At 43.3% G+C, this 72,089-nt stretch overlaps 1 long non-coding RNA gene across 3 annotated transcripts; it reads left to right on the top strand.

Moving 5' to 3' along the window:
* The first annotated feature begins 17,605 nt into the window (after positions 1-17,605).
* On the top strand, positions 17,606-44,535 carry LOC309346517. 3 transcript variants are annotated; one of them, XR_014158659.1, is made up of 4 exons: positions 17,606-17,762; positions 38,504-38,567; positions 43,776-43,832; positions 44,104-44,535. It is a non-coding gene; the product is annotated as an uncharacterized lncRNA (long non-coding RNA). The 3 variants fall into 3 exon arrangements; XR_014158660.1 differs by having other exon boundaries at positions 38,504-38,563; XR_014158658.1 differs by lacking the exon at positions 38,504-38,567 and having other exon boundaries at positions 17,606-18,012.
* The last annotated feature ends 27,554 nt before the right edge of the window (positions 44,536-72,089 follow it).

Genomic DNA, 72,089 nt, shown 5'->3' on the forward strand with positions numbered 1-72,089 from the left:
AACAGCTGCTGGAGAGGGGGAATCGGTTGTGCTTGGACTTTGATGAAACTCCAGGGGAAGCTTTCGTTGAAGTGATCTCAGAGAGCTAGTTGAAAGAGGAGAGGGGAGAGCAACGGGCAGGGCAGATTAAGAGAGAAAGCAGCTTGGTGAATCCTAACGAGGAAGGACTCCCCCAAGCATTTGCAGATGACAGCACAAATTGCATTGGACCCGTAGGACGTGTTCCGCAGCAGCGACTGGTGTTACCACCCATTGAAGGGGAACTGATTTGGGAAGCCTGCCTAGTCTAAGTAGAGAAGGGAGGTGAAAGGAGGGAAAAGCTCTTCTCAGAAAACATTTAAATTGATGTAGACATTTATGACTTGTGAAAGTTGTAAAAGCATCACACAGCGTTCTCATAAAAAGCAATAAACCCTATTTACAGCCTCAGCATTATTGGCCCAGTAACTCAAACCAGAGCTGCCTCCTCCTCCTCCTCTATGCCTTTGAATGGATTGATATGCATTCAAGAAGGCCCTTCTCAACTCGCATGGAAGCATAGAGAGGAGCCCTACTGTTCTGGGGACAGGCGGAGGGAGGATGAAGAAAGAGAAGGAGGAACAGGTATGGGATCGAGATTGCTACATTTGCATTTCTTCATGTTGTTTGTTCTGCGGTCACATGGGCACTGTTCTTTTGAAGCTGAGAGGTAGAGTCTTTGCCATTTTGCATGCATGAAATCAGGTCAATCAGAGGCCAATCAGAGGCCAATCTCAGAATGCAAAGGGAAGACATAGTCCTGATTTGTCCATAGTTACAGAAAAACCATATTCACAAGCCACACGTTTAAAGCACTATTGTGCCACATTTGTTTACTGAGAACCTGTTAAGCAAACAAATCTGCCTTAGCCCCATCTGCACTATACATTTAAAGAAGATTCACACCATGGTAAACAGCCAAGGCTTTCCTCAAAGAATTCTGGAAACTGTAGTTTGTTTAGAGTGATGGGAGTTGTCAGGAGACCTCTCTTTACAGAGCTACAATTCCCAGAATTCCCTGGGAAGAGCGATGGACTGTTAAATCACTGAGAATGTAGCTCCACCAACCATCAAATACTATTCCCAAGGTTCCTTAAGGGAAGCCTTGACTGTTTCAAGTGGTATCACGGTGCTTTAAATATATGGTGCAGATGGGGCCCAAGGACGTGCCCTACAGGGAGCCGGGTTCAGGCACCAAAACAGAAGACTTACCCCTGAGTGCTCTTCAAATAGAGGACTGGGCTGGGTGAGGTAGGACAAGAAAGGCAGTAATTGACTGGCAAAGCAATTGCTCTGAATGCAGAAAGTCCTAGGTTCAATCCCTGCCATCTTTAGGTAGATCTGGGAACCCCCAGAGAGTCACTGCCATTCAGCATAGACAGTACTGCACTAGATAATAATAATAATAATAATAATAATAATAATAATAATAATAATAATTTATTTGTACCCCGCCCATCTGGCTGGGTTTCCCCAGCCACTCTGGGCGGCTTCCAACAGAGATAAAAAATACACTAAAATGTCACATATTAAAAACTTCCCTGAACAGGGCTGCCTTCAGATGTCTTCTGAATGTCAGGTAGTTGTCCATCGCCTTGACATCCGATGGGAGGGCATTCCACAGGGCGGGCGCCACCACCGAGAAGGCCCTCTGCCTGGTTCCCTGCAACTTGGCCTCTCGCAGTGAGGGAACCGCCAGAAGGCCCTCGGAGCTGGACCTCAGTGTCCGGGCAGAACGATGGGGGAGGAGACGCTCCTTCAGATATACTGGACCGAGGCCATTTAGGGCTTTAAGGGTCAGCACCAACACTTTGAATTGTGCTTGGAAACGTACTGGGAGCCAATGTAGGTCTTTCAAGACTGGTGTTATATGGTCTCGGCGGCCGCTCCCAGTCACCAGTCTAGCTGCCGCATTCTGTATTAGTTGTAGTTTCCGGGTCACCTTCAAAGGTAGCCCCACGTAGAGCGCATTGCAGTAGTCCAAGCGGGAGATAACCAGAGCATGTACCACTCTGGCGAGACAGTCCGCAGGCAGATAGGGTCTCAGCCTACGTACCAGATGGAGCTGGTAAACAGCTGCCCTGGATACAGATTTGACCTGTGCCTCCATGGACAGCTGTGAGTCCAAAATGACTCCCAGGCTGCGCACCTGGTCCTTCAGGGGCACAGTTACCCCATTCAGGACCAGGGAATCCTCCACACCTGCCCGCCTCCTGTCCCCCAAAAACAGTACTTCTGTCTTGTCAGGATTCAACCTCAATCTGTTAGCCGCCATCCATCCTCCAACCGCTTCCAGACACTCACACAGGACCTTTACCGCCTTCACTGGTTCTGATTTAAAAGAGAGGTAGAGCTGGGTATCATCTACATACTGATGAACACCCAGCCCAAACCTCCTGATGATCCCTCCCAGCGGCTGCATGTAGATGTTGAAAAGCATGGGGGAGAGGACAGAACCCTGAGGCACCCCACAAGTGAGCGGCCAGGGGTCTGAACACTCATCCCCCACCACCACTTTCTGAACACGGCCCAGGAGGAAGGAGCGGAACCACTGTATGACAGTGCCCCCAGCTCCCAGCCCCTCAAGACGGTCCAGAAGGATGTCATGGTCGATGGTATCAAACGCCGCTGAGAGATCCAGCAGAACTAGGAAACAGCTCTCACCTTTGTCCCTAGCCCGCCGGAGATCATCAACCAGTGCGACCAAGGCAGTTTCAGTCCCATGATGAGGCCTGAATCCCGACTGGAAGGGATCCAAATGGTCCGCTTCTTCCAGGCGTGCCTGGAGTTGTTCAGCAACCACTCGCTCAATCACCTTGCCCAAGAATGGGAGGTTTGATGGGCCTATGATTGAGTACAAAGAAGCTTCTTAAGTTCCTCTGATGCACAACCACTCTCATTCAATACTTAGAACCTTAAACTGAGCTTGGAAGCAAATTGATGCCAAATCTCAATGATACAGGGCAGCCGCAACATTCTGGGCCAGTTGCAGGTTCTGAGCAGCTTTAGGTCAATCTGGAGGTACCTGGACTTTCTAGGGAACTGAAACTGACATTGAGGCATAGATCAGGGCTGACTGTTGGGAAGGGGCATAGCTCAGTGGTAGATCATCTGCTCTGCATGCAGAAGGTCCCAGGTTCAAACCTCAACATTTCCAGGTTGGGCTGAGCTACTGGAGAGCCACTGCAGGTCAAGCTGTCACTCAGAGGAAGCCAGCTCCTTATTTTTCTGTGTAGGTCTACTCTGCTGTGTGCATTCTGTATAAAGAAAAACACCATATATCTTCAGCACTCTCTCATTCAAAATGGAAGAGAGCCCCATCATGCCTGCTCCTGGATCTTCCCACCAGCCAGGGAAATGAGGAACTAGGAACATAAGAAGCTGCCCATCATTCCATCAAAACCAGTATTGTCTACACAGACTGGTAGCGGCTCCCTCCAGGATTTTGGACAGGGGACATTCCCAGCCTGACCTGGCGATGCCAGGGTTTGAAGTTGGGCCCTTCTGCATGCAAGGGCTCTTCTGCTCTACCTCTAAGCTATGGCCCTTCCTCAACACAGTCAGATGTTTTAGCGACAATGGCGTATCCCAACATTACAGATGTTAAAGGGGAAACAGAGCGGGTGGGTGAATTCAGGGGAGCTAGCCTCGTCCAGAGCGTATGAGAGCCATTGATGGAGGTGGTGGGAGTGGGGAAGGAAAACCTTCCAGTCACTTAATTGGGCCATCAATCAGCCTCAGCATCTGTCTGATCCAAGACGTGAGAAAGGGCCGTTCAGGAAGATTTGTTTATAATTCAACTTTCTCAGCATAGCCAAATATATGAAAAGAGGCTACCCCGTGGAGATAGCTGGGGTGTCAAGTTACCGTTGGTGGGAAGCCCACCCCTCCCATTGGCTGCAATCAAATTGTATCTGACTGTTGTCATCGTCCAAATGAACAGAGCTGAGCCTTTAAACCTCTGCCAGAGCATCTACTACTGACTGTATATGTCAAGGAATTATTGATTGATTTATTTTTTTAGCAGCGCCTGTAAAAAATGAACAAGTTCAAAGTAAGTAGCACAGAAAGGCAGCCATCTGGAGGGGAGGGGGGCTCACTCTCAGGATTTTTTTTTAAGACTAGGATTCTAAACAGAGTTAAATTTCAGGATTGTGGACTCCTTGGACTAACACGGCAAACTTCCTTATGTTTCTTTAAGGGTGCCTCCACTATTTGATGTGAAGGCTTCAAGCACATACAAGAACTTTAGGTTTGGGGAGTTAATGCGGTTTCAAGGGCTCTGTTGCCCTAGGGCACCAAATCTGCTTTTAAGACAAAAATCAGACTTTTTTGCTGTAAGGAAAGTGATGGGGAAATGCATTGAAAAGTATGGGGCAAATGAATGGCTAATGGGGAGATGTGTAAACACCCCACAAACAAACCAGGACAAAAGCAGATGAATGAAATGCTCAGTAAAGACCAGATATAATCTGACTTCCAAAGAAGCTTTGTGCAAGCCAATCAGGATGAATGATCACCCCACATCATCTAGAGTGGGAGTATATGATTTCTGAAGCCAATGTCCAGAATCCAAAGAAATATTTCAGATGAGCCCAAGAAAGCTTTGATGTGCTCAGAGGGACTGATAACCACCTCCCTGGTTGTCATTCCACAAACTTTGCCAGCTTTCCAGGTGTAATGAGCTTGGGTTTGCTTGTTTTTAAAAAAGAGAGTGAGAAGAGGAAGAACTTATCACCATTATTAATTATATTTACACCCTGCCTTTCCTCCAATGAGTTTAAGGCAACACACACACTAACATTTACCGGTATATCATCACAACAGCCCTGTGAAGTAGGTTAGGCTGAGAAGTGGTGTCTAGCCTAAGGTTGCCCAATGAGCTTCATGGCTGAGTGAGGGATTTGGGCCCAGTTAGCATAAGACCATAAGAAGAGCATGCTGGATCAGGCCAATGGCCCATCTAGCTCAAGCATCCTTTTCTCACAGTGGCCAACCAGATGCTTGTGGTAAAACTGCAAGCAGGAAACTGAGCACAGAGCACTCACCCCTTCTGTGGTTTCTAGCAACTGGCATTCAGAAGCATTACTATCTTCCAACAGCTAAATATGCAATGAATATTTGCTCTTAATTGGGTGAGCTTCCAGCTCTGACATGGCAGACCCCAAACACAGGTCGACCACCACCTCTGCTGCTCATGAGAACTAAATCTTAAGCATTATGGTTAATTAAAAAAAAACTGAGTTTGAGGAAAGAGAAAGGGGGGACTGCTGGAATAATAAATGGCAAGAATTTATGGTTCAGTCAGCTATTTCCTAGAGAAGACCTTGCCCTGGGAAAGAAACCTGAGTAGGCTTGTACCTTTGAATCAAGGTCTTTAAATAGCTCTTTTCCTTTAACTGCAAATCTCAGGGTGGGGAAAGAGGATTTTCCTTGCCTTTTGCATCGACTGTGCGCACACACAGCAACTGCATCTGTCTTTCGTTCCCAAAGAACAGGACATGAGGAAGCAATATTGTATTATAAAGCCAGAAGACAGGTCCAACCCGCACTGAATTTTCTTTTGACGGACAATTAACCCAGCCTAGTTCAGTTGGCCTTTGAAGCATTGCTTCTGTCTAAGGAATTTGCTTCATAAGAACATAAGAAGAGCCCTGCTGGATCAGACCAGCAGCTCATCTAGTCTGGCATCCTGTTTCCCACTGTGACCAACCAGATGCCTCTGGGAAGCCTATCCTCAGGATCAGCTCCCACTATTGATTCCCAGCAACGGCATTCATAGGCACACTGCCGTAGATCCTAGAGGCAGCATATACAACCATGACCGGCAGCCATGGTTGTCATCATGACACCTTATGGGAGCAAATTCCATAGTATAATTATCAGCTGTGTGGAGAAGTCCTTTTGTCTGTCCTGACTCTTCCAACATTCAGTATTATGAGAGAGGGAGAAAAACCTTTCTTTGTGCACTTCATCCATGCTATGCAAACTTTTCTAAACTTCCATCATGTCAGCTTTGGGTTACCTTTTCTCTAAACTAAAAAATCCAAATGCTGCAACATTTCCTCAAATTCCAGGGTTATGAGAAATGGATGGGGAGAGTCTCTCTGTCCACTTTCTCTTCCCTTTGCCTAATTTTATGCATCTCTATCACGTCCCTCCTTATACTTTCCCCCCTCTTCTAAATCAAATAGCCCCTAATTTTGTAACGTTTCCATATAGCATTGCTTTACATGCGACATGTTGCCAAAGCACATTTGCTACCATATAGTAGCCCTATCACATCAGGGAGGACTGAGGCAGACCCACCTTGTACCTGTCCACATGGTGACAAACACAAGCACATCGCATGCATACGTTTTGGTTTACGAAAAAGATGTGACTTGATTGGGGGGAAATGGAGACAGTGAGAATAAGTGAGGCAAGGTATTGTGAATGATACACATTGTATGATGGGAGGATACCACTTCTCCCTTTTATACCACTTGAACTGGAACAGACAAAAAGAAGTACTTTTTTACACCACCATCTTAAAGGCTGCATTCTTCTGTACATGATGCCTGGTATGCTCAACATCTGAGGGCGTTTTTCAGATGACCACTTTATAGGGCATTCATCCTGATTTATTTTCACAAAGTTCTAGTTACAGGTAGGTAGCTGTGTTGGTCTGCTGTAAAAATAAAAAATCCTACCAGTGGCACCTTAGAGACCAACTAAGTTTGTTATTGGTATGAGCATTAAGTGTGCATGCACACGAAAGCTCATACCAGTAACACACTTAGTTGGTCTCTAAGGTGCTACTGGAAGGAAATTTTTTTTTTAATCACAAAGTTTGCATGGAGGTTGTCCAACCTCTGCTTTGTGTTAACGATGCATTCTGCTTTTTTTGCACACAGTGTATAAGACAAATTACAAGAAAGGGAGATCCTGACTATACATTTTTGGGGAGGGGGAACCTTCTTGATGGTAAGAGCTGTTCAACAGTGGAATGGACTACCCTGGAATGGAATGGACTCTCCTTCATTGGAGGTTTTTAAACAGAGGATGGATGGACATCTGTCATGGATTCTTCAGCTGTTATTCCTGCATTGCAAGGGGTTGGGCTAGACGACCCCCAGGGTTCCTCCCAACCTCCCAACTATGATTCCGTAATCACACTGAGAGATTGTTATCCTACACTTTCCAGTGCATTTCCCCATCACTTTCCTTAATGCAAAAGTCTCCCCTCTTTTTAAAAAGTATTTTTGTTGCGCAGGAACAACAAATTCACTTCAGTTGTACAACTGAAATTTTTCCACCCACAAAATAATAGCAGTCTAGAGCATATCTTGGGGACACGGGTGGCGCTGTGGGTTAAACCACTGCACCGCTTAATCAAAAGGTCGGCAGTTTGAATCCCTGCGACGGGGTGAGCTCCCGTTGTTCAGTCCTAGCTCCTGCCAACCTAGCAGTTTGAAAGCATGAAGTGCAAATAGACAAATAGGTACCACTCCGGCAGGAAGGTAAACAGCGTTTCCGTGTGCTGCTCTGTTTTTGCCAGAAGCGGCTTAGTCATACTGGCCACATGATCTGGAAAAACTGTCTGCGGAAGCAGACAAACGCCGGCTCCCTCGGCCTGTAAAGCGAGATGAGCGCTGCAACCCCAGAGTCATTCGTGACTGGACTTAATTGTCAGGGGTCCCTTTACCTTTACCTTTACCTTTACCTTTACCTTTACCTTTACCTTAGAGCATATCTTTGCCTTTCATCAAGATGCTAAATAAATAGTCATTCATTTTATTATTTATACCTTGCCCATCTTGCTGGGTTTCCCCAGCCACGCCCTAGTATGGTGTCACACCCATGGTTTTTAAATATTGGTCAAGATGGACTTCCTTAGCCAGGTCATTGTTTGTGTGGATGTTTCCCCTCCTCCTGCAGTTCTGTTTTTCTTAAGAGTATTTGCGAATTTTGTTATTCGCTAGGTTTAATTTACAGATAGGTAGCCGTGTATCTGTGTATCTGAAGAAGTGTGCATGCACACGAAAGCTCATACCAAGAACTGACTTAGTTGGTCTTTAAGGTGCTACTGGAAGGAATTTTTTTGTTTTGGCTAGGTTTAATGATAGAGATGGCAGAGAATTTCAGTTCACTTTGCCACCCTATCCCCCCCCCCCCCCATGGACATATTTGAAAAGAAAAAATCATGAAAATTACTTGTACATAGGATGTAAGTGAGGATTTATCAGCTAAGTAGTAAATGATCTGTTTTTGTGTGAGCTGTGTAGCAAACCATCATAGGCTACCATTATGATTTTTTAATGGAAGAGATTACTTTGAACTGTAGGGATGGGGAGGGGGGGATAAATTTGATTCCTTTTGCATTTAAAGGTGGACTCACCTAATTCACACTTCCTGAAACAATACACAAATCAAAATACAGCCATCCTTTGAAATCCACTCCTCTGAATTTTGCAATGTAGTTCTCCATCCAAGAAATTAGTACAAAAATGCATATATTTGTGAAAGCAGAATACCCTAGTGTTAGCAAAAGTTGCTTGCCAAAAAAATTGCATATATTGGGGAGAACTGCATACAAATATGTGTATATTAGAAGAAATCTGCTATAAAGTGCTGATGAAAAATGGCAAAATTTGATAGAGAACCAAATTTAAGATTGGAAAAATGAGAAACTGAAAGAAACAAAAATTGACAGCTTTCCTCATTCATAATTTCTACCTGTTTTAACTATGGTATTTTTCTAAACTATACTGGAGCCATTCAGTAATGTATGGGTTATAATAACGAATAAATAAATACAAACATAGATTTGAGACAAGTCCATGGATATCTGTGGCTCATGTATGCTTCCCATAAGAATCCACTTCTATCAGCCTGGTGCCCTGGAGAATATACATCAAGCTAATTCATGCAGTCATGCTATTTAGACCTTGTGCAATCTCTCGGCTACGGTTAGGTACCAATTCTAAATATTTGCTTTTTGAAGTGCAAATATGAATTTTCCCTTCTCTGTCCTGCCTCCACCCACCTCATCCACTAAAAGTCCAGGCACATTTTCTTGAAAAGATTGCAGAAAATAATGTCTTTAATTAGCACCATATTTTTAGGACACTCTTATTCTGAAGGGGAGAAGCAACAACAACAAATATATCTTGGCTAGTGCAATCTTGTGTCCTTGCAGGGTTCTGAATGGGTAACTTGGAGGAATTTTTTTCTTGACGGGAATCAGAACTTAATTTACAGTTCTCATTACAATAGTGATCTGAGACAGTGCGTTTCTCCACTCCTTTTTATCTGAAGTCCATAATTTGAAGGACTTATAAAAATTGCCCCTTCTAGGATCCGCACAGCCTTCATCACCTTTCCTAGCTCACCATCCTGGACCATTGGCCATGTGGGCTGAGCTGATGGGAATTGAACTCCCAAACATCTGGAGGGCACCAGGTTGGCTACCCCGATCCATGAACTGACTGCACAGTACATTGTCTGCTTGATCCCCTTTGAAGCCATGGCTTGGATGCATATTCCCAATGAACTTGTGGCCCTCCAGATGTTGTTGGAATCCAACTCCCATCATCCCCGAGACCATTGGCCAACAACATCTGGAAGGCCACAGGTTTCTCATCCTTTGCCCCAAAGGCAGGGGCCTCGCTGTATTCTTGGCGGCGGCAGGATATACATTTTGTACTTTACATTTTATCTTCCTGATGTTTCATCTGCCACCTTCCCAGCCCTGCACATCTGATATTAATTCTGCACCTCCACAAAACCAGTGTGTTGTTATTTCCTATTTCATGGGGCGCTCATAATATTTTTATCCAAGGCCCTGTCTTCACCCCACTACACTAACTCTTTTATGCTCCAGATAGTTTTAAAAAGGGGGAGAGGTGGAGAGAAAAAAAGAATAAAAAAGTGAAAACCAAAACCACAGATTAGAATTATTGCTACGAAGTTGCAGGCGCTTGACAGATGCTTTCATCCTGGATATTTAAATCCTCTAAAACAAAAATACCGCAGCTTCTACATAGCCTCCCCGCTCTTTCCTTTTTCAAACAAAAACCTCTCCATCTGTGTTTCAGGAAAGAAAGATCCACTTCTCTGTTCGATTTTCTTTTTAAGGTGTACAAACAGGTCTTTAAAGGCTACAGATGGTTTGAACAGGACAGTGCTACTTCATGCCCCCCCCCCATCTCTCCATGTGCTAGAACAACAACAAAAAATGCAGAATCTGGCTTGTAGGCAGAGGCTTGCAGGAATCTAAAGGATAGCAAATTCCATGTCAGAAAGGGAGCAAGGCAGCCCTGTTTCTCTTGGCACAGTGCCCCCTCACTTATATGAACTTGTAGCCATTTCTCGCTCTGCGGGGCCAACCTCTGGAGGGAACATTTCAGAAGGAGATCTGTCTCAGCTTCAATGAAAACTGTCACACTTCCTCTCCTCCTCCTGCTCCCCCCCCCCCTGCAATTTACCTTGGGAATATATGGGGCATGTGAAAAAATGCAGCCACCCACACAATGGGAACCCGCCCACCCGCCTAGGCTGCTGTGAAACATTGCTCAGGATCTGTCCAAGAGCACCCACTGGGTTAAAAAAAAAAGTGGATTGTAGTCAGCTGTTATAAGCACAGTAGAGTCATTAGAATTAATGGGCCTAGGTTAGCTGTGCCCATTAATTTCAATGGGTCTACTCTGAGTAGAACAAACATTGGATGCATACCTGTTTCTCTGCACATTTTTTTAACCATCAGCAGATAAAAGGGAGACTGTGTACAATCAGGCACAAGCCATGAGAGCCATATTGCTGTTGAAACACCAAAACTCCCTGCAGATGGAAAGCTAGCACACCAGGGAGATAGCAAGGTGAAGAACCAAACTTGATGCAGTGGCAGAAATGTGGCTGGCAAATGCATGAGATGCTTTTTTAAAATAAATCTCAGACATAGGGAACTTGATCAGTTAACCATGTGCCCCCACTATGGTCCTGATCCAGATCATGCACCCTGCAACTGCATTGGCAGTGAGGAAACCCTTTTGCTTCAGCTGCAAATTTGGCCCTCAAACACATTTTTAACATGTTAACCCCTCCTCCCCACAACACAGGTAAGTTATTGTGTTTCATTTCTTTTGTGGAATCATTCAAGCATGTAATGCTTTCTCTACATGTTTGAATAGTGTAGGAGTGGCCACAGGCCTGCAACACAGCACATGATCTGCTTGAAGAAGTTTGTAGAGTCAGAATTAAGTGTGAATACACACACACACACACACACACACACACCAGAATTAGCTCATTCCAATCACTGGAGGCAGCCCAGGACATTTTGCCACCAGAGGCAGAGGACAAGTTCATCTCCACCTTCACATTTTATGTTCAGAAGTCTAGGGTTGCCATACATCCGGGAATTCCTGGACATGTCCTCTTTCGGGGGTCCTACATGCCCGTGTGTGTGTGTGTGTGTGTGTAATTTTACATTTTAAAGCAAATGTCCTAGATTTTGGTTGCTGTTTTTTTTTTAAAAAAAAATGTGTGCAGGAAGCTCTAGCAGAGGGGCTATTGGGTGATAGCTTTTTAAAAAAGCTCCAGATTTTTACCTCTTGAAATATGGCAACCCTAAAGTCAACGAGATCAGTAGTTGGATCAATGCTGTCTGAGAGGCAGCATTGTGCAACACACCTGAAAGCTGTAAGCTAGCTTTCAGAGTGCAAGCTAGGCCAGGTGGCGCAGACACAGCTCTGTCCTACAAACAGCTGCAAGGGCTGCCACTTGGCAAGTAAGAAGGCATCGTCTTCTGTTCCGCCCTGTATTCATCTCATGCAGTGCTGCATCAGTTCTGCTGCAGTTCATCTTCCACCCAAAACGGTATTAGTCATATCACGGTCCACTGTGGCATAATGACGTAACTTGCCTGATTTATGTTGTCATTGTTTTATCCCACCCCATTCATTTCGGTGCAAAGGAAACAAATGGAGCAGGGGGACATATTATTCGCGAGCTATAAGCAACAACAACAGTGAATACCAATTGTATTCGCTGGATTGATTTCCATTCTGGACATGGGACAAATAAGCAAATGCCAGCAATTTCTGCTCCCGTTTCCATTTTCACTGGAATCTTCTGACATCCCTCATGGAGAGGTAGCTCAGTTGGTAGAGCATGAGACTCTTAATCTTGGGGTCATGGTTTCGAGCCCCACATTAGATGAAAGATTCATGCATTGCAAGGAGTTGGACTAGATGATCCTCGTGGTTCCTCCCAACTCTATGATTCTATGATCACTGCCACTGCAGCCCCTTACAATCCCTCAACATCTGCTGCCTGAGGCAGCCATCTCACTCTATCTAATGGTAGGGCCGGTCCTGATCATTTAAAAAGATCCTGAGGATCATCAGTTCTTTCTTCTTGAAATCTTGGTGAGCTTCTCTCAGCCCATGAGTAGACAACACAAGCCATGAGTTGGGCCAAGGGTCTGACTCAGTATATGGCAGCTTGGATTGAACAAATCGTCTTCAAGAGTCACTGGTGCAGAGTTACAGCATGTGGCTTCTTTCAAAGACACAAGTTATGGCGGCTTTTTGAAGACCACCAAGAAGCAACAAGATATTTTTAGGAGCATCTGAACATTTGCCGGTTCTTATTGGTTATTCCTCGTTTTCATCCAAGCCAAACCAATAAGAATATCAAGTGTTGCTTGGGTGGGTGGCCTTAATGATTTTACCATTATAGCCATCGTAACCAAAAGAGAGAGAGAAAGAGAGGCCCAGTGGATTGCCCTAGTTAATTGGGAATAGTTAAATTTGTTGCATATGAACAAACAGACAGCTAACCACGGAGTTGTTAGCGGCTTAGGGAACAATGTTGCAAAGGTAGTCATTGTGCCACTGATAGAGTGGTGGTCCTGGAACCCACCCAGCTTCTTGGGAGTCCAGAATCCTATGCTCCCTTTTTTTGTGGAAAAAAGGGCTAGGAATGTTGTGGACGCAGGCATAAGTCAGAGTCGGTTCTCAGACCTTCTACTCTTCAACAGAAATATTATAGCTATAAGAACACGGGCAGCTGCTTTGCAACAAGTCAGATGGCTTGCTCCTTTGACTCAGTGCAGGAGTAGCTGATGTGGCAGGCCTCCAGATGTTGCTGGACAACAGCTCCAACCAGCAAGGCCAACTGTAAGGGATGATGGGAGTTGTAGTCCAGCAGCCTCTACAGGAAGCTGCTTTGGCTTCCCCAGAAGTACTGTCTCCTTCAAGCAGAAGGAGTTCTTCTGGATATCACATTGAAAGCAGGATTCCATAGTGTCTCCCTCAGGTTTTGTGTACATGCATAGGTGCATATGTACATATACGTATGTGAACATATTGTGGGATGTGAAACACAAGAGCAGTCAAGTACAACATTCCTAGAGTGGACATAAAAGGGGATGTCTGGACCAGCCAGTTGGAACTTCCTGTTTCTCCTAGGCTGGGACACATTTCCTCTGCATGTGACTAGAGGTGGGCATGACCTCACCTGCCCAGGTAACAAAAGAGCAGGACTGGTCAGCCATCTCTCTCTCTCTGACCACATTTGTCAAAGAAGTAACATCAGCCTAAGATACTCTCTTGGCTTGCAGCCAAGAGAGGACAAAGGGGCTATCTCCTTATGGGATAGTTTCCAGGTGTATATTACTTTTGTAATTTAAGTCTGCCTTCTAGGATCCATCTGGAAACAGAATGTGAGTGAGTAAACTCTTTTTATACTTTTATAGAAGACTCTGTCGTATCTATCTTTTTATGAGGGATTTAAGGGGAAATTAGGGACGTGGGTGGCGCTGTGGGTTAAACCACAGAGCCTAGGACTTGCCAATCAGAAGGCTGGCGGTTCGAATCCCCACGACGAGGTGAGCTCCCATTGCTCGGTCCCTGCTCCTGCCAACCTAGCAGTTCGAAAGCACGTCAAAATGCAAGTAGATAAATAGGTACTGCTCTGGCGGGAAGGTAAACGGTGTTTCTGTGCGCTGCTCTGGTTCGCCAGAAGCTTAGTCATGCTGGCCACATGACCCGGAAGCTGTACACTGGCTCCCTCGGCCAATAAAGTGAGATGAGTGCCAAAACCCCAGAGTCGGCCACGACTGGACCTAATGGTCAGGGGCACCTTTACCTTTTTAAAGGGGAAATTACCATCAAAACTTATTTTAGAGGCTTTAGCGAGCCTGAGCAAACGCATCCGCTGTGCAAGTTTAAAAGTGGAAAGGCACTCTGCTAAATTGTAGAACTTGTTAACACAAGTTGGAAAGAATATAATCAAACAATATATCCTCTCCTGCATCCCTGAACATTCCCACACATATTCTTCTACTGAAGGGGGTTGGAGTAGATGGCTCTTTGGGTCCCTTCCAACCCCATGATTCTATGATTCTACACATACATATACATATCGGTATATGTTTTGTGTTCATTCATATGTGTACATGCCCCTTAGGTAACTGTGCATAAATGGCATCCTTCTATCCCCTTCTCCCTCTCCCCCTCTCTTAAAAAAAAAATGCTTTGGGCATTTCAATACCATTATTGTAACTTTTCTTTGCAGTTTGCTAAAGGTTCCCCCCCCCCCCCCCCGGAAGGCGACCGCCCCAATGATTCTGGGATAACAGCAGCTCTCATTGTTAAAAGGCAAAGAGCAAACTGATGGATGGCAGGTAATCAAAGTGGCAGAGAGACCTTGGCCCCAGCAATAGTCACCTTACATCTGTCACTCAAGACATTTTACTGCCAATCAGCTTCCTTAAGAAGGCTGGCTGGAACAATAGAGGCCTTTCTGTTTCGTTCCCGCTATTGACGCGAGCTTGTGCCTACAAAGTTCACCCTTTATGTAATCCTCAAAGCATGTGTGCTGGCTTTCTCAGCCAAGTTTTGAGATATATATCCCCCAGTGTCAATGAACTGGTTCGTGGAGGGGAGGGGAGAGGCCTCTCCTCGCAGCCAAAGCATTGAAGGTGGTCCTTTGCAACGGCGACTGGGATGAGCGTATGATCGGCTTTGTCCGAAGATGAGGTGTCAGAGTGATAGGAATTCATTCGGGACCCTCCCTGCAGCTGCCAGAGATGTTAGGGGCCTTTGACGGCTCAGCAGTGACCACTGTTCTCGGATCATTTCTAGCTGTGAAGACGCTCTGTCAAAACAAGCCCTTTCTGCATGTGGCTGTGTGCGTCATCCTGCCTTTGCTGGGAGACCAGCTTTTACAGGGTGACTCAGAAAAGCCCACAACTTAGGGCAGGATCCTGTGAATGTGGGAAGCCTAGAGAAAGTGTGGATTTCTTTCCCCTGTATTTCTCTGGTCACATTCACAGCTTACATTTAAAGCACTATGATACCACTTTAAAGAGTCCTGGCTTTCCCCAAATAATCATGGGAGCTGTAGTTTGTTCCAGGTGTGTAAGCAGATTCCATTCCTCTCACAGAGCTACACTTCCCAGAGTGGTTGAGCAAACATCCCTTCTTTACAGGGAACTCTGGAAATTGTAGTTCTGTGAGGGAAATAAGGGGTCCCCTAACAACTCGATAGTGCAATATCAACCATATGTAGACCATGCAGCCCCTTGAAGGACCCTCCTCAGCCACCATGAGGCAAACGGATTCTAACTAGTGTGGCATAATAATTAGAGTGTCAGACCAGGACTGGAAATAGACTTATATCCCAATCCAGCCTGGAGGTTCACTGCATGCTCTTGAGCCAGTCCCTACTTCTCAGCTTAGCCTACCTCACAGGAATGTTGTGAAGACAATGTGAGGAAGAAGAGAAGAGAATGATGCATGCTGCCTTAAGCTCCTTGGAAGAAGGATTTTTTAAAAAAGTAAGATATCATGACAGTGACAAATAGGGAAAGAGATATGGAGACTAGACAATTTCATTGTGAAGGTCACAGGAACCTTTCAAAAGAGAAAGTATGAGGACCACAGGGAAATGAAGTAGGGGGGTTTGGAATTGGAATTTTGCCAAAGTAACTAGCCGACTTCCAAGACACGTCTGTCAATGCATTTGCTCTGGAATTTCCTCTGCCTGTACTAGAGGGTTTAATTTTTCCACAAGCCTCAGTATTCTCCTCGATTGAGGATCATGTTATTAAGCAAGGGGCACTGACCAGCATTTCAACCTGGACTCTGCTAACCTGTTTTGCTTCTGACATTCTCAGAGGCCAAAGCAAGGATCATGTTCTTTTGACACTTCTGTAGGGGAGGCGATAAAAGATGGGCTGCCAGATTCCAAAGCAGGCTTGATTTGCCCAGGCGTGTTTCTGGAAAACAGACATTTCAGGGACATGGAATGGCCAAGCTGCAAAGGAACTGAGTTTGCATGAAACAGTCGCTTCCCACACTCCCAGCCTGGGAAAAGGAAAGTGCCACTTCCCCTTGGGCATCTCCACACTCCGCTGTGGATCACTCACTGCCCCTCCTCTTATTGCTGAAGGCCATACATCTCTCTCCAGCTTACTGGGTCTTCGAGCTCAGACCCACTATTAACAACCCGGGTTCATATATCTTATTCTGGATGGGCCATAGCTCAGTGGCAGAGCCTCTGTCTTACATACAGAAAGTCCCAGGTTTGATCCCTGGCATCTCCAGGTCAGGCTGGGAATGCCCTCTGTCTGAAAGCCTGGAAAGCCACTGCTAGTCAGAGCAGACAATACTGAGCTAGATAATACCTATGGTCTGACTCAATATGAGACAGCTTAACTGAGCTTAGATAGCTCAGTTGGTTAGAGCATGGTACTGATAACACCAAGGTTGCCGGTTTGATTCCCACATGGGACAGCTGCATATTCCTGCATTGCAAGGGGCTGGACTAGCTGATCCTCGGGGTCCCTTCCAACTCTACAGTTGTATGATTCTAACATTCCTATCTTCAATCTACTGGTCAGGGATTGCATGTTTCAAGGATCTTCCATATAAGAAAGTGCCAAGAACATGGAAATCTAGCATGTAGGGTGATGAGGGTGGTTCTAGCCCCGATATTCTTTGTGCAAAGAATACGTAACTCCCAATTTCTGGCAACACCAGTTGACCAAACCAATCAGTTTTACCAGAAAGGTTGCCAACTTTTGAGCTGGCCCCTGTAGCTGTTCCTTGAATTGTGACACAATGTACCAACAAGTGCAGGTGATAATGTTTACCTCCATACTGTGAAAGCTTTCCCTGCCAATTCCTGCAGCTCAAGCTGTTATTAAAAGCAAGAGACCAATGCCTGTGGGTTTTTTTTTCTTCTTCTGCTGCTGATTAGTTGGCAACCCTATTTGTCAGCCTCTTTGGGATATGGTCATTGTCCTGCAGTTCACACACAATGGTGCAGTCCTCTGAGAGTAATCAGGATTCTCAAGAGAGCAACCGTTCAGGTTCCAGGGCCATGCATAGGTGACCTTCACTGACCTTGAGGTAGGTTATTAAAGATATACTGGAAAGTGCTTTGTGCCTTGTTTAGCTGAACCCTTTTTAAACTGCAACCCGTACCCACTTCAAAAGAAGAGACTTCTTTTGCAGTGGAGAAATCTACTAAGCCGGGTGGACAAATGGTCTGAGTCAGTACAAGGAAGCGTCCTCATATAAGTAAACTGGGAGGTCTTGGTGACGTAATTCAGAAGCAGCAGCGTGAGGAACGCAACACGGAACATTTTAAGCTCTTCTCCTCGTCCCTTTTGGAGACTCTTAATCCACCCATATCTGACCAACCTCGAGGAGGATGAAAGGGAGCTGCGTAATGCTACAGCTGTCGAAAAGGTAAAAGTTCAGAAGTGCACGCACAGGCACAATGAAGATATCAGACCTCCACTTTGTAGAAATTTAAAGGAATATGGTTCTGAATCATGGCTTTGGAATGCGGCTCTGACTTAATAGCTGCAAGCGGGACAGATGACAAAATGGAAGGTTTGTGAGAGGGCATCGCACCGCAGGCCATCTGAAAAACAAGACAAGGCGATGTTGAGAATGGGAGGAAATTCTATGCCGGCTGCTTTCACTAGGGGAGGAGGTAAGCTCATGTAACACGCCAAGATAGGTTATGTTCCAGCTCCCAGTGGTTTCAAGGGGAGATTTATGGGTTTCAGCTGGAGCCTTGGCTATTCCCATCCAGAGCTTCACAGAGCTCGCACACAATGATCTGTCACTGCGAGGGCCAAGGCCAAGACCCACCCAGATGAGTCCAAGATTGCTGTGGATTAAGGCTTCATGAAAGGGTGAATGAGATAGGAGGGGAACTCGTAGCCGCCTCTCCAGCCTCATAAAAGAAAGAACAGGGAAGATGTTCCGATGGATTTCGGAGATGCAGAAAATAATGCCCAGCATATTTATTTTTAAAAACAAATGTATGAGCTTCGTGTTCAGTTTTTGTTGTTGTTGTTTAGTCGTGTCCGACTCTTCGTGACCCCATGGACCAGAGCACGCCAGGCACTCCTGTCTTCCACTGACTCCCACAATTTGGTCAGACTCATGTTTGTAGCTTCGAGAACACTGTCCAGCCATCTCGTCCTCTGTCGTTCCCTTCTTCTTGTGCCCTCAATCTTTCGTGTTCAGTTTTAGCTACACACAATACTATATCAGGCACCAGTATGGGTAGTGGTTGTTGTTGTTAGGTGATATCCAATTCTAGTGCTATTTAACTTGCTGAAGTTAATAGGCACCAGTAGCTAAGGTTCATTAATGTCAATGGTTCCATCCGCATTCTGCTTTTGAACTCCCCAGAGGCATCTGACTGGCCACTGTGGAAAACAGGGTGATGCATTGGATGGGCCTGATCCAGCAGGACTCTTCTTATGTGTTGTATGCAGAAGGTTCAGTCCCTGCTATCTCTAGGTGGACTTTAAAAGAGCCCTGCCTGAAGCCCTGGAAAGCTACTGCCAGCCAGTGCAAACAACACTGAATTAGGTGGGCCAGTTGTCTGACTCAGCACCATAAGGCAGGTTCATATACTGACTGTGGTTGCAGCTCTCTAAAAGAAACTATAAATGGTTGCCAGCCACAGCCAGTTGAACGCCATCCTGCTGGTTGCTGACTACTTCAATGATACCCCTTTGAGGGCATGACGTTCGAAGGAAATTGTCAAACTGTGGTGCAGATGTAGATATATGCATATTAGCAGGGGACCAGTGGTTAGATGTGGCCAACGGTCAAGGAGATAATTCTTTCCCTTTTAGAAGATGAACCATACAGTGTTTCCATCAGAATAGTTCTTTTCTTTGTACCATCTCATGGGGCAGTTTCCATCCTTTGTGGTTTTCCCATCTTGCAAATTCTACAGAAAAAGAAAGAAAAATAAAAAACCAAGACCCCAAAGCCTGTTTGCCACAGCCTTGAATCATGAGTCACAAGGGAACAGTATATCTCTGAATTAATACGGATTCTGGAGATAGGAAGCAGAGAGAGAGAGAGTTTGGTTGTCTATCTTTGTACCCAGCTTATTACTAAACAAACATTTAGCAACAAGGGTCTCACTTTCAAGTTAGGCTGCAGATTTGGGCCAAAGGGGACACAAGTCATGATCATCAGGGAAGTGTCCAAATATTACTCTGTTTTGGACATTTTTTAAAAAAAATCCAACTAAGATTTTCCTTCAGCTGACAAAGTGGCATTGAGTCCATGAATACTTTTGTGCAAAGAAAATAATTTTGTCCGTCTTTAAGGTAGCACAAGAACGTAAGCCTGCTGGATCAGATCAAAGGCTCATCTAGTCTAGGATCCTGTTCTCACAGTGACCAACCAGATGCCTATGGGATTCCCACAAGCACAGGAGCCAACTCCCAGGGGCCAAGGTCCCTTAGCCCCCCCCATTAAAATATTTGAGGGGGCTGCCCCCAAGATGATGGCCATTACCATTCATATGGCATGTGTGTGCCGTGTCTTTTGATTATGTGGGGCAAGGCTTACCTGCCCCCCATATTTTATTCAAGTTGACACCCCTGCACACAAGCAGAACCCTGAGCACAACAGTACTTTCCCCACTTGTGATTCCCAGCAAGAAGACTCTTTGATGTTTTAACCACAAGAAATGGAAGATGGGCTACCCCTCTTGAATTTTTTGGCTTGGCAATTGCCTCTGTGGTGAGCTGGCTTTGGAAGCGGGTTCAGATTCCATTTGGTTGCGCTTTTACCGGTTATCATTTGGCTTTGAGCAACCACCCTCAATTCAATAAGGACAGGAATTAAAAAATTAGGCCTCTGTATCTTGAATGTTTAATTATTATCTGAAATCACTCTGACTGATTGAGGTCACCTATGTGAGTGATTTTTTAAAAAATGACCCTCCTTCTTATGGTCCCCAGTAGGGATGGGTGAACATGTCAATTTTATTTTCTCTGTTCTCATTTCCTTAATCTTAAGTTTCATTCTTCACATTTCCACACTGGCTTCCTATCTATCTATCTATCTATCTATCTATCTATCTATCTACCTATCACCTTCATGGATTTTTTTCTGATGCAAGCCAAAACACTCATGCTTGTGAAATTTGCACTTCTCTGAATTTTGCAATGCAGTTCTCCAGTCAAGTAACGGGTACAAAAATGCATAGAACTAGTGTAAAGCATGCCTCTTAATGCATATATTGGTGGAAATAACCAATTTAAATGCATTATGTTCAGGAAAACTGCCTTGCGAAACTGTATACCGTATATTAGGCAAAATCCTCACTAAAATGCTGGTGAATTTTCATGGTGACTTTTTTAAAAAACAACAACAACCAAGATTGTTGCAGAAATCTGGAGAATTCAAATTCAAAGTGGGGAAAATATGAAATGGGAAGAAATAGAAATCTCCATATTCTCTCATCTCTAATATTAGCTCATCTGAAGGCATTACTTTCAGCCAGAAAAGAATGGATGGAAGAATAGATTTTGCACATCCAGAGCCCATTGTTGGCTTTAAAGATGGTGGTCAGGAACCCAGGGTCTCCTGTAATGGAGCAGAAAATGTATCACATTCTAAAGTCGCAATTATACCCACTCCTATGGCTGTATAGACTCCTCACTCCGAGTGGATCAAGTGCTTGCTATAGACATAAGGGGGTACTATGGGAACTAGCATGGTTTGGAGGAGATGTCAAGCAGATGTGAGTGAGGCCTGCATGCACAATTCCTTTACTTTTGTTTCCTGTTTAAGGGCATCCTCTGGAGATGCCCGTGGGTCTGGTCTGTATGCTCTGATTTTCCTATGGATCATCTCTCTTCAAAGAAGCCCCCATATATATTGTATATGATGGTGTTCATCACTATATTTGTCAGTGGTTTCACACTGGCTCTTTGAAGTATGTGATCCATGTAGTTCTGACTCTATAATGTGACAACGCCTTTTGGAAGATGGAACAATTTTGGTGCAAAAAAATGCCCCAAAGCCCAGCAAGTGATGTCATGAAAACCTTTCCTGGCCTATTTTGTCGCCCGCAGATGTTTTGAGAAGGAGTGTTGAGTTATTATTTGGACCTCCAATTGATTGATGGGCCTCCTGTTTTTGTTTTGTTTCACTGAGGTGAAATATGTTTACTGTGGCGTGATGTGGGTTAGGAACATTTTTCTTGTAATATTGCCTAGCTGGGTCACTGGGCACAACCGGCTTTTTATGTCAACCTCTATAATTAAAAAGCTGGGAGGGGGGTTCAAATGTTAATTATAAGGCCTATTTTGGGCCTTGTTTGAAAAGCTTCCTCTGTGATGCCAAATGTCACCATAGGGGTCTTTCCAAAAAAACCTGCTCTCTATTTTGAATCACGACGACGTCAGGAATTTGTGGCTGACCAGTTGGAGGAAGTGGTCAACTGTATCCGCCTTGCCATTGAATCATGGCCCTTGGATTCCATTGGCTGTGACCACTTGAAAACGTAGAAGTGCTGTACCCAAGCCAAATCGGGACAAAATATAGCACAAGAGTAGTTCACTTGGGACCTGTTTTCAACATGGCATCGGAGAATGAATGATGGGGATGGGCCAGTTGGTCAGGCTCTGATATTTATTATGGTTTATTCGATTTATTTGCTGCTTTCCTCTAAAGAAAAAAATATATATCAAAGGAAGGAAAGCCACACAAATACAATTCATACAAACACAACATTTAAAAGCAATATCAACACACTAAAAAGGACCGTCCACTAATAATTATTAAATATATATATATATATATATATTATATATATCTTCCCGCACTATGAAGGCACGGTTGCCAGCTAATACGAACACAAGAGTCACAACACTGTTAGCACATGTCTGGGTTTATTCTATTTTTATTTTGTTATATTCCACTTTTCCTCCAAGGAGCTCATGGTAGCGTACATTCCCCAGTTTTTATCCTCACAACACCCCTGTGAGGCAGGTTTGACTGAGAGGCAGTAAAGCGCACATGGTCACTGAGTGAGTTGTATCTGGCTGAGCGGGGAGCTGAACGCTGGTCTCCCATGTGCTCTTCTTAGAAACCAAAAACATGTCAATATCTGCACCAGGTGAGCCTTTCTGGGTAGAACATTCCACAAACAGGGGGAGCCACTGAAATGGCCCATTTTTTTCATTGTCATTCTGCAGGGGGGGTCTTCTAACAACCCTCAGAACCAAAGACAAACTACATTTCTCAGGATTCTTTGGAGGAAGCCATGACTGTTGACCGTCATGTTGACCATCTGCTTTAAACATATGGTGCAGATGGGGGTTGAAGCGGCTTCCTTTGTTTACTAAGGAGAACTTTCCACATCCATAATGCTGGTGTCAGGAGAATGGGGAATAAATACCTTCTGGATTACAGATGGAGAACTTGCAGCATCCCTAAATGGACCTAGTCCGACTGACCTCCATTAGTGGAAACTTTCAACTCCCGGCAAATCAAGACCAAGATTCCCAATCTGTCAACTTGAGTCTTGATACCTTGTTTCTGCTTCTGTAAGAAGGAAATCTGGATAAAGTTGTTTTTTAAACCTTAAACAGGCAGGCTTGGTCAAGGCATTGACCAGCCCACTGCAGTCCTACCTTACCAGGTCATAGTGGGTGGGGTTACACAGGAACCTGCAAAGACATCATAGCTCAAGGAACCTTTCCCTCTGCAACCATAAACAGTTTGGCACAAAGGGTAGTAAAGGAAAGGTCCAGTGGCTTCCAGTTCGAGTCCTAATAATAACAATCTGTTTTATCCAAGAGATCTTGGAGTTGCATACCCTCCGGCTGCAACAGAGGGAAAGAGTGGAAGTAGGGCTATTCCAATACCTCTGCTTGAGAGACCAGCTGCCATTTGCTCTTCTCCTAGCAGCAGCCATTCACATCAGGCTGCTTCAACTGTCTCCAGCTGGTGATTATAAAAATGTTTGAAGAACTGATACTTGTCTGTGTGCTTTGTCCACCATCCTCATCACTTTCCCTTTTTCTGCCATGCATTTTAGACTGTAGAACTGAGGGTTGGGACTGCCTTTTTTCATTACCAAACTGAAGGGCTGGATTTTTTATTTTTTAAAAAAAACTTTAACTAAAATGTTTGAAATGCTTTGAGTACTAACATCTCTTGCCATCTTTGGAGAACTTGGCCATTACATTCCAAAGAGCTAGAATGCTGGCCTTTGACTCTGTTTCTTCTTTACCAGAGTCTGCATGTTGCTCGCCAGGCGATTGCAGCTAGCTGTAAAAAGAGAGATTTCTGAAATTTTAACAGGTATTTTGTGGTTGCGCCTGGGCTGCTGCAACATTTCTCAAAGTCTCCAGCTCATACTTATTGCTAACCTTTTGCAGGTTTCTTTCATAGTATTGTTGTTGCAAGGTTTTCACTGAAAACCCTGGAGATGTGTATTTCATTTCCAAGGGAGAGTCTTGGCAATGGCCCGGCAAGGGCGGCTTGCAATCTGGGAGGATGGGGTAGGCCCTGCCTGAGGCAGACGTGGTGTTGGCTGAGTCCTTTGAAAGCAAGATTGAGACCCGTAAAACAGCCATGCATCATTCTGCTTCAGGACCACACAGTGCTATGAAGCTGGTTTCAGAAAATGGTGCCCTTTCTAGGGATGGAGGAAGTCTTTCATTCTGCTTGTGGCAGCAGATTTAACAAATTCAATGCTCTTAGTTGGATTATACATTTCTCTGGATTCCAGTGCACAAACAGCACTCACAAAAGTATGCAATTTACAGGAAAAGATGCAGATGAAATGCATATTTCATAAATAAGGGAAAATGCATAGAGAAGCGTTGAAACATAATTTTTTAGGTTATTCAAAATGTGTGTAAGGTGTATACGTAATGAAATGTGGACCTTTCATACATTCTCTCAAGAAAAGTGCATGGAAGAGGATGGAACAGACCTAGGATAACCACCAGTGGAGCTGAAGTGGAATAAAGTTAGGCTGTTCATTCCATTATTAGCTTTTCTTCATGTGTGCACACACAAATATATATACACACACACGTGTGTGTGCAATACTTATTTGGTGTTGAAGACTATATAATTGCTATTCTTCACTAGGGATGAAAGAGAAATTTGATTTAGTTTGCCTATCAAGTGGAAAGTATTTAATTTGCACTTTCTAAAACAATAAACAAACTGAGACATTGTTAATTAATTAACACACATATATTATTCAGTGGAGCATGAGACTCTTAATCTCAGGGTTGTGGATTTGTGCCCTCCGTTGGGCAAAGGATTCTTGCATTCCATGGGGTTGGGATAGATGACCCACATGGTCCCTTCCATTCTATGATCTTAAGGCATGGCCCCTCTACGATTCTATGATCTTAAGGCAATATACAGGATACACTAAAAACAGTACAAAAATAACAAACAAACAACAAATGAAATGGCCCCCACAGCAAAGACCTATTCATATAGCTGGGAAAACCCATGGAAACAAAAATGCCTCCAGCTATTTCTGGAAAGTGGAGATAGTGGGACACCACCCATCTCTCACAGGAAAGCAATTCCACAGAACCCGGACAGCCACAACGGGTGCCATGTGGCCGTGAAATTACCGTACTTTTCCGTGTATAAGCTTTTTTCTTTTTCTTTTTCTTAATTTGGAGTGGGCATGTTATACATGAAAAAAACCGGTAACTTTGAAATTCACACTTTTCCAAATGTTGCAATGTGGTTCTCCCCTAAGTGTGCAGAAATACATCTGCTTGGTCAAGTGTGGATATGTTAGTGAAAATAACATACAAAACACATTTATATCAGGGAAATGTAGGGGAAATTGCATGCAAAAATATGTGCATTGTCAGGAGAAAAAAATTGGTGGATTTTCCTGAAGACTCCCCTCCTCCAATAAATAAATATCAAACTGATCTGAATAACTAAATTTAAGATAGGAAGAATCAGAAATGAAGAGAAACTGAAATGGACATACCCGCCCATCCCTATTCTCTACCCACCGGATTGCACCCATAATACAGTGGTTTTTTAAATCTGTGTCTGTGGTGTATATTTGGACATCAGAATACCAAATACATTGTCTTCATGCATCTAGTATTTTTTTTTTTTAGCAATAGCAATAATAACAATAGGCCCCAGTGCCTTTTTATAACAAGGCCTCACGCTGAGCACAATTAAACCTACTGTTTCCAATCAGGTTTAATGCGAGGATAAAGTGAGCGCTCCTTGAGATTTGAGAGGAGGATAATTTGTCAGTAATAATAAGTGAAGACAAACAGGATGTACTCCAGTGAATGTAGCCTGATTAGAACCAAATGTGTTCTTAGGGATCATTGCTAAACTCCTTAAAACGAAGGGATTGGCCAAGCCTAGTAATGTGCATTCTTCATCTCTCCAACTCTCCCCACTTTTCAGGCCTGCTTTGCAGCCAATAAATGTAGAGGGTAGAAATTATGTGAGTAACTAGGTTGTGGGGTTGTCATCAACCCAGTCTGTGCTTTTTAATACATTTTCTCCAAATTCAGCTTTGTAACCTGCCTAGGGGAAAGCATTTTAACAAGAAACGAGGGGGAACTGCTGAATTTCCCTACCCCCACCCCATTTGCCAGCAAAAAGGCAGCACACAGTATTTTGTACATGTCTGGTCAGAATTTGGACCTGCGCCTAGGAAACCTGGGTTCAAATCACTCAGCTCTCTGCCACCGATTTGTTGTGTAACCTGCATATCCTCAATCTCGCCGTGTAAAATAGAAACATAGAACAAACAGTTGCAAAGCCCTCTGCAATGTTTGGAAAGGGCCTATTAGACGATTATAATAATTAAAAAAATAGTCATAGCCAATAATAGCAGGATAGCAAACCAGAGACTTGTTGGGTAAAGATTTTTCTTTCCTTCTTTTTATTTGGTTCAAAACGTTGCGGAAGTAGAGGTTGAAGCCCTGCATCCAGAAGGCTTTCTCCTTGGCTGAAGAAGAATTTCCATAACCCAACATAACAGCACAACTAACAGACTGGCAAAGCCACTAATTAACCAACCGCGTAGATGCAGACAGACTGCCTGTTTCCAAGCAAAATGCAGCTCTAATTCACCATTGCTCAGTCTGTGTAGGATAGCCCAGCAGAGGGTGTAAAACTGACTGGCTAAGGAAGAAGCAACTATAACATCGGAGGCATTGTAGACATAAAATATGCCTCATGGAGCTATGCTTGGGGTTTTAGACAGGCATCTGGTTGGCCACTGTGAGAGCAGGATGTTGGACTGGGTGGGCCATTGGCCTGATCCAGCTAAGCTCTCCTTACAGTCTAGCATTAGTGCTATCTTTATTATTATTATTATTTAGGGCTGTTTATTTCTTTTTTGTGTGATTTTCCAGGGGGCATTTCAAATCCCTTTTCTTAAAATTTCTTAAAATTCTGCTGATGAATTTTCTTTTCTTTCTCAGCTGCTTAGAGCAATATTCTGTTGAAGGGGGGGGGGAATATAAATATTCTCACAGTGCCATTTCTATGTGTGTCTACCCAGAACTAAGCCCAATTGAGCACTATAAATAAATGGCTGCCTTGGGTTGATCAAGTATCGGTTTATCTAAGTCTCAGTACCAGCTAGACTGACTGGCTCCGAATCTCTGGGGTTTTAGATAGAAATCTTTCCCCAGCCCTATCTCAACATGTCGGGGTTCAAACTGGTGACTTTCTGTATACAAAGGATGAGCTATGGACCTTCCTTAGAAGAACTTTAGAATGGCCTTAAGACAGTTTGCTAGTGCAAGCAAGTTGGATCCAAGGGCCGTAACCAAGGGTGTGATTTGGGGGGACTCCTGAAACACTATCTCTATCAGGTCATGTAGTGTCTTGCAAATCTCTGCTTTCACTGATGCTGAGAAAACTGTCCCATCTCAAGGAGAGGATCCACACTGAACCAGACTAAAAGGCCTATCTCAGCCAGGATCCTGTTGTCTAGATGCCTCTAGGACGTCCACAAACCAGACCTCAGGGAGTGCAGCAGGACTTGTGCCACTTCTGATTTCCAGTGACTGGAAGTCACATAACACATCGCAGCAGTAGCCACTGATCCACTGATAAGCAGTAGCCTTATCCTTCAAGAATGTGTCTACATGAAAATACTATTTCTCCTGTTCAATAGACTGGGCGTAAGAAGAAAGAATGAACGTTATGGTGAACCACTGCCTCCACCACCTGCCATTCTCAAGGTGGTCATTTGAGGGTCTTCTGAGACATGATTCCCTGGACTTCAGCCCTGAGATCCAGGTCTAACTGCACCACTGACTAATTTATCAACTAAAATCTGATGGATGGCTCCCTCTCTGTATCCCACCTATGGTGGAAACCTGGTGGCTTAGGCAGGAGTTAAAGCCACACCTAAACAGTGGAATACCTTGCTCCATGAAGTTTGCATGATCCCCTCCTTAACCATCTTCTATTAGTACAGTGGTACCTCGGGTTACAGACCCTTCAGGTTACAGACTCCGCTAACCCAGAAATAGTACCTCAGGTTAAGAACTTTGCTTCAGGATGAGAACAAAAATCATGCGGTGGTGGCAGGGCAGCAGTGGGAGGCCCCATTAGCTAAAGTGGTACCTCAGGTTAAGAACAGTTTCAGGTTAAGAATGGACCTCCAGAATGAATTAAGTTCTTAACCCGAGGTACCACTGTAACTATGCTGCTGCTGCTGCAGGCTTTTGCCTTGCTAGTTACAATGTTTTTTTATCAAATAATTTATCTGTTATGCCAGCCTCCACAGTAGGGATGAACCTAAGAGTTGACTTCTGCCCCATTTCCATTTTGTCCTGTTCCATGCAGTTATTTTGAGAGAATGCATGAAAAGTCTGCACTTAATTTGTGTGCATTTTATGTGCACTTTTTGATGTAAAAATAAACATTTTCTCAATGTTTTTCAGTATATTTTGTATGCATTTATTATGTAAAAAGTATGTATCTTTGTGTGTGCTGTTTGTACACAAGAATTGCGTTGCAAAAATCCAAAAAAGTGCTTAATTTGACTGAGAACTGCTTTATGATCTGCAAGCAAGTTTAGGAGCTTTAGATTGGATTCGTCAGCTGTGAAAAGCAGACCAAATGAATTCCTCTCTATCCTGCCTTGTTAATGTTGTCATTTTGTTGTAATTTTACCTGTTGTGGTGCATTTGCAGGATAAACATTCCTGAATGATTTTTTTTTTTTTTTAAGTTTGCCCAAGATAGGCAGAAAAACCAAACTATGAGCTGGGCAAAATGGGAGGAAGAGAAATATATGAGATCAAATACTCAGATTATCCCATCAAGACTGACAATGTTTCACAATAAAAATGTGATTGCTTGGGATGAATTGGTTTTTAAGTGTTTCATTTTGTTTTGCCATTTCTCAGAACATAAAGGAGAAATGACAGACACAACACAATGGAACGACTGCATAAAAGAAAATAATTTACGGGAAGTGGACAAGGAGCTATCAGACTGCTTCAGAAGGCTGTTCAGAATATGGGCATCAGAATCTGACAATGAAGTAACAGCACACTGTCTATGTAGAGAGATAATCAGCACTGGGATGAATAGGTACAATAAACAGAGGGGTTTTGGGGGGGCGGAGCACCGAAGCTCATGAAATCCACGTGTTTATCTGAGTGCGCATTCCTTGGCCATTTTATTTATTGGATTTCATTTCCAAAACCGCTTCCTATGAAAGATCTCAAAGTGATGTAAGAATAAAAACACCAACAAGAAAACTTATGCAAAAGAATTCTGTATTGCAAAACAATTGAAAACAACTTCATATATAAAGACAGTTAAAAGCTACACACACACACACACACACACACACACACACACAATTCCTTACCCAGTGCAATGGCAGACCGGTATAAAAATTTCCGCTTAAAGGCTTGTTGAAAAAGAAATGTCTTCGATAGGGTCCCCAAAAGACAAAAAAATACATTTCCAACTTCATATGGAACAGACATCCCAATTATCCTATTCTAGCAGCACCATCGAAATATATGGAAATTTGCTTTGGTAGTTAATTGAATCACGCACATGTAATTCAGGGAATCTGTACTAAACTGCTAAAAATCGTGCACCCCCAAAAGCTATCAAGCTGTTGACAGTTACACCTTATGTTTAAAAATACAAGCTGGTCTGTTCTAATATTTTCAGGGGGCAATCCTGCTAATTCCCACTGTGCAGGGCATAAGCCTCACTGAGTTCCATGGCACTTATGTGAGAATAACTTGAGTTCAGGTTTGCATCATGAACTTATGGAATGCTACTATTTCTTTACTTTCCAGGTCAGCAAAAGCAACAAAATCTGATTGTCAAATTTAAGCAAATCTTTTAGGAATTAATAGTATGCTTTAAAAAAGAGAAAACACCTCATATAAAATTGCAGCAACCACCATCTATGACATACACACTCCAAAATAAAACAACAATGTAATATTTGTGAGACCGAAATAACACGCCCCATAATTCCTCTAACAATCTCAGACAAACACCTGCACTTATTTTCTCTGTCTTTCTACGTCTTTCTTCTCTTTCAGCTGAATGCAACAATACCTTAATCTTACAGAACCCACAGTGCTCCCAGTGCTTCCCAGTTTAGCTTCCACCGGTCAATGATTTCCATTGCCATGTTGAAGATTAAGATGCTCCTTTTTCTTTGTCCTGACCAATGACATCTTTGCCACTGTTAATAAAATAAATACTAATTCATTCTCACCCTTGGATCATATGTTTTATCCAAATAGCCTTTTTTAAAAAAATCATAAAAAGCACCATCACAACCTTAATTCTTGCGATGCTTAAGAAATTCAATGTTCATTTTAAGCTTTACTTTTCAAAATATGTCCAGGGAAACAATTAGAAATGTTTTGCTTTCGGTACATCAAACCCAAGCAACTCTTGGGTGTGTATTTGTATTACAACATTTGATCATTTTAAAATAATAAACGTAAACTGAACATGGCAAAACAAAGCATGTCAGAATGCCTTTCTCCCCCCTCCCTTTCTTTAGAAAGTGTATGTTTTCACTGGGAAATTATCTGCTTGTAATAACCGTTTTATGGAAGGAGACAAACTCATGCTAACATTTTGTCCATAAAAAAAGGTTATATTGCTTGCGTCCTGATGGAAAAGGCAGATGATAAAAACAGCGAACAGCAATTATGGAGGGGGGTACAGCAGATCTTGCGAGAATGGAAAGATCTCTTTTAAATTGAGCAAAATACTGCCAATTAAAAAAAACAAAACACCCAAATGAATGAAGGCTTAAATGGCATTTGAACAAACATCCACACACTGGATTTCCACCTCTTTCTGCCTCTCAGACTAGGATTCTTAAGTGCCATACCATTTCCTAGTCATGCAGTGCATGTGGGTATTTTATTAGGAATAATAAACCCCCGTTTTCATACTTGGGTGCTGTCTTGGGGGCCCTAGGAGTTTGACCATCAGATGCATCAAACAGACAATGAAGGAACCAGGGAACTTTCTCAAGGGTTCAAAGGAGCAATTTGCTGTGTCTCATAAAGGTAATTGCCTCCCATTTTAACTGCAATCTGTTTTCTTAGTTGGAGAGGGTCCTACAGGCAAATGGCCCTTCTTCCAACCACCCCACTCTTTCTTTCTCCTCCTTCTACATGAACAAATATATATTAGCAGTGGCACTTCAGAATGCAGACTTCTAAAAGAGATTTGGAAAGAGTTCACATGCATAGAAGAAATTCATACCCTAAAGGGAAAACAATGAGCCCTATAGGGACTGAGGGTAAGTAAAATGATCCAAAGGAGCGGTGCGGGAAAGAATTGTTAACCAAGGAAGCTTTCTATTTAAAGATCTTGGGGACTTTGGGGGGCGTTATATATTGGAGGGTTGTTTGGATTTGAATGTATTTTGGGATAAAGTAAATACTCCGTTCTGGAGTTTCAGGTTTTCTGTGGTGCAAGAAAGGTGATGGTGAATAATGTGAATTAGTCTGTGGTAGGTCCAGCATATGAAAGGATTTTAGCCAGTGGGTATCGAATCCCTGGAGCTTCCTAAATTCTCTGCACATTTTTTTTTTTTAAAAAATCTGATAATTGTGCCTTCACCCCAAAGAGGGGTTTGATCCTGTTGAGATAAATGATCCAAATCTGCGAAAGTTGCCATCAAACAAACAGAAGCAAATCTGATTTACTATATATGCAACTTTTCTTGTCGACATGTATATCATGGGCAGCGTTACTATGTGCATTACAAGTTAAAATAAGCGAATCAAAATGATGGATCCGAATTAGATTCGGCTAGCATCAGCATCATGCAGGTTACTAGACTTTACAAAGGTGCAGAGCCACACGGTCCATTTACAGCACATTAGGCACACATTTAAAGCCCATGACTTTCCCCCAAAGAATCTTGAGAAATGTAGTTTTCTCCACACAGAGCTATAATTCCCGGCACCCATACAAACTGCAGTTCCCACGATTCTTTGAGGGAAGCCATGTGCTTTAAATTATGATGATGATGATGATTTTCATTTTCATTTACATCCTATCCTTAGTCGCAAAAGAGGTGGACGGCAAAGTGACTCACAATTTAAAAACAAAAAGAAAACACTGTGAAACAGTTAAAGGTATCTAAAGAACATTTATGGTTCAAAACACCTAAAAAGCAGTTTTACCAAATGCCTTGGTAAAGCAGTTTTACCAAATGCCTTGGTAAACAGGAATCCTTTCAGATTGTTCCTGAAAGTGAATAATAATGGACACAGGCACACCTTACTAGGGAGAGCTTTTCGCAAGTGGGGAACCACCACTGAAAAGGCCCTGTTGTGGGTCAACACCAGCCAGGCAGCCCCCGATGGTGGCATCACCTGCCTGCTGATGATTGGTAAATGTGCTTTAAATGACTCTGCCCTTTCATGAGCAATAAAAAAACTTGGGTCTCTGCCCCAAGAAGCTTGCCTGCTAAATTTAGAGAGAACGGGAAAAGAACACAGGATTAGCCAAGGAAAGGAATTGGTTGCATAGTCTGGCCACTGTTGTCAAAACCAATGTTTTTGGCAAATATCCTCCCACTCTCCCCTATAACTAGGCCTTTGTAAACATTAGCTGAATTCTCTTGTACTGTATTAACTGCCTGTAATACTATTCTATTTGTTCCTGCCATTTTTAATTTGCTTTGATTTGCTATTTTTCACGACTGTTTTAGTAGGCTGCCATGGAAAATGTAAGTGGAAAGGTTGGGTAAATTTTAACTAACTAAATATTAAGAGAACAGATACAATTTAAATTTAAATGGTGGGCAGTGCAGTTTGCCATTCTCAGGCTTAGTTGTGGCTGGGGGATTTTGGCTGTTATTTATTTAAAGCATTTTAATGCCACTTTTCCAAGAAGCTAAAAAAGGAAGAAGAAGAAAGTTCAGAACACATGCGCACACACTGAAACTGGGAAGTCAAATCAAATAATAGAAATAGAATAGGCGTCATTTAGAAATTCACAAAAGCTGCCTGACAAAAATACATAAAGCACAACCTGCTAGACCAAAGGTTGTTCACTATTGGTCCGCATTTTCTGGAGGTAATTAAATATATTCTTCAGCCTGGAGGCCACCACTATAAAGGACCTGCTTCTGCTGTCTAGAGCTCTAACCTCACACTGATGGGCTGCAACCAGACTCTGATTCATAGGGTATGGCCGGCGGAGGAGTTTTTTGGGGGGGAGAGCTTTATCTTCTGTGGATTTCAGGCTTTGAGTAGGTTAGAGAGAAAGGTGACAATTTGTTCTGGGAGAAAAATCCAATCTTAAGGGGACACTTAGGGAGAAGCAGCAGGACTAGTTTAGGAGAGAGACAAGTCTGTCAGTACTGATTTTTCTCAGTTTGTCATTTTCCCAAGCTTAAGTGCAAATCTTCACATTTCCAGATCAGTTTACACTTATAAAAAGTCCACATGAAAATTCATCAGCACTTGAGCACACCTTTCTCCTAATGTACACGTTTTCCTATGTAATTTCCCCTAATAGACTCATTTTTTGCCAGCCAACTTTCCCTAATATAACAGGTAGCATCCCGCTCAATGGAGACCCATTGAATTCAATGCACTAATGCCACTACCGAACCTCAGGAGGGGGGGGTTGCGGGCTCACGACCCCGCCCACACTCCCGCGGGGCTGGCGCCAGCCTCGCGGGAATGCAGGGATTCCCTTAATTTGCATCCCCCGCAGCGCCAGCCAATCGGCTGGCGGCAGGGGCGGGCCGTCCAGAGGCCACTTAAGGTCGGGGCAGCCCTGGGCTCGCCCCTTTTCTCCTTTGCAGCAGAAGCGGACTAAGTAGGACTAATGCGGGATACAACCCAATGCATTACTGCATGGCATTTTCAACAACACATGCCTTTTTATTTATGCTTTACCCTGGCATATGCATTTTTAGACACATCACTTGGTGGCAGAACTGCATTGCAAAATTCAGAAAAGTGCCACTTCCAAAGGATGGCTGTTTTTCACTTCGCGTATTAGTTCAGAGCCTGCGAATTAGGTGGGCTCACCTTTAAATGCAAACTGAAACACATTCCAACACCCTCATCCCTAGTGTGAGATCATCAGGCAGTTAAGAGTGGCAAAAGTGGATGAGTAAAACCTCCTGGGGGGGGGGGAGGCATCAGGAGATGAGGTCAAAGAGATAAGGGGTGGGTGCTGCCTCTGATTCATAAATCAATAGCCTTTTAGAACCAGATCTAAATAATGAATTGTTCTGTCTGTTGATTCCCCCACTCCCCGCTTTTAAAGAAATATAAACTTGCAAGTTACAATGCTAGTGGGTCTCTCTCTTTCTGTATCTCTTTCTCTCTCACACACAAAAACACACAGTGTCTGCTAGGAAATCCTCCTTGGCAGTCCCCAGCTCACATTTGTTAGGCTGCCCAGCCTAACTGCCAAGCATAAAGGCATCATCCATTAAAAAGCTGGCTGGATTTTTGGAATGGTTCCTCCAGATAGCTTTGACACCCATCTCTGACTTGTTAACTCCCCCACACAAGGGGGAGGGAGAGAGTGGGGAGGATAGTAAGAGGTGACAAGCTTCTTTGCCCAGCACATTTCAAGGGTAAATCACAGTGGGAGACAACAGGGTCAGCTCGGATCTGCAATTCCAGTGGTTCAGTCCTTCCCTAAAAACAACAACAACAACAACAACAACAACAACAACAACAACAACAACCCAAAAAGGGCATTGTGAACCACATCAGATCGCCAGTGGCCAAACCATCTCCAAGGCCCAGATCTCTATATGAGGTTAGAACAGCAGTGCTAATCTCCTATCCAGTGTTTATAGAGCCTTCTCATCACTGGGAGGGAATGGAAGGCAGCCAAGTTGCAAGAAAACATTCATTATTTCATATATATATATATATATATATATATATATATATGCACACTACTGTCAACAGTGACATTCAAACTCTCGGCATAACCCATCGTTAGAAATCTATGAACCAATCTGATAATCCTGGCACAAGGTCAGTTCACACCCTGCAACCCCAAAGCATCTGAGTTCAGCACTGTGGAAATCCAAAAATTATATGTCAGAGAAGGTCGAATTCTATGCTGAAATTTCTGCAAACCAGAAAATAGCATGTATGAAAAGTTGGCTCATTTCAAATCATGTTACTCTTATTTCTCTCTCTCTCTCTCTCTCTCTCTCTCTCTCTCATATTCTGAACTGTATCAGTGGTGAAAGCAGGCAGCTACAGTGTGCTGGCAAAATATTGAGAGCGCTTGCTGCATCATTTCACCCAATTTCAGTGCTGAGTACCAGAAAAAGCAGCAAGAGAGTTCTAACCATTTCACCGCCGAATCAGAAGTGTATGTTTTTGCAGAAAGGTCCATTGCTTTTGCAAGAAACATCAGGCACCTGCCATAATCCCATGTGTTTTGACTTTTACATTTCCCTAAAGATGCCCAGGATGCAATGGATCTCCAAGAAAAATGCATTTCACATTTGCAGGGAAGCCACTGTGAAGACCCCTGTGCATGCGTATGATCTTCTGAGCTGGGACTCAGTTGGTACCACAGAGACAGCACCATCGCTTGAGGAAGGGATGTAAGTGCAATGTTAGAGCATATGCTCTGCCTGGCAAAGGGCCCAGTTTCAATCCCCAGAAGAAAGCGCTGGGAAGATTGACCAAAAGTCTTACTCAAGTGGAGAACCTGTGACCCTCCAGATGTTGTAGACTTCACCTCCCATCATCCCCTCCCATTGACTATGCTGGCTGTCAACGATGTGGAGTTGGAGTCCCAACAATATCTGGAGGGTTCTTCATCTCTGTTGCAAATCGATATGCCAACGTTGCATGGTTGATTGTGGAGAAATGAGAGAAGATGTGACTGAATGTAACCCAGAAGCAGCGGTGCTTGATGCCCAAGTGTTATCCATACATTAGCTGTACTAAAAAGGAACTGCTGTCTTCATTAGCATGGACCATACTCATATCATCCCTGGTCATTGGTCATGCTGGCTGGGGCTGCTATATACCACCCTAGATTTACATAGCGCTGACCTTCCTACCACTTTGCCTCTCCCCCTCTTCCTCCTGGGAAGCGACAGTGACCCACCTGCCAGGAAGCTATTGTAGTGATTTTGTCACTCCTAGTAAGCTGCTTCTGACTGGTGTGTGTGTACACACATACACCTTCACTTTAGAGAATTATCCCCAGTGTCACACTAAGGTAAGAATTAGCATGACAACTATATAAACTGTGTGTGGGGAGCTTTTGGGCATCCAGATGCTGTTGAATTTCCTTCCTTCCAGTTGAAGTCAATGGGAGCTTTCTTCCCACCTGGAGCCAATGAGTTTTCCTTCCATTGCAAACAGCGGGCATGTGGGGATTTGAATCGGATCATAGCAGAGACAAGGATTAAAGCTCATCTTCCCCAAGTCACAGTTCCAGTCTGTTTATCAATCAACACTGCAAGGGCAAAGCTTACTTCTAATTTTGTTATCGGATGACTTTTTATTTTTATTTTTTAAGTGATTTGAAAGTTTTGCTTCTTATGGTGTGCACACATAGTGCTTTTGTGTCACTGTCACTTGGGGGAAAAGGGGTCTTGAAACATTGCAAAAACTGTTCAACAGAAACCAAAGTGAGTTTAGTATATCACTCGCAAACATTCCTCCCCCTTTCAAACTGCCTCCATTTTTCTGAAAAAGTTATTGTCACCAGTAGAAATGGTGAGAGGTGCTTTTTATTAAGGAATAACGCTCTTAAGACTATTTTGTTACTGCTTAGGGGTGTGTTTTTTAACTTACCATAACTCAAACTTTAATGAAATGATAGTAGATATATTTTTCTTATATGCAATTAGATGCATTCTACCATGATGTCTTTTGATCCCATGTTGAGTTGCGGAACTTTTATTTTTATGTGGTGCATTTCATTATTATCTTTTGCCGTGATATACATCTTGATCTTTTAGATGCCCCAGTTTTCTTTGCTACACACATTGAGTGGCGTCAAGACAGTTGGCAGTATCCACTCAATGTAACCCCAAACATATTTGTGTAAAATTAGTACACAGGATTTGTTAGAAAGTATATACACTTTGTTTATAGAAAGTATATACAACGAGTATTGGATTTGGTGACTTAAAATTGCAGTTTTTCAAAAATGTTTGCATGAAATGGAGAAAAGTAACTCAGTTTAAAGGGATTTTGCTATGTTTTTAACTGCTTCAAACAACCTTTCTTTTCTGGTCTCTTTATCATTTTTAAAAGTTGGCAAATCTGCCTATATTCCTAGACAGTGAGCTCTTTGTCATAGTGGCTTCCTGGTGTTCCGATGAGCAAATTAAAAATAAACAAAGTTTTGCCTTCAGTTTGGAGAAACGATAAAAGAGACAAGATTTGTTTCTACTGGCAATACAAAAGGTTTTGGACAACCTTTACTCAACATCTGAGAAGTGAAAGGAAATTCAGAATCGTGCCCTCTAAAACCAAACCACTGACACGGATTTCGCTTGTGGGGCCAGAATTTATCTCAAGAGGAAATCTGTCTTACATTTATCTGCATAAATTGAAACTTGCACCATTTCATCCTGCGCTATGGGATTGCTAGCCCCATATCAAGCTTTAACCAATTTCTCAATGAGCGATTATGGCCGATTGTGGGGATGGTCAAATATATCAATTTCAGTTTCTAAAATTCTAATCATAAAATCAGTCACCCCCTTTTCTGCACCAGATAGCAATTTAAAAATTGTGCAGAGCTTTTGTGTGTGTGTGCATTTATACTAATGCATGCACTTTGGATGTGACTTCGCCCAATATTTACCATTTCCCCAGGGAATTTTGCGAATAGAATGCATTTTTATACATTATGGTTAAGCTGGAGAAGTGCCTTGCAAAACCTGAGGATGTGCAGCTTTCAAAAGACAGCTAGTGTTGCAGTCTGCATTCTGATTTGGGAAATGCAAATGAGGGAGGTTCCTATCAAAATGCAAACCAATCAAATGCACCCCCCATCCCCGTGCTAGTGACTGTGGAACTAAATAGTGACAAGAATTCGGAATTTATTAGCATTGACGCGAGCTTGTGTACATGGTCTGGAAGCAAACAGATTAAAATGAATTCCACCTAGCTGTTATTCTTGAGTGTAATTTGGTTTCTGGTTTCTTAAAATTGGTCTGAGATGCTAACAATACAATGTCTACAAATCCACATGAAAATACATTGTAAGTGACATAATTCTGTCTTGTTCTCTCTTTGTGCGAGGAAATACTCCAGTCTAAATTTCTGGAGCAGCAAGGAAATTATGAAATGCTGTGTAAATGTTTTAGGAGCATGGATTGCTTTAGGTTCATGGAAAATTGCTCCGGTCTTTTATGAAGTACAGTTTCTTTTAATTTTACTGCCTTTCAGGCCAGGGAGGTGGGGAGGGAAAGGCCCGTCTCTCCTACTGACATGTCCGGCCGTCAGATTTGCAATCTGTTTGTTTCAGAGTTTCTGTGCAATTCTGCCTTCCAAGCCAGCCTCAGGAAAACGAGTAGCCTTTATGCATTTGTTGTGTTTCCTTAAATGATTGTTTAGTCGGGAGATGTTGCCAACTTCCTGATGGGTTATTTCTGAAGCTGTGCTAGAGAGACATGCTTCCTTTTTTTTACTTAAGGAAAGGGAGACGGGCAGACGAGAAGCAACCGGCTTGGGAGAGAGGTGGACTCTTCAATCTGTAGGTACCGGATCTTTCTCTTTCAATGCCTTGCCCATCTTCCCACCCCTCCTCCACTTTCCCAAGACTGAAATGCACACACTTTCTCAGGAATCATATAAGACCTTCCAGTTTCAGTGTGTTTGGAACCCTTCTGGAGAAACCTCAGTAATCTATCACCCTATTAAGAAAACTTGTTGGGTAAATACCGGTTGCTGTTGAAAGTTACTTCAGAGGTCTGCATGCCCTTTATTCACTGTAACTTTTGTTTTTATAACATATTTTGCCCTACATGCTTCAGATTTTCTTTTCAAAAGCTGCTAGCTCTTTTTCCTCGCTGCAGATTTATTGCAAGCCGATTAGAGGTTTCATTAACAGATATAGCATTCCATCTTATGCATCTCTCCACTGAATGCGTACATCTCTACATCTGTCAGTCAGTTTTTAATTTGTCTCGCTCCCGGAAGATTTTGGGCAGGCAACAATATTTTTTAAAAACCACACATTCAGAATCTGGGGAGGTTTATACAAAGAAAAAGCAGCTTTTAAAAAGTTCACATGGCTCACACTATTTAACTTGGTTTTATTTTACTCTTTCAATGCAATTGTTCTATCCGTATTTTCTTCTTGCGAGCAGGATTGTAGACATTTGTACATTAGTATTTTGTCAAAATGTAGCTTGCTGCATTAAATCCTTAGGATTTCAATTTTATTTCTGCGTTATAAATATGTTTACCTTAATCCCAATAACACTGGATAAATAGAAAGGCAGGCAGGCACCAGCTTTAACAATAGATTTTAAAAGACAGCACTAGCGATATGATAAAAATCTATAGGACAGTATGTCTTGTTTGCAGATGGTTGAAATGAGCAGGGAAACAACTAGTTTCACCCTCTGTATGAAGTACAGAAAGAAAGATTTTGCTTAATGGAGCTGGAGGGCGGGGTGACCTCTGCGTGTGTTACTATTTTGTGAAGAGTCATAGGAATTATTTCAGAATCTGTTGACAGGTAACATATATGCAGGGAGTGGGATGTGCAGACTATATGTGCTGACATAATGAAATCTCAAATCCTGGAAAGTTTTCCAAAGTACATACAACAGAGCCACAGCCCCCAAATTCACAGATTATTATTTTTTAAGCCATGCTCCAGAACATCAATGGCCCCACATCAAAGTCAATGAGTTGTTCTTTAAATATAAATGAAACCAATGACACTTGGTAATGATGACTAGCTTGCAGTGCAAGCCTACTCAGAAGCAAGCCCCATTGAGCTCGACAGGACTTGCACACAGGTAAATGTATTATACCTGGGATTTCAGCACAATAAACTTTCTTTGAATCGAGGCCACTGTGGTTATGCGAGTTCAAATTCAGGCAAAGGGAGAATTTCTTTGTGTGCGGAGGCTTCCACAACTGGAGTGGAAGGGGGAGATAGATCTGTGAGCACATCAGAGCAGGTTTAGAGTCCACGTGTCTTAATAAGACTAAGATCTGAGTCATGGCACCAAAAAGAAAAGAAAAGAGACTATGGAGACACATTTATGATACTCATGTCGAAGCAGAGATAGCTACAACAAATAGGAAGGTTTTTTTTTTTTAAAAAAAAACACACCCACAATTTTGATAAACATTACAAAATTCAAAGATTTTGACAAACAAAAGCAAAGTTTTCTGAGTGCAAACCATGTATCACTTTTATAAAATGTTACTTGCATATTCAGGAAGGATTCTGGCAACAATTCAGTTTTCCCAGTCACAAGCAACAGATTTCCATGGAAAATTCATTTAGCAATCTGGAATTTGTCCAGATCAGGATGTGTGCCCATCATTTTCTGTTTTTGGAATTACTCTGGTTAGTGTTAGTCCACGAATGACAACCCAATACATCTATTGCCACTCCAAGTTACACTATCATCCCACTGTGTGCGTACTCCTCAAGCTACACAAACCCTTAGCCCTTCTCATTAAGTGTGTATTTCACTTGCAGTTGCATTGCCTCATTGATTACGTAGTCTTTAAATGTTTTGTTCTGTGGATGAAATGGAACAGGTGTTAATCTGGAGAACAAATGTTCACAGTTTTAAAAGAGTTCCCAGTTTTAAAAAAATACACTGTGCATAATTGACAAAAAAGGGTTAACCTATTGTCTGGGTGCTTGTACGTGCTGCTTTGAAAGTGCTTAAATACTTCCCAAATGAATGGGCATGAATTTTCAGATCAAAACTGAAAACCGCAGAATTCAACTTGAATTTTGGTGTTGCTGAAATTCGGGAGCCACCCTCTTTCAAGTACTGGCGTGCAGCAAAGAAATCCAAATATTTTTCAAGCCTCCACCTCAGCATTTTGTTATTCTTCCAGATAAACTTTTGCTTTGTAAATCTGTTTTAAAGGATTTAAAGTCTGGGTAAAGATCTTTATCAGGAGGAAGCCTGCTGAGCTGGTTAGGAAAGGAGTTCCATCTTTATCCATTAGGGGGCATTGCTACTTCTGCAGATCAAACCAGGGGAGGAAAAAACCTTCAAGATTCCGAGAACCTGACAATTTAAAGCAGATTCGACCTCATCATCTCTATTTAGCTGCTCAGAACACTAATTTGGTGTAAAACCATCGTTTAACAGTTAAAAGGAGCCGTTCTTGTTGCTATTTGTGGCTTCAAGCGTTAAAATCTTGGTGCATCAAAGGTTGTTCAGACTTCCAGTATGGAGAGAGGAAAACTGGCTATTTGCAAACCATAATTAATTAGTCTAGTAGGGCGCAATTCAAGGTTTTTGCTTGTTCCTTTCTTTTTGACTGATCCACATTTTCCTCCGGTGATTCATTTACTACAGCATTTATCCCGTATTAAAAGGTTAAGGTGTTTAATGATTAGATTTCTAGGGGAAGTGGGAAGCACTGGCTCTCAGGGATGAAGTTAATGGGGCAACATCAGTTTGTTCAAGGAGCGTATTGTGGACCAATGAATGGCAAACACTGTTATTCCAAATTCTTACTAATGAAATATTTAATTTTTATTTTTGTAAAAATTTCTACCACATCCGTCTAGTGTCAATGCATCACTCAGGTCAGGTGACAGCATTTTAAAATCACAGTATATTAAATATACATTACAATACAAAGAATAAAACAAGGTAAAATTCACAAAATATAAAGTACACAACTTTTAAAAAAAGAAATCTATTCAAAAGCAACAATGACAGAGATCACGATAAAAATAACCTCCTTTTTTAAACCTTAGCAGGCAAAAGCCTACTAGAATAAAATGCCAGCAAATGCCAGCTAGAGAGGCTACAATCTTATACCCACTTACCTTGGAGTAGGTGTTATTGAATTCAATGGGACACCCTTCTGAATAGATTTCTGGAAAGAGCCAGTCTGGTGTAGTGGTTAGAGCGTAGAACCAGTACCCAAGAGACTTAGGGTTAAAAATTTTACTGAGTGATTTTGAAAACTAGTTTCTCATCCTAACCTACCTCACAGGGTTGTTGTGAGGATAGATTAAAGAGGGGGATAACCTTGTTTGCCACCTGGAGACCGCATATATTTGATAATAAAATGAAAACGAATATTTTATTGCAAATTGTCCACTTGTTAGGGTTTCAGTCTTGTTTTAAATGTATTTGTTGCTGTGCTTTTACCTTTTTTTTTTACCTGTTATGTAAATCACCTTGAGATGGTGGCTGAGGAGATGAATAAATTGATGACGATTATGATGATAAACGACTTTGAACATATTTTAAAGAGGAAGGGTGGTCATTTTGGTCATCCTTTATATATCAACCTAATTCTCTTGGCCATTGTATGTGCACCTTCCACAGAGGTGAGCAAGGTAGTTTAGAAACTGGAAATAAAATCCAAGAAAGAAAAAAGAAATTTCTGCCCCCCTCTGAGCTTTCAGTCCTTGACGTAATCTCGGCTGTGGAGATGTTTTAAATTGCTGATAGGTTACTGAGTTTATCCTGGGCTTTTTGACTGTTTTGGAGCTGATTTTTTAGATCTTTACAAAGCATGGCTGTTTTAGAGCTGTGGTAACAGGGCGCCCCAGATCCTGCAGGACTCTAGAACCCATCAGTCCCAGGCAAGATGGACAATGTTCAGGGATGCTGGCTTACTCTTCTTTTAGTGCATTTCAATGGTATTTGCATTGGTCATTTTTATTACTGAGAGCCAATGTGCTGTAGTGGTTAGAGGGTTGAATTAGGACCTGAGAGACAGGGTTCAGATCCCCACTTGGACATCAAGCTCATCAGGTGACCTGGGGCCAGTCACTGCCTTTCAGCCGATGCTTCCTTACAGGGTTGTTGTAAGGATTAAATGGGGGGGGGGAGATAGAGAACCCTGTATGCCACCTTGAGCTCCTTGGAGGAAAAAGTACAGTCAAAAATTAATACTGCATAGGACTTTGTCAAGAATGTTTTCTGAAAAAAAGAGTTTGTAAATTTATTAGGCTTGAATTTAACAACCAAAGCACCAGGCACACCACTCATTGCTCAGGGAAGCAATGTAAGTGTCAAACAGCTAGACTTCCCATCTCTAATGGAAGCTTAACACAGTTTGTAAAACAACCAAAATTTGGGGTTGTGTCCAGTGTTAGCCCTGCTCAAGAGTAGACCCGCCAAAATCAATGCTCTTGACTAACAGGTTCATTAATTCAAATGAGTTTACTCTGAACGGTATTTAGACTGATGCAACCCATAGGAATTTCATTCGATTCCCCATCAATATTACATCAGGTAAAAAGAATATTGAACGTATTACTGGAGGAAAACAGGGATCATTACTCACTTATTAAATCAGTTCAGCACTGCAACAATAGATTGATCAGTTGTGTGATCCTAGACATGTCTACTCAGAAGTAAGCCTCATTAAGTTCCACGGCATTTCTTCCCAGAGGAAGGGAGTGTAGGATTGCAGCCCAAGTATATCACCCCAGACTGTAAATAATTCTTCTAAATATGTTCAACATTTTTCCCTTAGGGGAAATGTTTAAACTTGCAGCAGCCCCATAAACCCTAAGCATGTTCACTCGGAAGCTAGTTCCCTTGAAATAAAAGCGACTTGGACTCATGTAAATATTGCACAATCATAACAGAGCATATTAAAATGAAAGAAACATAAAATTTGCTACGTGTAATGGTAATAAAAGAGATCTTTCTACCCCCATGCCAGATTAGCAAACATATACCTATGAATGTGAAATGTATTCATTTTGTGTTTTGTTCTTTCTGAAGCAGGCAGAGTTAAGTCTTGTGGGCTGCATAACTAAATTCCCAGAGTGATTTTCATAGGTATGATATAATTTCTTTTCATATGCACATATTTGCTGCATTAACTTTTTAATTTTTTTTGTTGTTTTTTTAAAGTCCAGATTTCTTCTTTGGTTGGCATTAGATTGCTTAAATCAGCAACAAATGAGATTGCCAGATAAAACTTGTTCAGATTCACATCTTAACAAGCAGTTAATTATTCTCTGGCTAATTCAGCTTCACAACTTGATCTTTAACTGATACATTGTCTTCTCTCCACTAATCACGACATATTCCTCTTCATTCACCACAGATTTCCCTTCCTATTTCCTGACAGGTTTGGGATCGCTGGTGTCAGCAGGGGGAATAACAAGTCAAATGAGCGGCAGAAACACCAACAGACTTACACAGTGTTGCTATATGACCCCGACTACAAACAACAACTTAAATATTTAAAAGGAACAAATTTAGCCTAGTGTTTTACCCAAGGTGTATATTGCTGAGCTCTGCCACAAAATGTCAAATCTTGTGGCATTTTCAGTTGCGGGATTATTATTCGTAGACCTGTAAAGATTTCTAACTCATGTTGTTTCAAAGGTCGCAGCCAACTTAAATCAAATTCTTGCTGTCTTTTATTTATCCTAGAGCCATTCTGCGGAATGGAGAGTTTCTGTTCATGATTGACGTCTTAGGGGCAAATTAGCCCTAACGCAAAATCTCGTATTTGCACCGAGGCAGCAGGGTTTTTTTAAAATAAAAAACCCCCGCACATGAGATGCAAAGATTTATCTGCTTATATTATTTATATCTTCTTGTTTGCCCAAAGACCTCAGGGTGGGTTACAGCAATTAAACATTGTCATAATCAAATATTAAATCGGGTAAAAGCCACCACCAACTGACTGTATTCTGTGTCATGTGTGTTTTCCTTTAGATGAGCTCTCAATATATAACTTTCCCTCTTCATTCATGGACTTACGTTATTTTCTCAAAAGTATGGTTATTATATATATATCTATATATACCAGTTAGTTTTTCCAATGCAGTTTCTGAAGTGTCTTGAGTTCATACCCCACCCCCACCCATTCAGCGAAAACTAATTTTGGAAGAAACTCTTCGGCAAGTCAAATAATAGGCTTGTCTGTGAGTTGGCACATTCTGTTTTGTTTGGTTAAGGTGGAGGAGATTTACGAGAAGCAACTGGCACTTCTGACTTCTGCTTTTGACCATCCCTTATTAAATAAGGGAGAACAAACAGGTTCTCAAATATACAAAAAGAAAGCATTTCCCCAAATAACACATCATTCACGTGTGGAAGTTTCTGCCAAAAGAAGCATCAGTGGTCATTTACTTTACATGGAATTAAATGGAGAATATGTTTATTGGTGCTTATTGACCCTGACAGTTAAATAGAGCCTCCATGTTCATAAGCAGTTTACCCAATGGTACCTTTATAGATACACTCAGTATACGTAGAAGGGCCCATGCAGCTGAGAGACCCCTCCCTGAGTTATAATATCTTTCAAGAGCATTTCATGAGTTCGGCAATTTAAAGTCATTTAGAAAGCTAGAGTACTGCAAAGGTTAGAGTGTTGGACTAAGTCCTGGGAGACCAGGGTTTGAATTGACTCTGCCATGGGTGACCCTGGTCAGTTACTCACTTCCCAGCCTAGCCTATTACGCAGGGTTGCTGTGGGAATTAAATGAGGAGGGAGAGCACCACGTAAGTAAACCTTGAGTTCACTGGAGAAAAGGTTGGGTGTAAATGTAATAAATAAAACAAATAATAAACTTCAGCCCTCTAAAGTTCTGCATGGCAAGACGTAAATTACGGCAAGTTCCTCGACCGGTTTGTGCAAAAGGAAATCCCAGAAAAACACACACGTATATTTTGTGACTACCTGTGAATAGTTTACAAAAGTCTTTTAATTTTCATACATTTTGTTCCCTTAAATAAAATTCATTTTCTGACAGAAGGTGGTGTTTTCTTTTTATAGCTCTCTATGTATACACATCATTAATAGGAAACAAAAAGCACAGTTTAATAATATAATAGTAAAGAAAGATTACTTGTGTTATTAACTCATTCTTTTGCATTTAGCTCTGACCTAGTTTCAGACACATTCAGGCTTACTTGGGTGAAGGAATTACCCCCCCCCCTGCACACACAAAAAGAGGGCTGTATTCAGGGCCCCACAGACCATAAATCCACCATTGAATATACCCGTGAACACCAAAGGGCAGTGGGGGGAACAATCAGTTTATGAAAAATACTCCTTTAAGTTTTGCTTGTGGGATTCCCAGAGCTTCTGGTTGGCCACTGTAGGGAACAAGCTGTCAGAATTAGGGATGGGAAGAAATTTTGTTTTCATTTCACGTGATCCCATTTTATTCACACTTCCCAGAACAATGTTCAAATGGAAACACAGGCCACCTTCGAAATTCACACTGTTCTGAATTTTGAGATTCAGTTGCCCGAGCAAAATAGTTTGCAAAAGTCTGCATATTAGGGGAAATGGTGCGGGGGAGGGGAATGCACACATATTTTTGCAAAAATAATATCCCTAAGTGCATTATAACAGAGAAGATTGCTTATAAAAAGGAAAAATACTAAAAAAGGAGAAATACTAAAAAGCTGATAAAGTTTTGTAAGGTTTTTTTTTGGGGGGGTGTCACAAGCTGATGCAGAAATGTGGAGAACTGAATTTAAGACTGAAAGCAGGGAAATGAGAAACTGAGAGGCACCATCATTTACAGGCTTGCCCATCTCTGAACTAGATGAACCGGTGTGATCCAGAAGAATCTTATGCATTGAAAATACATAGAAATATACATAAATATTAGACAACAAACAGGAGAGGGGGAGACCAGAACTTAATGGCAACAGGCAATACGTTGAGAAATATGCTGCACACAAATCAACACGTTTATTAATTTGACAGCAAGTGTTCCGATTTAGTAGCAAATAGGCTTAAAAAAAGAGAGATCTGTTTAAAAAAGAAATAAAGATCTGATCCCGTGTCAAGGGGAAAGGGCATAGCTCAGTGTCAGAGCGTGCTCTTTGCACACACACAGAAGGTCCCTGGCAGAATTGCCAGTTCTCATTGTTGTTTCAATTTCTTACCCACCCTTCACTGTAAGATTCCAGGGCAGGTTACAGCCATTAAAAGTTTTAGCATTAAAAACAGCTTAAAACAAATTACAGCTGCAATAGCAGGGTGGGTGCTACAAACATATCTTCCAGGTGTCAAAGGCCAGGGTAAAGAGGTCCATCCTCAGAAACTTCAGCACTACAGGTTTAAAGAAGTATCATGCCATTTTAAACAGTCATGCCCCCCCCCCCAAGAATCCTGGGAAGTTTAGTGTGCTAAGAGTTGTAAAGAGACTATTACTCCCCTCATGGAGCTACAGTTTCCAGAGTTCCCTGGGAAGAGGGATTGGTTGTTAAACTGCTCTGAGAATTATAGAAGGGAATAGGAATCTCCTAACAATTTTCAGGGGATGCAGGTGGCGCTGTGGGTTAAACCACAGAGACTAGGACTTGCCGATCAGAAGGTTGGCGGTTCGAATCCCCACGACGGGGTGAGCTCCCGTTGTTCGGTCCCTGCTCCTGCCAACCTAGCAGTTTGAAAGCACGTCAAAGTGCAAGTAGATAAATAGGTACCTCTCCAGTGGGAAGGTAAACGGCGTTTCCGTGCGCTGCTCTGGTTCACCAGAAGTGTCTTAGTCATGCTGGCCACATGACCCGGAAGCTGTACGCTGGCTCCCTCGGCCAATAAAGCGTGATGAGCGCCGCAACCCCAGAGTCGGTCACGACTGGACCTAATGGTCAGGGGTCCCTTTACCTTTACTTTAACAAATTCTCAGCCAACCCTGACCTGCGTGCCTTCTTGCTTACATCCATGTTGTCCTCCTAGAACTCAGCAGGGAGCAGGTTGGGGACAAAACTGGGATTACTTGGCTCTACTTATCATTTGCTCTGGCTCCCCCTACTGTTGACCTCCTTGTCTTCTGCCCTACCAGTCCCATTGGGCCTCAGCTATCACTGGGTGGAAGATAGCCCTCTCTGGAGCTTTTCAAACAAGAGCTGGGTGGTCATCTGTTGGAGATACACTAACTCTGGACTACTTGCTTCAAGTCCAGGGGTGCGCTTGATGACTTTCAACTACGCCTCTGACCCTCTGATTCTACTGCCACATTTTTAGAAGAAGGTTTTGCAGGAACTGCTCCCAAGCCAAACCACAAACAACAATTAGGGTCAGGAATGTTGGTGTTCTATCTGATGCTACACAGAGTAGAACCACTGAAATATTCATTTCAATGGGTCTACTCTGAGTAGGAGTAGCATTGTCCTACAACTCTTTTTTCCCTCTCTTTTAGGGTACGGCCTATTCTTTAGCCCATTGTACAAATAAGGAATTAATATGTATTATCTTAATAGTGGCATTTCATGTAAGCATCTAATATCAGTTACATTCAATGTGTTTCTGATCATGTATTTGCTGCTGAACCCCTTCCAAGCCTATGAAACTGAAACGCACTTTCCATTGTGCTGCTGCCCTTTATAACCCAACTGCAATGATTCCCCCACCCCTTCAAAATCTTTGCCTACAGTAAGATTTTGTTATTAATATGTTGAGGAATTTGCAAACGTTTCAAAGAGCAAGGGCAAACCCAACGAAAACTGTTTTGGCTGGAGGTGCTGGGCGCGACCCTTTACGATCTCGCCTAAATTCATTTGTCCGTGATTAAATCCAGCCCACAGAGTGAAATGTTAGGCATGTTACTTAAGAGCCCCACACCCCTCGAGTGGCAAGACAGAGGATCACCTGGCCCCTCCTTTGGCATAAGCTAAGAAAGTACGGAGATAAAAGCTGAGCATGACCTGGTACCTTCTTTCTTTTTGGCAGAACACCAACCAGAATGTAAATGCATATTTTTTAAAAAATAAATAAATCTGTGAACTGCCCCAGAAGTCATCACCAGCCCCATTCAGGTGCTACTCCTGCTGCATTCAACAAATGGAGACAAGAGGGGTTTGGTCTTCACTGGGTAGAACCCCCCTCCCCCAATCCCTGACCTTGCACATGCTGAGATTTTATTGCTTTGGGGTAGAGTGGTGGGGAGCAACCATTTTTGGACTGAGAGCTGCATTGACCCATGGTCAGCCCTTGGGTAGGGGGACACATGCCAAGGTGGGTGTGGCCAAGGTTTAAAAGGTCGTTCGCACCACGCAGTGGAACTCACCGCCACAAGATGCAGGGATGGCCACAAACTGAGGTGATTTTAAGTCAGACAAATTCATAAAGATTGGCCTAGCAATGGATAGCCTATTAACAAATAGCCTATCTGTGATTAATAGTCCTGATAGGTTGGACCTGAAATGGAACGTTGTAGCATGGAATTCCTCCTGTTCAGTGTTCAGTCTGCCATGCTCTCTTTCAAAATATCCCATTCCAACCTCCTCCAACCTGGACTTTCCATGCGTCCACCAGCCGTGTGACAGGTAGGCAGCAGTCCTCGACCACCAAACATCCTCATTGGAGTGGTTAGAGAGTCCCTGACCCCACTGCAAGCCCCAGTTAGGTATTACCCCGCTCTCTAAAAATAATAGAATCATAGACACCCCAAGGGTGTCTAGTCCAACTCCCTGCAATGCAGAATTTATTTATATTTTTTATTTTGTCTAATGTGGGGCTTGAACCCACAACCCTGAGATCAAGAGTCACGTGCTCTACTAACTGGACTAATGAGTGACGGTTGTTGTTTTTTAATACTGGTAACTTATGAAAGTGTTGAGGTCCTTCCAAGCCTGTTGCTATACATATGTATTAAGTGCGAGTGATGACATTTTGGCTAAGCAAGCACTAGCACACACCTCTGGGCATGAGTGCTAGAAGGAATGGTGGCCAAACAGACCTCCATGTTAAGAGGCAGTGGCCTGCTTCTGAATAACACCAGCAGAGTGGGGGGGGGGGACTGCTGTCTTCATGCCCTGCTCTGTGGGTTTCTTGGTAGCTTCCGGCTGGCCATTTATTTTTATTATCTGGTGTTTTGTTAATGTTGTTAATATCATTTTTATAGATTCTAAATGCTGTGTTCGTTTGTTAATCACATAATATGACTTTTGCTGTAATGTTTAGCTCATTTGTTAGTCGCTGTTTTGTTAATAGTGTTTTATAGATTGTGGTTGTCTTACTGATGATTTGGTAATTATTTTCTGTGATTTATGCTGTAGCTGCAATGTTCTGTTATGCTTTGTTATGTTATTGCTATTTCTTGTTTGCAAGCTGCTTTGAGGTTCGTTTGAATGAAAAGTGGCATAAAGGTAAAAGGTAAAGGGACCCCTGACCATTAGGTCCAGTCATGACCGACTCTGGGGCTGTGGCGCTCATCTCGCTTTATTGGCCGAGGGAGCCGGCGTACAGCTTCCAGGTCATGTGGCCAGCATGACTAAGCCGCTTCTGGCGAACCAGAGCAGCGCACAGAAACGCCGTTTACCTTCCCGCCGGAAGGTACCCTATTTATCTACTTGCACTTTGACGTGCTTTCAAACTGCTAGGTTGGCAGGAGCAGGGACCGAGCAACGGGAGCTCACCCCGTCGCAGGGATTCGAACCGCCGACCTTCTGATCGGCAAGTCCTTGGCTCTGTGGTTTAACCCACAGCACCACCTGCATCCCAAAAAGTGGCATAGAAATGCAATAAATCAAAGCAATTGGGAGCAGAATGCTCAGCTATATTGTACCTTTGGTCTGATTCAGCATGACTCTAACACTGGATCATTTCAGCTGCAGGACTAGGTTCTATCCGTCAGATTTGTTTCACCTGTTGCTTGTTAAAAGCATTTATCACCAGAATAGAACAGAACAGAACAGAACAGAACAGAACAGAATAGAATAGATACCAAACCTTTAACACACATTTCCCCTCCCCCAAAGAATCCTAGGAACTGTAAATTGCTAAGGATGCTCAGAATTGTAGCTCTTCAAAGGTAAACTGCAGTTCCCTGGATTCTCTGGGGAAAGGTGTGTGCTTTGAACGTGCTTTACAGGTATGGTGTGTATTCAACCCAAAATAGAACAGAGTGAGTGGACAAAACTTAGACAGAGACATTGTGGAGGATATGAGTTTCTTTCCAAAAGTCAGCACTTCTTGCCTTGGGAATTCTTCACTTGTGGTAATTGCTTTCTTTCCTCCTCACCAGATACTAAAACTGGCAGTTCCTCTCAGCCAGTTAGTTCCACCTCCTTCCCAACCCTGCTTCCACCCTTTTCCTGCATAAAATAAAATAAAATAAAATAAAATAAAATAAAATAAAATAAAATAAAATAAAATAAAATAAAATAAAATAAAATTCCATCTTGCCTGCAACAGAGCACAGTTTTAGCTTGGACATTATTTATGCCTTGTCCTACGTGTGTGTGTGTTTATATATATATATATATCCTTTAATATTCCTGGCTTGTTAATACAAATCCCTCTCTGATGTTATGATCTGAAATGTTTCGTCTCGCAATGTTTTTGTTTAAACACATTCTCACTCATGCCTTGCCAACACAACCATAAATGCAGAGTGAATGCTGAACGTCAGATTGAGTAGCTCGGTGCTATTTTGAGGTCATACCCCAATTTGAAAGGGGATTGGTGTTAATCTTGTCTCCCAACCAAATTCCAGGAATCTGGGTAATTTAATTGGACTGATCTGATTTTCCTGACAGCTACAGCTGGCAATGACATTTTCCGTGAGAGCCTGACCTGCAGGGGTGTAATGCTGCAAGCACTTAAGTAGCTGATGGATCTCACCCCAGAGGCAGCTGCATTTAAGAGAGATGGGTGGGTGGGGGTGGAAGGGGATTCAAGGTGTACACCTGGTCAAATAATATGAGTGAACTGAACAATCACGGTGATCATTTTGTGATCTGCAGCAGTTTCCCTACAGCCACTTGATAGACAAACTACAAAATCAGAAATATCACATGGTAAATTCATGCTGGGATTGCAGAATCAAATAAGGGGTGTTTGTTTAAATGTTCCTACATATTTTTTTAAAAAACCCTCCATGTAAAAAAAAAGTAAATTTTATGGAGAAGGGCAACAGCCAAGTTTGCTCCTTCATACACTAGATTTCTACGCACAGGGCCATAGATTTTAACTAGGTTTCTGCTTATGGAAGCACCCCCTGAACAGGGTTCCACACAGGACGTTTACTAGAGTGGAAAGGGGGTATGTTTTTCCCCATCAATTTCCCCTTCCCTCTGCAGTCTCTTGTACCCCCCCCAAAAAAAACCCCCCCAACAACAACCCCACAACCAATCTGTTCTTAGGACTGGGGGACCCCCTGGAGCAGCTTGAAAAACTGTGCAAAGGGTTGCAGGGAAAACTGGTGAAAATTGACTCCCTTCTTTCTGCTGGCAGAATCCTCCACTGGACCTCAGTCTTCCTGACCATGAACAAAAGGAACCTGCCCATTTGTGGATGCTTAAGATGCATGCCACACTTTGGCTGTGGGGGAGCACGTCAAAGGTTAATTGCCACACCATAGATTTGATGTGAGGGAGCTCCGTAATAACTGACTCTAAAAACCAGTCCAGACATGATGATAATAATATAGTGCTTTGGAATGTTCATATACATTATGGAGTTGCACTCTTACAAGAGCCCTGTAAGGCAGGCCACTATTATTATCTATATACTGCAGACGTTGCTAACAGAGAGTGATTTGACTAAGGCCACCCAGAGAGTGCATGGCAAAGGCAATATTTGAAACTGAGCCTTTCTTATTTGTAGCTCATCCCTCCAGACATGTGCAAAGTCCATTTTGGGGGCATAATCCGGTTCACCAGTCGGTTTAATCTGACCCCTGTGGCAGTTTAATTCCTGGGGTAAAATCCTAAACAAAGCTCAACAACTTTGGAGTAAAATAATAAAAACAGCTCAACAACCTCATGGCCCTTCACTTCATCAAATCTGGCCCTCTTTGAAAAAAGTTTGGACACCACTTTGCCCATAGATATCCAATATGGCAACTCTCCAGATGTCGCTGGACTCCAGATCCCATCATCCCTGACCACTGACCACTCGCTGGGGCTGATGGGAGTTGGAGTCCAGCAGTATCTGCAGGGCACCAGGTTGACTCCCTCTGCCTTAACCACTCCACCATCTCCAGCCCTCATGATCTTTGAAAAGCTACAGCTAAAAACAAACATCATTCCCAATGGTCTCATACAAGCAACTTCCTCCCTTATTCAGAGGGAGCTTTCTGTGGCTCCAAGTGTCTTTCTTTTCTTTTGGATCTGTGTTCTGCAGTTCACCCAAGGGTGCTTGAAGGGTTAATCCTAGGGGGTTGTCCAACTGGAGACCTCCAGCATCTCCTGCTGACATGATGGAGGGCTCACATTTCACACTTAATTACTTGCTCGCCAATCACGCCTCCAAGAGATCGATGTGTTTCTCTGTTTGGTCCCTGTGCAGCGGTGAACTGTTTATTTACTTATCATTAGGCCGGGAATGGCTGTAATTTAAAGGTTCAGATCTCGACTCCCCCCACCCCCATGTGCCAGCCCTTTCCCTTTAAACACTTCCATATTGCTTTGATGGAATGTCACTTGCAAAAAAACCCTCTTTGCCTGCCTCCTTTTCTGCCAATTTGTCTAAGGGACAACAAGTGCTTGGGGGCTGCAATAGCCTGACTTGGTAAACCCTTCAGAAGGACTACACGCACACACGCATATATACCCCCTGAAAGAAGCTACCAAAAAAAGCTCAAAATGCTTAAGGGATGGAACACCTCTGGGTGTTGCTTTTCACAAGCATTGCACCGTTGCTGCCCTGACTGCCTCTCCCCCCCCCCACAAAGGCCAAATGGTCTCATTAGGGTGCATGCCACCTCATGAGAACCAAATGGTACTAACTCCAGTGTAATACAGTCATAGGTGTGAGCTCCCTTGTTAAGGAGAGCCCAGCATCATCCAGCATCCTATTCTCATTGTGTTGAACCAGTTGCCCCAAATGGAAGCCTGCAAGCAAGTCATGAGCTAAATGGTTGGGAGATGCTGTCAAATAAGATCTGTAGAGCACCAGTTTAGGGATGACTGGTGTAGACAATTTTGAGCTCGATGGACCAATGGCCTGACCAGGTAGACAGCAGCTTCGAATGGTCCATATGCATGGAACATGATCCAGAGGGCTATAGTTTCTATCTGCTGAGGTTTCAGTTCACTTTCGAAAGCTAGAAACCAGTGTGCATCCCCTCACAGCTAAACTTTTGGGTATACCTTGCCATCTTACAAAGTCAAGCTTGAATGGACCAGTAAGGAACTTGCCACTATACAAATCTCGAATTGAAATTTGAATTTTGAACTTTTGCTTCCCCAATAAACAAGAAAACTTGCTGCTCATCGGGGGGAAGAATGGCTAAAATTCTGACAGAGTCACAAGGCTTCTATGCCATCATGTGAGATATCAGAATCATAGAATAATAGAATCATAGAGTTGGAAGAGACCACAAGGGCCATCGAGTCCAACCCCCTGCCAAGCAGGAAACACCATCAGAGCACTCCTGACATATGGTTGTCAAGCCTCTGCTTAAAGACCTCCAAAGAAGGAGACTCCACCACACTCCTTGGCAGCAAATTCCACTGTCGAACAGCTCTTACTGTCAGGAAGTTCTTCCTAATGTTTAGGTGGAATCTTCTTTCTTGTAGTTTGGAACCATTGCTCCGTGTCCGCTTCTCTGGAGCAGCAGAGAACAACCTTTCTCCCTCCTCTATGTGACATCCTTTTATATATTTGAACATGGCTATCATATCACCCCTTAACCTCCTCTTCTCCAGGCTAAACATGCCCAGCTCCTTTAGCCGTTCCTCATATGGCATCGTTTCCAGGCCTTTGACCATTTTGATTGCCCTCCTCTGGACACGTTCCAGTTTGTCAGTGTCCTCCTTGAACTGTGGTGCCCAGAACTGGACACAGTACTCCAGGTGAGGTCTGACCAGAGCAGAATACAGTGGCACTATTACTTCCCTTGATCTAGATGCTATACTCCTATTGATGCAGCCCAGAATTGCATATTCTGATATTAAACATGAGCATGTCATTTCAATGCAGTAGTTCTCACCAAGGTTGTCAAGTTGAGTCTGGGCAGTCAAAGTGCTTTTACTGTTAATTTATTTTTGTTTATTTATTTCATAAAATTTATACACCGCTTGATATTTTTTTAAAAACACACACACTTCAAAGTGGTTTACAAAAGGTAAAACATTAAAACAAAGGGGGGGGGGACGACAACCTTACTTTAAAACTTATAAAAGTTAAAATAAGAAAACAGATTGAAATTACGGTACCTAAACTTTCTAAGCATCTGTGTAGACTTTTCTTAACAAGAATGCTTTTAACAGGTGCCGGGGGGAAATACAGTGAGGCCCCTAAATGCTCAGCCGAAATCTACTCTGTTCTCTAGGGCAGTAGGGGACAAGACTTTGCCTTCTTCTGGGTGACACTCATTTATAATCAACAGAAAATATGGGGTCATCTGAAGCTGGGGCCATCATGGAACTTCTGCTAGAAAAAGAAAGGTTTTGTAAATACAACCCAGCATTCTTTCCAATCAATGTCAGCTACTGTACGGAGTTAGCGTTTTTGGTGAAAACTCCATTGACCCTGGAATTAAAACCAATACAATAAGCATATTACTAAATACCATTGGGAAATTCCAAACTGGAGTGTAAAATCCAGAAGCATTAAAGGATTTACTACTTGGCATTGGGAAGGAGTGCAACTTTTGGATTGCTGGGCCCGTCTTTAATTACCAAACGCCCTGGCTTTCAATCTTAGCTTCATGGCTAGGCAGCGAAAACTTGTGAAACGAAAACAAGCAGCGACACAATGAGTGAATCAAATATCTTATTACTGAGAAGTTGAAGTGGATTCTCATGGAAAATTCATTTCCCATTCACAGCAACCTCTTTTCCTTTCTCCAAGTCCCACACACAGCTGGCTTGAGAAGCCAGCTAAGCCAGATTTGGAAAAAGAGAGAGGGAGAGCTGGAAGGGGAAGGGGGGCTCCAGGTCAGAACATAAGAAGAGCCTGCTGGATCAGACCAATGACCCTCTAATCCAGCCTCCTGTTCTCACAGTGGCCACCCAGTTGTCTGTGGGGAGCCCTCAAGCAGGACCCGAGTACAACAGTAGTCTGCCCACCTGTGATTTCCAGCAACTGGTATTCAGAGGCATAATGCCTCTGAGACCAGAGACAGAGCATAGCCATCATGGCTAGTAGTCATTGATGGTCTCCTCCTCCATGTATTTGTCCCATCCTCTTTTAAAGTCACCCCAGTTGAAGTCCCTCGTGACCGCCTGTGGGAATGAGTTCCATAGTTTAACTATGAGCTGTGTGAAGAAATTCTTTCTTTTATCTGCTCCGAATCTGCCAACATTCAGCTTCTTTTGGGTGCCCACTCTAATGTTAGGAGAAGGGGAGGAAACTATTCTCTAGCCACTCTTCCCATGCCATGCATAATTTTATAAACTTCTATCATCTCATCTCTTACTTGCCTTTTCTTTAAACTAGAAACTCCCAAACACTGCAGCGTTTTCCTCATAGGGGAGTCTCTCCATCCTCTGTCATTTGGCCTGTCCTTTTGTGAAACCTTTCTGAAACCAGGTTTTCATTTGAGACCGGACCCAGCTCCAGGATCTGTTGGATCCCTTGATCAATACTAGCTCTAGTGTTGGGGAGAAGCACCACCTGAGGCAGGGGTCAGCAAACTTTTTTCAGCAGGAGGCCGGTCCACTATCTCTCAGACCTTGTGGGCTCAGACTATATTTTGGTAGAAAGAAAAAGAAATTCCTATGCCCCACAAATAACCCAGAGATGCATTTTAAATAAAAGAACACATTCTACTCATGTAAAAACATGCTGATTCCCAGACCGTCCGTGGGCCAGATTTAGAAGGCGATTGGGCCGTATCCGGTTCCTGGGCCTTTGTTTGCCTACCCATGACCTAAGGGAGCAGCCTAAGGGCTAGGCAAGTGCGCTTTGCGTCCCCTTCAGCATGCCATAGATAACAATAAGAGCATGCCTGTAGCACCCATGTTGCAGCAAAGATCACCATGGAATCCTATGCTCATCTGCTCAGAATTAGGGAATGACCCACTTATGTCCCAGGGCTAAGAGGAGAGACAGGAGCGAATGGCAAGATTAGCATGGCTAATTGCAGTCTGACTGTGACATGCTCTGCCCTTAGCTAATCAGCTCAGTGCTAGTTGACTGGGTGTATTTGTGGCGGGGGGGCGGGTGTGATGGACCAGACTTCTCTGATGCATTCTGCTCCTGGGGGCTAAACAGCACTCGGATCTCTGCTCAGCAAGCCTCTGTCCAGCAAGTTCACCCATTGCTTATAGTTAGTGCAGCTAACCTTTGTTATGTACTTTGGTGGCTTACCACAAATGCAAAGGAGACAACTCTGTTTGCATAGGCTCATTTGGGGAAGGACCATAGCTCAGCAGCAGAGCATCTCCTTTGCATGCAGAAGGCACCTGATTTAATCCTCAACATCTGCAGGTAGGGCTGGGAGGGATGCCTGCCTGACACCCCAGAGAGCCACTGCCAGTCCCTACTGAGCTAGATGGACCAATGTTCTTTCAGTACAAGGCAGCAAAGCCTCCTAATTTGTATAGCTATGTCTTGTTTAGCTCCAGCAAGGAATGAAGGAGAATTTCATGAGCTCTGCCTGGTGCCTCGTCCAACATTCTCTTGGCACCAGGTAAAAGCTTACCTTTCCCCCACAGGCTTTAGATGAACTATGATAATGTTCTTTTGCTGCTATATTGGGTGCACCAAAACTTTCTGCTGCTATAATGGGCTGAGTTGCTTTGTGGCTTTTTTTATGGATTGCCTGTGTTGTTGTGTGTGCTTCATTATTATGTGCTTTTACTTAACGTTTATTTTTAAAATATATTGTAAGTCACTTGGAGACCTTTCTGGGTCTGTTTTAAAATAACAGCTGAGTTTTAAAATAACAACATTCATTTATTATTAGGGGTGAGCATTGGTTGTGGACTAATATTGGGGGTGTATTCTGGGTGTGCCCCAAATTATGAGATGAATTTGGATGATTCGGGAAAGTTTTTCACCTTTCCAGATCAGGTTGTAACATCTACAAGGTGCTTCAAGGCATCTCAGGGACCTTAGGCTTCCGAGTAGTGCTGTGACTTCAGCTCTCCAAACAAAGCAGATTTGTTAGATCCTCACCATAAGAACCGAAATCAACCTGTCTGGGGAAACACTCAGAGCTTGAGAGGGGAGGGGATCTTTTGTTTCAATGGGCAGGTCTAGCTTTTAAACAGAGTTAATTGTTTTCCCAGGGCATTCCAATCACAGTGCCTTGGGAGAAGACGTAAAAATGGTGCTTGTATGGTCTAGTGTTGGGGTCCTCAAAATGAAGATTGTGGGCACCATGCAAATTAAGGCCCCTTGTCCTTCCCATTTTTTAAGAAGTACATCTGGGCATTGTTGTTTTTCTTTTACCTTTGTGTCCGGCAGCCTGAATTGCGTGGCGAGTTCCCGCCTCCTCCCAGTGGAAATAAAGACACATGACACAAATATTTAGGTTAATGGGCAAAAAATGGCCGCAACTTTATTGGTTACAGGAATGAGCGGTATTGGCTTAGGCATGGGTCCTAACCGACTATCCGGCTTCAGCCCGATTGCTTGAAGACTGGGAAGGGTTAACCACCAGTAGGGGGAGTCCTGCTGATGCGCATCAACTAGGAACTCCTCCGGGGTCACCGCTCGGGGGCGTGCCTTAGGCCCTCACCTCCATAGGCTTCAGACAGGGCCACGCCCCCCGGAATCCTTTACTGGACTACCCTTCGATATTCGGGGGAGGTGATGGCACTTCCTCCCCCCCTTCATCTACATGACAATACCCCTACCAATGCCTAATTGCCAATGCCGAGGAAGTTGTGACGATTTGCTATGAGGTAGGCGAAAAACCAAGTGGCTGGTGCCAATTTGCCAAGTGGAAAAATTCCTAACAGGCCCCTTAACGGCGACCAACCTAGGTCCATAGCAAGGTCAAAAGGAAAACCTAAAGGGTGGGAAACCCGATGAGCTGAGGCGGCAAAAGAGGGAGATCCCTGGCCGCGCCAGTGTGATATCATGCAAGCCACGCCCCCCCTAGGCCAGCTGATTGGCTGCCCAGGGAATGACGCAGCCAGGGATCCCCTCAATCACGCGGAGGCTGAGAGCCAGCCCCCACGCACGTGGAGAGGGTGTGAAGCCTGCAACTCCACCTCCTCTCGAGTTCAGAAGTGGTTTTGATTTAAATAAATATAATTCAAACCATTCTTTTAAACCAACAGGAAAAGAGACTTATCATTGAGCCATTTTGTAGTGGTGTCCACAACAGATTTCAAAATGTGTCCCTGGGTCTGAAAAGGCCAGAGACCCCTGGGATGCAGCACTCTGGGTTTGTTGCATCCCTAGTGAGAGATGAGCTGGAATGGGAAGGTCACCAGGCAAAGGTCTTCCCCACTGACCTTTGAAAACCACAATTGAGCTCAAGAGCAAATGATTTCCCCCTTCGGTATGTTGAGCTAAATAACTTTTCCTTTCCTTCTCACCTCACATGCTGAAAGTCCAAGAAGCATTTCCTTTTCAATTTACTCTTCTGCACATAATGCTGACTCCTAACAAATTATTTGACAATGCAAAAATAAAAATCTCTCCAGCCCCCAACAAAAGGCATTTCCAGTGAGACTGCCTAGCCCTTTCCAAATAACAATGACATGACTTCCAAATGGGAAGATTTGGTAACGTCATAGACATAATGTGGTTCTTTGAATAGCTGAGGTAGGGAGGCCATAAAGCTGTCAACACAACAATTGCTACTCTGCTCAGCTTCCGATGGACCCGGTGGATTGAGCTATCGAATATGGATGGTGGCTCCGCTACCATGAGACCTCCTTGAACAAACACATCAATACCCAATTACCTCTTGGGCAGGCTATAGAGAGTGCTGTATTTGTGCCAATGATATTTCCAGGTCAGCTCCTCCTAGGATAATAAAACAGCCTTTTGCAATGTATAGTTATGATGAAGGCCTTACATGACTGACAGAACCCTAGTAAAATGAGTTGATGTCATGGGTGAGATTGTGTGGGGATAGAACAATTGCCTGGCAAGAAAACTTCCACAGACACGTATAGGGTTGTTTGTTCTAGGGGTTAACAGAAGGTTATCCAAGTTTTCTTTTCAGCAAGGAAGCCGTGTTTGGAAGACACACACCTACTCCCAAAAACCACCAGAAAATCCTTCTGTTCACAGTACCTTTTCTCCCTTCAGGGCTTCTTTGGTGACTATTGTTTTAATCCAACCCACTCAAAATCAAATACTGGATGTGATGATGTCATAACACTATGCAACAAAACTGGTTTGTGGGTGTCACTGGGATTGGATTGGATCAGATTAGGCATAGGGAACCTCAGGCCTGGAAGCTGAATGTAGCCATCCAAGCCTCTTAGTTTGGTCCTCAGGACTTTTCCCAAGCAATGCCCCTCTTTCCCCCTTCAAACCCTCACTTTCACCCTTGTCAAAAGTCTGGCTTAACTCCAATAAACCAAACACCACACAGATAATAACAAAATGCTCTCTGCTGTAGAGAACAGGGCATATGAGGGGTGAAGCAATTTTGTGATCTTTTCCCTTCCCCAGCTGGTCATTAGATTCAAGTTCTTAGTTGCAAGTTGTTCTAAGTTTGCTTGTTTCCTCCTCCTTCACAGTCCATTTTCCTTTTGTGTTGGGTCTTTTTAGATTGTAAAGCTAAGGGCAGGGAGTTTTATGTTTCTATGACTTGTTAGTCACTCTGGGAGCCTTCTTCTATTTTTGGCTGAAAAGTGTGATTTAAAACATGTTTTTAGATAAGTTAAAAATGAAGAGCAAAAAACCCCCAATATTATCTTAGTGTATAAATGAATAATATAAAAGTGCTGTAGCTCCTTCTTCTGTTCTGCCCCCCCCCCCCATATGGTGGCAAATTGATGCTTGTGTTCTGCCTTGGGCCAATATTCTCTTTGGATTCAGAACACAATGAACACAGAAATGGGGTGCAGGCTAAAGATTCTATTAAGTGGACTAAAAGAAAACTACAAAGCAGTACAGTTATGCTTATATCCCTGTGGTCACAGGGGACCCCATCAGGAACAGACATGACTCCTAAAGCTTCAGGGAGAGCTTGGCTGCTGTGCAGCATTTTCTGCAGTCTAGGGTGTACATTGAGGTCCTGTCTAGCAGAGCTGATCTCAAAGCTTAGATGTTGTTGGGGTTGCATAAGCCATATTGAGTGCTGGGTGACACGTATCTTCCAATGTGGAAGACAGGAGTGCCTGGCGTGCTCTGGTCCATGGGGTCACGAAGAGTCGGACACGACTAAACGACTAAACAACAAAAATCTTCCAATTTAAGTGAAAGACTGCTTCATGTTTGCCAGGCAACCCATACAGATAACTTTTAAGACTAGCCAGTACTCCTTATTCCAGGTGCCAGTGTGAGATCAACAGGAGTTTATCTCAGATATTAAGATTTCCATGCAGTGGTATCTCAACATATAACTAGCTGTGAGAAATTAATAGTGTGTGTGTGTGTGAGAGAGAGAGAGAGAGAGAGAGAGAGAGAGAGAGAGAGAGAGAGAAACTGATCCTTTAAAGCCCCCCAGATTTCTAAACCTCAAAGGAGCATAGCTGGACAACACCTGAAACTCCCCAAAATCACAATAGTCTTCCACAGTTTGACAATGCAGCTTATCTATGGATGATCCTGCCTCCAGGATGCTCAGATTTTTTTTTAATGTACTTTTGAAAATGTTCATGTTGACTCTTGAAGTGTTCTGCTTAAGCTTACAGCCAGCAACAGAAGTAGAAACTATATCAGAGAGAGGCAATTTCTGTGACATTTAATTTTTTTTGGAAAAGAACATAAATCTCTCTGAGGAGAAACACTTGATTTTCTTGCAAGATTTTCTGCCCAATGAAAGCTTTAAATTCTCTACTATTTTTTTTTTTAAGTGAGAGATGGAGACACAAGTCCAAACCTTTTGAGGTCTGCCCCATCACCCACTCTCCTGATTGCCCTCTTCAGGTTTCAGCTAATGGTCTATGTAGGTGATGTGAACGTTGAAGCAATCAAGCTATTTAACAAGGCAATTCCACAAGTTTTCATTCCATTTATGGATGCTGGTGGGTCTATTTGATGGAAACCAGAAATCGGGAGAATTAAAAATTCAGGTTTCTCTTCCCCCTCCACCCTTTAATTTCCTAGCTATGCTTGGAATCTTTCAAATTGAGATTGCAGGTTTCGGTAGATTATCTGAAGGTCTTCTGTCTTAGCTCCTTTCAGGAAAAAAACCCCAAAACCCAGGATCCCGTTTATGCTGATTGCCACAAAAAGAAAGACGGGTGAAGGCTGCTGTTGGTCGTTCACCATCACACTATAGCCCTGTTCGTGCTATTCAAAGAGTATTCAGTGAATGGGTGTAGCTGGGCAGCTGAGAAAAAGCAGCATCACAGTAGGAGAAATATTGATGGATTCATGGTTAACAGTGACTTTGTTGTATCTCCATTGTCGGAGGCAGTAATGCTTCTGAATATCAGTTGCTGGAAACCTCAGGAGAGGATTGTTGTGTTTAGGTCCTGCTTGCGGGCTTCACATTGTTCTCTGATTGGCCACTGTGAGAACAGGATGTTGGACCAGATGAGACATTGAACTGATGCAGCACAGTCCACCTTATCTTTTCTACCTCTAGGAAAGAAAGAAAGCATAGCCAGTGGCAAGGGATGATGGGAGTTGTAGTGCAGCAACATCTGGAGGGCCACAGTTTCCCCTTCCTTGCCTTACAATGAAAAATTCATTTCCCACCACGATGTGCCACACACCATCACTGCCCTGGCCTTTGACAGCTAAGATATTTTAGTGGGACCCATTTCTTCTGTTTTGTTCTACCTATGCCCTGTCATCTTTGTTCAGAGCTCTTTTGCTTGCTTCTTTATAATTGTATAAACCATTGGACTTGTTTCTTAATGGCATGATTATGTTGTTGTAACCCATGCTGGGGCCTTATGGTGAAGGGTAGGTAAGAAATCTTATGAGTAAACCAATTTTACATGTATAAAACGATATATCTAAATCAGCATAGGCATATGGTATGCAAATCTGTGTCACAGATTTTCATATTCATATGAAATTACATGCCCTACATAGCAGCACAGTATAAGCCAAACTGTTCAGAGAGCAAGAAAAGCCAAGATCTGACGGAACAAGATGGATATTGAAAGAGGGGTTTGAGTGGGCTGCTGGTGAAATACTTGTGGGCTTTCTGCTGCCTTGAAAAAACCATGGTATTTTTTTATTATTCTTCAGAACTCAGGCGCGTTGAATTCCCGTGACATTGCTATTAACAAAAGCTGCTCTATTATACAATGATTCCCTTTCAGCTTCTCTGGCAACGAAACAGCTTTTGGAAAGAAAATCTTCTCTTTCTTTTTCTTTTTTTGGAAAAGGATGAAATGTTCACCCTACAAAACAGACCGGGGATGTTTCACTTTCAAGGTGCTACTTTCGTACTGAATGGATCCAAATTGTGCCCAGCATCTGGTTGTGCCTGATGTCAAAATTTTGAAAGTCTCAATTCCAGACAATCGCTGGGGCTTTGAAATAAATCTCATTTAATCCTACATTTGAATTTAATATTTGAAATTGTATCCTAATGGTTTCCCACCTCCATCTTCTACCATGTGCCTTAAAGTGGGGGACTTGAAAGGTTGGAGAGGTTTCCCCTCTCCCTTTATACCTTTTTGTTAAATATATTAATTCTCTCTCAGGAAAAGAAGAATGAATATACTTAACAAAAAAAAGTATAATATTAACCTGCAGCTGACCCGTCCTTTGCCATATTCTCCACCTGCCGGAAAGAGATGGCTATATAATCACTCTTTCATAAGATGCAACATGCGCAAGACTTTTAACTGGTGGTTTTTGTTGGGAAGGCAACAATGTTAGTTACTTTGGGTGATTAATTGAGAAATGTTTCAAATATGGTGCCTGGGCAAAGAGTCAAAATCCACTCCACTTGGATGATCTGGGATTCAGTGGCAGCCAAGCTGGTTTCAGCTCAGGCAGAGCAAAAGCCACGCTCAACTATCCAAGTATGAAAATGTGCACAGTTTCAGGAATTTTGCACGTGGGCGGATGGCAGTATCTTGAGTTACAGAGACTTGCTGGCTAACTTGTGTGTGTGTGTGTGTGTGTGTGTGTGTGTGTGTGTGTGTTTTAAGGAATGCCAAGACTTGTAGGCCTCCCTCTGAATTTGCAACCCAACTCAGACTCACAGTGGGACACTTGAGGTGGCATTTAGACTCTGGATTTGCTGGTCCTCTGCCTCTTCTGGTTTTAGTGGCTTTAAGGTGTGTGGAGCTCTTTAGATCAGCAGTCTTCAACCTTTCCAGCCCCAGAACCCACTTTTAATCCAAACATGCATTTGTGTGTTCAGACCCAGAAACCTCCCCCCTAAATAAATTCACACATGACCCAAATTTTGGTTTGGTTTTGGGCAGAATTTAGGCCATAACTTTATTGATTACAGAAAGTGACTGGTTGCATAGGCTCTGGTTCGACTAGCTCCCTGCCATGCAGGGAGCGCTGACCAGGGTTCCAGCATAGGTCAGCCTAGGGTGAACACCTGGATAGGCGGAAAGCCGGGAATGGGCTAACTCCACCACCCAAATGTCCCCCTGGACTCAGGCACGGGCACAACCCCCTCTCAGGGGTTGACCAAACCATCGAGTCCCTGGATTCCTTTAACAGAATACCCTTCACATAGGGATGGCGAGAGCGTTCTCCCATCCCTATCACCTGAACCAGAGCCTATCTGCAACCTTACAAGTTGTGATGATTTGCTACACAGCAGGCGAAACCCAAATGGCAACAACCAATCAGCCAAGTTGGGAAAATTCCTGCCATGTCCCTGTCCCAACAACAGACGACACACGACGGCATAGCAAGGTCAAGCGCAAGCCCTAAAAGTAAGGAGAGGTGGGTGGGTATTCCGAATGCACACGCTGAAAGAGGAAGCTCTGGGTCATGTGCATGGGCATAAATAGATCCCTCGAACCATTTGGACTGCGCCCCATTGGCCAGATTGCACCCAGCTTTGAGGGTCCTACCAATCAGGTGTTGTGGCTGACCAATTGTACCAACCACAACACAGGGTGTCGGTTGTCCAGATCTCACTGCAATATGTGCCCTCTTTAAGGGAGGACCCAATTTATTAATCTTTTACTAGATAGTTTTCCTGGTGGTGGTGCTCCTGTTGTGACCCACTTTAAATCAGGCCATGACTCACTTGTGGGTTCTGACCCACCAGTTGAAGACCACTGCTTTAGATGATATTGTGAGTTACTTCACTTACTCCAAGAAACTGCGCTAAACTAGCCCTGTTAGGTAAGTACACCTGCCTCCTGCCACCCGTATTACTTATTCAAATTCAGCACATTTTCTTTTTTTTGCATTGTTGATGCTGTCTCCACCAGTCATACAGAGGAAAGCAAGCAACCAATATATTGACACCAGGAAATCCAATTTTGCCTGCTTTTCCGGAGGGCTAGCCCAGCTCCCTCGGCCTATAGAGTGAGATGAGCGTGCAACCCCAGAGTCGTCTGCAACTGGACCTAATGGTCAGGAGTCCTTTAACCTTTAACCTGGTGGCAGTGGCAGTGACTGTAGACTGGGAGGGAAACCTAAAAAGTGTCTTGCAGACTCCACTGAGTAGGGCAGATGTCAACACCACTGGATGGTATGTGTGCTGGGGTGCTAGCCTCTATCCAATGGCGTCAGGTGCTGCTGCTAATCCATGCCCCACTCAGAAGAAGAAGAAGAGTTTGGATTTGATATCCTGCTTTATCACTACCCTAAGGAGTCTCAAAGCAGCTAACAATCTCCTTTCCCTTCCCCACCCCCACAACAAACACTCTCTGAGGTGAGTGAGGCTGAGAGACTTCAGAGAAGTGTGACTAGCCCAAGGTCACCCAGCAGCTGCATGTGGAGGAGCAGGGAATCTAACCCAGTTCACCAGATTACGAGTCCACCGCTCTTAACCACTACACCACACTGCTGCATTCCCATTAGGCAGACTAAGAACATTCTTAGAGCACAAGCAAAGCAAGGGTGCCAAAAAAGGAAGGGAGGAAGGAAGGAAGATGTTTTTTAAAAAAGAATTTCACATTTGATTAAAAAAAACACAACCCCACTGAAGTTGTCATCTAGAAAATCTGGAAATAAGCTGTTTTAATTTCAGCATACAGTGGTACCTCGGGTTAAGAACTTAATTCGTTCCGGAGGTTCATTCTTAACCTGAAACTGTTCTTAACCTGAAGCACCACTTTAGCTAATGGGGCCTCCTGCTGCCGCCGCACCGCCGGAGCACAATTTCTGTTCCCATCCTGAAGCAAAGTTCTTAATCTGGTACTATTTCTGGGTTAGCGGAGTCTGTAACCTGAAGCGTATGTAACCCGAGGTAGCACTGTACATGTAAGTTTTGTGTAATTTCAAACAATAAAATTTTATTTTATGGGTTGGTGTTGCTTTTATTTTTAATTACATATGGAGGGAGAAACTCCCCTCCCCAACCTTTAAAGGTCTTAATCCTGGTCCCACTGCAGATGGAGGGGACACCTAGAGGAAAGCCTCCGACACTAATATTAACGCATCCTGCTCTTCCACTTTTTAAAATAAAAAAATGACACACTGCTCTTTCTTTCTGGCACAAAATCTCCCTCCCTCCTTCTCTGTCCTTTCTTCCCATAGAAATCCACCAGCTTTCAGTATAAGATGAGTTGCATCCTAACATTTTCAATCCATGCTGCCAGGAGGTGGCACAGCATTCTTGCCAGAGATCTGATACAACTGTTTGCAGAGGGTTTTTGAAGTTGGGCCAAGGGCCACATGAAATGAGAGCAAGGGCCACAGGTTGCCCCTGCCTTGCTTTAACCATGACACTATAGGGGAAAGTCCATGCATCACATTCAGTGTGTACCATTTACGTGAGCACAAATGGGATGCTCACCCATTGTATCCACAGGGTGTTCAATATGTCTCCCTGTGCACTCAGATTGTTGCGCTGCACACTTGCATGGTCATTCATGTGCAACAACTCACAAATGTATGGTCTGTGTGCCCTGTGTACATAGTAAGTGAGCTGCACAGTCTTTCCCACAAAGACTTGTGTGTGTGTAGAGATGTCTTGTTCAGCGTAATGTGTGAACAAGGTTTATGCTGGCGGCTATGTAGCAGGTGCTCTACCTAGCAAGCAGTGCCTCGTTCCTAACATGTAGATGCCCTTGTAGCAGTGAATAAAGGAAGCGCAAGAAAATAGTGAGCAAAAGTGACTAGGTACAAGACCTCCCTCCCTCTCCCTCTCTCTGTGTGTATGTGTATTTAAACTACTATTTGTCGCTTCCAAATAGACAATCGTAAGACCTAGACAGACGGCCCTCACTTGAACATTTCCGTGCCTATTTTCAAATCGAGAATGTCTAGCCAAACCTTGGAAGGACAGGCCTGTGTGGGTTTGGTTTTTTTTAAAAAAACACAGTCCACTGAGGCAAGGGGGGGTTGTTTGCCCCGAGTCTTGGGGTAGGATTACAGTTTGGCCGATTAGCCGATGCTGATCTGCGAGGTTGGAATGTCACTTGGGCTGATGTTCCAACCAGGTGTGCCAGAGACCTGATGGGGCAGGCAGCTTTGGCAGAAGCTCTAGCCATAGAAACAGAGCCAACTACTGGCCAACCGCATGAGAGTCATCTGGAGACACAACAGTTGTCCCGTTTGGGACATCAGAAGGAGGGCTTCCAAACACCTGCTCCTGAGGCATGCATCGTCTTCTCATAGTTCCACTCTTAATAGGCCTGGAAGAACATGCCATCTCTTTCTGGGAGCACACACAACACAGAGCAACATATTTCTTTCTGAAACCTGGCTAATACCACAGCAGAAATCCTGGTGGGATTTCTCCCCCCCACCTCCTCACATCCTTCCCTCTCCTTAGCACTGAGGAATGAAAAGGGGGTATTGTGAATTGAAACAGCACTCTATAGGTTTCTCAGCCGTCACCGAGTATTTCTGAAAGTTTACAGCTGTGCTGGAAACTCCCTGGAGCTTAACAATCAATTTTCTGCCAGTCATAAAAGACGGCGGCAGCTCTCAGTTTGGTCTGCATGCAGAGGTGTGGTGGAGGGGGGGGGGCGGACGGGGAAAGAGAGATCCAAAAGCCACACTTGAATGTTACATGGCCCAGAAAGCAAAGCCAGAGAGGATCTTGGAAGTCTTTTTTTGACCGCTGAAGCAATCGCTCCTTGGTGCCAAAGGACACAGTCTGTGAAATGCTGCGTGCCGCACACCTCTGCTGAGTCCTTGAGTGCAGCCAAAAGGTTAAGGGGAAAATATTGCCAAGGACCAGAAGACCTGTGGAATGGATGCATTTCAAGCTGGAGATTTCGATGGAATTCTCCATGTTGGATGGGCCTCAAATCTTTTGGAAGTGATGCCCAAGGAGAATTGGGATACTGCAGGGTAGGACAAAACCATGGTAGGACTTGTATTTCACCACCAGGAACCTTCTGTATGGTCGGTCATCTAGGGTTGCCACCTTTGGTCAAGGAAAATAAAGGACAGTTGGGGCAAAATATGGGACCGGTCCGAGAGTGTATTTAAAAGCATTGCCACACTGGAAATGAAACTATTATGCCCTACATAAATCTCATTTTCCAAAAGAAATATCATAAATACAATCAGAGAGCAAAAATTTGACCTTTATCACCTTCACCACCACCTTCACAATAAAGGAGTTTGGGGGGCAAGTGCCCTAGCATTGTAGCTACTAAACTGCACTTAGTAATTTCTTTTTTCCCCAATCCTGTTTTGGTGCCTGTGCAAACTCTGCACCAGACTGGACAGACCAGGCCTGTGCAAAGTGTACCCCGCCTCACTCTTCAGCACACACACACGCCTCTGCTCTCCCAAAAGCTCCCCCCCCACCCCCGCTCTCCACCGGATGGACGAGGCCTGTGTAAACTCCCTCTCTCACCCTCCACGACCCACCCTCTGCCTGCGCAAAAGCTCTCTCTCTCAGACTCTTCCTCCCAACCCCAGCCCATCCTCTGCCTGTGTCCTGCAATACCTCTTTCTTTCTTGGCTCCCTTCCTCATGGTCCCAACCCTCTGCCCACACAGACTCCTGCTCAAGCTCTCGCTCTCCTCCTCCCTCCACTAGATCCACCCTCTGCCCTCACATTTTTGAGGAGGAGGAGCTTGAATACACGGAAAAAGGCATCCTGTTTGAAGTCCAAATAGGTTACACTTTACACACACCCCCCCCCCAGAAAAGACAATCACGTTTTTCTAGGGACGGGTGGCAACCCTAGGGTGAACCCTACAGCTGCCATGTTATACATGCTTACTTGAGAGTAGTGCTTTGCCAAAAAAATCACCTGCATTTTCCCCCTGACCATTTCACATCAGTTGCATTTGAAAATAATCAAAGGGGAGGGGGGATTTTGATTTAAAAAATTGTGGGTGGAGGGCAAGGTTTGTCCATCTTACCTTAATTTTGAGAGTGCCAAGGGGTGTCTGTGAAGGTCCTTCCTTTCATTCTGCAAATAGACTCAGCAGTGGTTATGCACATTACAGCCTACCTAGGTGTCTGCACTTGAATTAAAGCACAGGGGAAGACATCATGGTTCCTCCTATACCCCCATATCATAAAACAAAGGCAGGCAGGGAGGCTGCACATCACTGGCTGTACAGTTATTTTATGTATCTGTTTCATAAAATGTAGATATACTGCTTAAATGTAAAAAAAAACCAACAACCAAAACTCAGTTTGCAAAAAATAACACAAGAAAATCAAGGAAAATTCACAACCATACTTTAAAACATACAAAAGTTAAAATACTGAAGCAGATTAAAATTGCCTCCGTTTTCTAAGCATCCGGGTAGGCTTGTCGTTTTTAGCAGATGCTGAAAAGACTACAATGAAGGCACTTGCTTCATCTCAATCGGCAATGAGTTACAAAGTATATGCACTGCCACACTAAACAACTGAGTTCTTACAAATACGGTATTATGTGGCACCTGTAATAATAACAATTCCACCAATCAAAGTGGTTAAGGTGATCTTATAGGTAAACTGGTTCCAAGTGATTAAGGGCTTTATATACTAATACTAGCACCTTGAACTTGACCTGGCAGCAAATTGACAACCAGGGCAGATCTCTTCGCACAGGTGTTCTATGCTGCCAAGGCATCTCTCCTGTCAGCAATTGTTCTGCAGCATTCTGCAGTAACTGCAGCTTCCAGATCAAGCATGAGGAAAGCCCCACATAGAGCAGATGTGGCAGTAATGCAGTCTTGAACTAACACAGAGCGTGAACTTCTGTGGCAAGGCTTCCTCAGTTCAGGAATAGCTACAGCTGTCAGACCAATCGCAGGTGGTAAAAAGCACTTCCAGCCACTGAGGCTACCTGAGCTGCCAATCAGAGAGCTGGATCCAGAAGCACTGCCCGACTGCAACCTGCTCCTTCAGGTGGAGTCTCCTTCATGGGAGATTTTAAAACAGAGGTTAAGTGGCCATATGCAAAGAATTCTTTAGCTGTGATTCCTGTATTGCAGTTGATCTAATGATTTTGTGATTGCACGCCACATACAACGGGTCACTGCCAAGCATGCACATCTAAGATACACTGCTAATATCCTTGCACTAATAGACTCATGCCCCTATCCCCACTGGACCATCTGGCCTCTCCTATCTCTCACCTGAGAGGGGCCCAGATCTGTACCAGAGCAGGCTGTCATCTTATAGGGTATAGGACTACTTCCACCCACTTACTCCCAACTACAGAATCAAAACATTCACTGCACTGCACAACCTCATTTTAAAAATCAGTTCTTCACATTTTCACATAAGTTTGTGTTTGTTTGCCTTTTTCTTTTTTAAAAAAAAGCCTTCTTGAAAATTCAGCAGCATTTTAGTACCAATTTCTCCCAGTATGTACACATGTCTGTGTAGTTTGTATTATTTGCAGTGCCTTCTCCCCTGGGGGTACTCAAGGGCACCCAGTACCGGCACCCCCTCCCTCCCCCCCTCTCTTTTAAAAGTGTGGCATTTACTGTAACAACTTCATGGTGAGAACCGGCACCTCTATTTCTAGAAAAAAAGAGCACGGATTATTTGTATTCTGCGTTACTTGTAGTTTGCCCAACATACACATTTCTGCAAAGCAATGTCCCTTAATATTATACACTTGTGTATATTTCTACCAATGCACACATTTTATGCACGTTTAACCCTATTATGTGCATTACTTGACTGAAGAAAGGCACGGCAAAATTCGGGAAAGTGCAGATTTTGAAGGACAGCTGTTCTTCTGCTTGTACATCGTTTTGCAAAGTGTGACTTAGGCAGGTTCACAAACTGAATTGTGTTTCTCTCCTGAACATAGATTCTCTCCACCAGCTTTCTTATCACTATAATATCAGGTGAGACTCTGCTTGCCAAATTAGAGAGGAACAGGATTTTTTTTTAAAAAGAAAGAAAGAAAGAAGAAGAAAAACACACAAGAAAAATACAAGCAGCAAAGTGTCTAAGTGGCCACTTAGAGCTAGCAGTGTAAACAAAACTTGACTTAAGGATCTAATAGGAGTCTTATCAGCTGAGAAGGATTGCCCAAGGAAAACTAATGGTGTTTTATGGATTTCCTGCCAATGACCTTTTCTGCAGTAGCCTTTTGTGGCTGAGCTTTCTGTTTGCACTTCTCAAGTGAGGAAGCTGTTAAAGAGGATGGCCTAAGCCCTAAGAGATTTTCACCACCATATGCAACTCCTAGCATAAGCAACAATTATATATATTTTCAGATACAGAGGGTGAGCTCTAAAATCTGCCTTGTATTGAGAGCCAGTGTGATGCAGTGGCTGGAGTGTCAGACTAGGGCACAGGAGACCAGGGTTCCAATCCACACTCAGCTAGGAAAGCTCACTGGGTGACCTCAAACCTGTCACAACCTGGTGAGAATCATATATACCACCTTGAGCTCCTTGGAGGTAAAGGTGGAATATACTTGTTGTCAATGATGGTGATGATGCATCGAAAGGTCTAACCAGACCAGGCAGCAGAGATCCGTAATTAGGGGCATTTCCAGATGACCTGTTTTTGAGCATTCGTCCTGATTTGTTTCCATGGAGGTTAGACAATGTTGG

The sequence above is a fragment of the Podarcis erhardii genome (assembly GCF_964252035.2).
Source record: "Podarcis erhardii genome assembly, chromosome: 7".
Lineage (NCBI taxonomy): Eukaryota > Metazoa > Chordata > Lepidosauria > Squamata > Lacertidae > Podarcis > Podarcis erhardii.